Here is a 72,089-nt window from a genome sequence, read left to right on the forward strand (position 1 = left end):
TGAATCCTTCACAAAGCTCCTGGGTACTGACTTGTTTAAGTCTGAATCAATGAACTCTAGCTTCAAGAATTCCTTGCAAGGAGTCATATCAAACTTGAATTTTTTAAACCAAATCTCCTATCCCCTTGGAATTTCAGTGACTACGGATATAACCTCTGTAGACATTTGGTTCAGCGCATTTAAGGATTTCCAAGGTAAATATTTATGTATGCTACATATATGTGTCATTGTCTCTTTCTAGTTTAATATTATAATACCATTAATCTCTTGAATATATTTATTAAACTCTTCAATTGTATCATACTAATAATATTGGCTTAAGGGTATTTCCTTTATTGTTGGGATTCAATTCATTATTTGAAGAGAAACTATATATTGGGTTAGTGACAAAACTATTCGTGAGTGGGAGCTTTACATGAGTGAATATTTTGGGAAGTAAAATGGTGAGAATTTCATCGATGGAAGCTTAAGATGGAATATCTAGTTATGCGCATAGATCAATGGCTTGTTATATCTAGAAACAAACCCATAGGTATGGAAAAATAATAATGGGAAATGGTGAAGAGTGCTAGTTGATTGTTCCTTTCGAACTTAGTATCATTGAATATCTAAGGAGCTATGGGAGAGACTAGGTAATTTGTATTAGTAAAAAGTCGTAGTAAATTATTTCTTTAATAATGTTGTACTTCCTTAGGATGAATGCATTTTATTTAGTGATTAATCATATTATTTATTTAACATCATGGTAAGTTATTTATTCTTACTTATATGATTATTTCTAAATAATATAATTTTATTTCTATGTTATGTTATATTATTTTCCAAATTCATGGGAAAAATAAGTTCTAGTTATTGATAGTACTACTCAATCCACATTAAAGTTTGAGTATGTAGTTACATCCTTGATATTAAAAAAATGAGAAAAATCATTCAGAGTATAACCAAGGATGCTTTGTCTATGAGAGATCATTCCAAGAATAGAAATAAAATAAGTTGATGGATATATTGAATTTGATAGGGAGAACAAAATTTCTTTGGAATGCTACAAGGAAATGTTGGAAATTCAATATAGTTGGAAAATTGAAGAAAAAAAGTGAATTTAAGAATATAAACATAGACAAGTCTTGAATGATTCCCCTTATATAAAAATGAGTGTTGACATAAAATAAGAACAATATGTATACTTTGCATCTAGAAATCATATTTAGATATGGTGTATGGTTGATTAAATCTTGGTCTTGATTGAAATGACTCCTCACAAGGAAGGTTTTTGTAAATATTAAAAGTATATTGGACTTGATGTCTTCTTAATAGTTGAACTCAACATCCAACATCATAGGAAATGTAAGGGGTGTGTTCCTAATTAAGGATGTGATGTGGATTGTATCATCATATTTTTTACCATCTAGGTGCTTTTAGAGAAGAAAAAATGAAGGAATCAATGTACATGAGAAATTTTATTAGTGGGACTTAGTTTGGATAATCTTTCAAGGCCAATTTGAGGCCTTAAATGTTGCTTTTTGGGGAAAAAAATATCTGTTAAGACCTAGAACCCATGAAGCTAACTTGTACTCAACTACCTTTCCAATAATGCAAGAATTATGTCGATCAGAGTTTGCATGAAAAATTTATGCCTCCTATAAGTTGACCTATCATGATTGGCTTCCATAATTGAAGGGAATTCGACATCAACTTCCATTCCTTGTGAAAAATGAGATTTCCACATGTGGAATATGAAGAATAATCTATAAGGTTGAGTTGTAACTCATGTTCAGGCTTGAATGAGTCAAATTTAACCCCTAGTTGGCTATCAATTTGTGTTACAATAAAGCCAGTAGGAGGAATAGGGGTTCCATTCTATTTTGTTACACCTTGTTCCATAATAAATAAGAGTAATTGAGTGCTTATAGAGAGAGAATAATAGAGCAAGTTTGTCTTTTGTAGCAACCCAAAGGCCACAGGTCTTAGGAAACTCCATAGAGAGTGCCTTATCCTTTATATTTTCATAATTTCCATTCCAGACAAAAGAGAGCATAAAAGTCTCACCTTCTAGTTGGCTTCCCCCCATAAGGGTTTGATAGAGAATATTTTGGTGTTCATTGTGGTTTGTGAGTGATTATATTTACCTTATATTTTCCACATATTATCTATTGCATGCATAAATAAAAAAAATACATATAACAAAGTTGGAATCTAAAAGGAATTAACCTTTCATATTATATACTTTGGTTTATTTTCATAGATGTGTTGTGACAAACTATCTAGTGGAATATCGACAAAAATTTATATATTATGATAAAAGAGCTAAAAACGATCCTCAGAGATCTACATATTCGAAAGTTACCTATAAATATGATATATATGAGCAAGATGATTGACGCATGTGTGAAACCAACATTTGAAAGGGAGACTTGCAATATGATTCAAGGAGAAAGAGTGTTGGTAATAGGAATATGAATTGGAACATTGTACAAACTATTAGGATGCACGATGGTTGATGGGTATAATAGTTATATCATTATTATGATGAACAAAGAGACATACATAACCCCTACTATCTCTATAGAGAAGGTAATACATTGGAATTAAATATTGGGATATATTGGAGAGAAGGGCCTTTTGAAATTTTCACGATAATGGTATGGTTGAATGAATTTTTACTACCCCCTAGATTTCAATTTCTATCAACATAGTGTTTATGGAAAATAGAATAGAATGATATTTCCCATTAGTGTTAAAATAAGATAAGGGATTCTCTAGTTGAAACATAGTGATGCTTTGACATGTGCAAGTTACACCATTGGGTAATTCTCTATATTATGTCTTTCTTATATTTATCAAGGAATACATGGAAGATTTCCTCTAATGGAAATTTGAGATTTTTTAGATATTCAAAAAGTTAAAGATCCTGTGGAAAACTACACAAAAAAATAAGAAAAGACAAAAACATAATATTGTTGAGGATATATAATGGTGGATAGCTTTATGGAAAATAATTCTAAGAGTTTAGAATGTAAAGGAAAAATATGACACTGTACACCCTTAAAAAGAATGGAAATATATAAAGAATGAATATGACATTGACGACAAAGGAAAGGAGTATCCTCAATGGTTCATGATTAGCATTTGAATTATGAACAAAGGTTATGGATTTTTCATACTACCTAGTAAATCGAGTGCAAGGATGGAATACTTCCCAAGAATGTACACTACTAAGGGGCGAAAGAGGAGAGTGAAATCTCTACTTGGTTTTAAGGCTAAATGAAGAAAATTTAGGGTAATAGAAGAGAATATCAAAAGTGGGGGAATGCCAATAGATGAATTAGGAGCCTAAGATCATGCCCATCTTAAACTATGGTTGTGATTTATTAAAGTTCTTCATTTATGCTTCATGTTAGGATTGCTAACAAATTACATGTGGAAGGTGAGCCAACTAACTAGGGTTAGTTAACTAATAACTCCTTTAATGAGATCAAAAACCCTTTTTCCATAAGCTCAAGTGGAAGAATAGAAAGAACATACCCAAATTCAATTTCATAGGTGATAAATATCCTTAGGATAAATGGGAGAGTTGTGAAAAGTCTTCAATGGTGTTTCACATCAAAAATATCTGACACACATAGCTCTATTTTCCTGGAAGAAAAGACTTGACACGATCTCAAATACATACATCTCTCTCTCTCTCTCTCTCTCTCTCTCTCTATATATATATATATATATATATATATATATATATATATATATATATATATATATATATATATATATATATATATATATATCTATATATATATATATATATATATATATACATAGATATAGATATAGCTATAACCTGACACTAGATATACCATTGTAAAGATAAATCAATAATATTGAAACGTACATAGACCCTAGTGCCCTTGGAAGGGATGATACCTCTCTCTCTCTCTCTCTCTCTCTCTCTCTCTCTCTCTCTATCTATCTATCTATATATAACCTGACACTAGATCTACCATTGTAAAGATAAATCAATAATATTGAAACGTACATAGACCCTAGTGTCCTTGGAAGGGATGATACCTCCCTTTCACTATCTATGTTGGAACCTCCCTTGAGGTCATGGGGTTGTAACATAAAGGTATCAATAAAACTAATCCAATGCAATTCCATAGGATGAATTAACCAACCTAAAACACCAAAGTCAAACTAATCAAAAGAGAACCTTATAGAGGTATTTGGATATGATGAGTCCATGTAGCCTTAGGAAATGAAAGAGGTGAAATAAGTTTTGATATCTAATTCTGGTACATACCTTCAAATTATGGATTTCAAAGGTAAATATTTTCAAATATTGAAAGAGGCTTTAAAAAGAGGAACCATATGGCTTAAAGAGTTAAGGAAAGGGATTAAAGTTGCAGTGTGAATTAAGTTAATTGTTGGATGGTTTGGGTTATGAGAAAAAATCATATTATTCTTATCAATGATTTAGTATCTCAATTTTAGTAAGTTTGTGACATGCATTTTAGGCCCTAAAATAACTCCCTTTTATTCATGTTGTGGATCACATAAGTGAAAACATAAGGGACCTATGGTATACTTTTTACCAAGAGGTTTCAAACACTAAATTATAATATGTTGAAGCATGTGTTATTTGAATGATGAGGATATGTGGTAGGAGTCGATACCTGTGCAAAATAATGATCCCACGTGTAAATATTATAATTCCATTATAAATATTCCTAATACAATGTTTAAGGCCAAGACCTACCTAGTGACCTACCTAGTGAATTTGTATGAATCCCTATGTTGGGTTATGATTTTGATGTTTCTATATTGTTCTTATGTTATGTAAAGCATAAATAAATATGAAATATATAATATATAATATTGACCAAATATTTATATTGGGGAAATAATAGAGGGATATTGATACCATTATAGGGGGAAAACAAAGGTAATCAAAGGGTGATAAATAATTCAAGTTTCCTAGCTTCCCTATCTTTACCTTTTTTCTCATTATCAAGTGTTTTATTTAAAGATCAACCACCAATTATTGAATATAGGTAGTGGTTGGAGACAAAGTATACCTTTTTTCTCATTATCAAGTGTTTTATTTAAAGCTCAACCACCAATTATTGAATATAGGTAGTGGTTGGAGACAAAGTACATCAAAAGAAAAAATTAATTTTTTTTGGGTTATTCCTAAACATGGATAATAGATTAGAATCTTTTTTCACACACTAAGGAGATAGTAGACGAAAGTTGACTAGAGAAGGGAAATGTATTCCTTCTGTGGTGTGAGGTACAGAGAGAGAGTGCCATGACCAAACTTGGTAGGTGACTTGAGAGATTCTTTGATCAATTTCCTTTGTTGATGTGGTATCATGGCTTGGCTTAAGGTTAGAATACCTAGTTAATTCCTATTGTTGGGTAAAAAATTGCTCTTCAACAACCAATTTGGTGGGAAGACATTCGATTACAAATAAATATTCGGGTATATCTCCATTTAACTTTTTATGGACCCTTTCTATTTGTAATATGATTTGTGGCACATTAGGTTTAATGGGAAACAAATGAATTAAAAATATGCATCATTGCTTCAATATTATATTATTATGTGTATGGATTTGAAATGTTATCACTTCAAGTGTTCAAATTTATCCTAGCAGATCTCTAAATAAATAAATAATTTTATATGGAATGTCCCACTAGACAAGGCATTTAGGTACATGAAATATGGAATTAAGTTGTATGTTCAATTGTGCTTGATTAGTGTATGAATTATGGGCAATGGTAATGGATATTGCATGTTACCTATTAAATTTATTATAGAAAATATGATTATAGTTTCATCTGCAAACAAATATTCAATATGATTATATTTTTAATCACAAAAAAAAATAAAAGTAAAAAATTGTATTATAGCAAACCATGAAAAATCTACTCTCTTGTCATAGAAGGAAAAATAACACCAACATGGTCTTTTGTAGTGTGAGAAAATCATATCAAAATGTTTTCATGAGGAAAAAGAGGTAGAGTTTCCTAGGTCTATTAAAATCTTAATCCCTCATATTATATTTGTTACCCTCTTTTGTTTTAAGCAATGTACTATGTTTGCTCATCTAATATATTTTGATAGTAAATATTCACTTACATGTTTATGGTAGATGATGGCAGGTTGCTTATCTGTTTTGGGACATGTGGGGCGAAGATAAGTTATCTATGATGGTTAAAGAGTTTATGCAAAAGAAATTTAACATGAGATTGTTGTTGATGATGTTATCAACCCAAAGAGATACCTTGGTTTAACTTTGCAAGTACTTCAAGGAATTATGGAGGAGTTGGGACAATTAATTTACAAGAATTTAGGGAAAATATTTTTTAAAAGGAGTTAATTATGATATAGTATAAATAGTAAATAAAAATGTTTTTCCGATGGAATTTGATAATATAGTTTTTAATTAGATTGAGATTTTTTGTTGTTTAAAATACATTAAGCTTGAATGTATAAATTGATTCAATATCTTAACTTTTAGTGAGATTGTAATTTTTTGTTGTTTAAAATACATTAAGTTTGAATGCATAAATGGATTCAACACCTTGAAAAATATAAGAAATGCTTAATTTTTGCAAATTAAAAAACCTAAACTTGTGATTTTTAAAAATATACACAATCTTTACAAATTAAAAAACCTAAACTTGTGATTTTTAAAAATCTACAGTGAACTTGTGATTTTTAAAAATCTATACTGGATTTTGAACAAAATAGAGAAGAAAAAATACTCTGAAAGAGATCATTTAGTATTAGTTTTTTTTTGCTAAAGCAAGAGTAGGACCTTCTTTTACATTAATAATTTACAAAATTTACAACTAACAACATGGAAAAGTGGCGCAAGGGAGAGCCCCCCCGACGGACCCGAGCTTGGGCGCGAGGAAAAAGTCTCTACCCCAAAAATCTAGCCTTTCAACAACTAAAAGATAAATAAGAAAAAGACAAAAGTTGAACCCAAGCAGCAGACAAAACAAAGATAAAGTCCAAAGGGCCCCACCAACCCGTGCCCAAAAAGAAACCCGCCACAAAAAAGGCCAAATGCTCTTCCCGCCAGCAAAACAACTTGACTCCTTAATCTACACCATTGGTCTGTCGACTCATAACCAACACTACCTCCAACCTGCTCGACCCATCTCAGCCGTTGATCTGCTTCAATTGATCTGACAGTCATGGATCATATCGCACCCACCTAAATTGCCGAACATTAGCATGCGATGGGGGCGGTATTCAAACCGGCCCCACCGCCACGTGCATCCCTCTGAATGGAATCGCTGCCAAAACGAAAATACCGCTTTCCGCCTACGAGGCAAGCGATCGCTAGAAAACCACTCCCAAGCTGGTTTGTCGATTCTAGACGGAAAACTCCTAGTAATGTGGCTGTCGAGAGTGCCTATCGAGACGCCATTCCTTCCCGAGCTAAGGAAAGAGGATCCATTCGCCAAAAAGCTAGTCTGAAAGGGATCAAAGCTAATTGACAGGCCACCATTTGCGATGGTCGAATCAACTTGATTCCCGGGCCATGGCTCTGCCACGAAACACCAACATATCATCTTCTGCCTGTTCATGTAAAATCGCTTTTAACCTGCTCTGAGGCAACTCATGCCATTTTGACGCCACTCTATTCTTTGTACTGATCACACCCTGGTTAGCCAGCTGATCTACCAATTTGTTCGTCGATCTTCGAACATGCTTAAAGCTAACTGTATGAAGGCTTTGTAGGTGATGTTGAATCCATTGGAAGCCCTGAATCAGTCTCCAATTCTTTGAGACTTTTTCTGGCTTTGTTCCCTTGCTGATTTTCTTGACTGAATTGATAATAAGCTCAGAGTCAGCCTCCACTATCACGTTTTGTTGGTTTTCCTGATTTAGGAAATCCAAACATTGCTCCATAGCCATCAATTCCACCATGTTATTAGTAGCTTGTCCCAAATGGAAATGAAAGATGAAAAGGACACTTCCATTCTCATCCCTTAACACCCTTCTATAACTAGCGGTGCCTGGGTTTCCTTTTGAACCTCCATCAATGTTGAATTTCAAATAACCCTTAGGAGGAGGATGCCGGAAATCATTCTGAGACTTCAAGGAGATAACAATTCTATCCAGATCCTGAGGAGAAATATCTTGCAAGCCCAACTCACAGAGAATTCTCAGATCAGCAGCCAAAGGAGGGTTCTTAGGGAGATTTTGCACTATGGTACCAACCGTTTCCTTGAGCTATTTTAAGATTAGCTCAAAAATGCATTAGGAAGTCCTCTTTTCATTTTTGAAGATTCGGTTGTTCCTTTCTTTCCATACATTCTAGACAATGAAGCTTGGAAATATGGTCCATGTAGTGGCAAGAACTTCATTATCTGAAAAATATCTTCTCGAGTTGGTTAGGGTATTGCAGATATTCCTTTTATCCCTATTTGTCTGTTGGAAAATGTAGGCAAAAGAATCCCACAGACTAGAGGAGAACATGCAATTTTTGAGAAGGTGCTCCAAAGTTTCCTCTTGAACTTCACAGAGCTGACATCTGGAGGGCCCCAGAATGTCCCTCTTCCTAATATTATCCGAGGTCAGAATTTTCCTATGCTGGACCAGCCACATGAATAGTTTAATTTTCATCTAGCCTAGATGTCTCCAAAGGTTAAGCCAAATCTTATCTGGAGTTTTATATTTAAGGTCAAGGAGGATAAGTTTTGCTTCCTTGAGATTAAAAACCCCCTCATTATTGTTGCCCCATCTTAGCTGATCGTGGCCCTCAGATTTCAGAATCTTCCTCTGATCTAATGTATCTTTTAGAGTTTCTGCTTTAGCCTTTAGGGTGTTATTATCCCTAAGATCAAAATTTCTCTAGGTTCTCCATTTTTCATTGCTATTGGTTTGATCCCAAAAGTCTTTTACCTTAGAAAGTCCTTTCCTATCTGTTTCTTCCTTGCAATCCCTTAAGTATTCATTTATTAAAATATATTTTTGTTACCATCTATCCTCCCAGAACAGACTAAGATTTCCTTCTCTGATTTCCCAGAAGCTGTTTCCTTGGACCAAGCTCAAGTTATCCCAGGCCTTATTCCAAATGTGCGAGCCGTTTCTGTGTCCTGACATTCTTATTAGATCATTGTTATGCTAGGTGCTGGCATATTTCTCTTTCTAAATTGTTGCCCACTACACCTCTGGCTCTTTAACCCATTGCCACCATAATTTAGCTCCTAAAACCTTGCTAAGTATCTCAAGATCATCCAAACCTAGCCCACCAAAGTTCTTAGGTTTGGAGATTTTTTCCCAAGATACTAAGGCCCATTTCTTGCGATCCTCCCCCTTACTCTAAAGGAAGTCTCTTTGAATGGATCTGATCTGATGTAGGACACCTTGTGGAGCTCGGAGAGAAGATAGCATAAAGGCTGGGATAGATTGAAGGATAGCTTTGGTTAGTACTAACCTACTAGCCAAATTTAGAGATCTAAAAGTCCATTTCCTGACCTTGTCTTGCAATTTGTTAATTACTGGCTCCCATATGCTTTTGTGTAATGGTTTGGCTATAAGAGGAACTCCCAAATATTTTGAGGGGAGGAGCTCCCTTTGAAAGTCCACAATTCTGGCTATATTTCTCTAAATGGCAATGTGAGTATTAAAGAAAAAAATCTTAGATTTTAGAGAGATTTACTTCCATACCTGAAGCCATGGAAAAGTCTCTCAGGATTTGCTTATAGGCTAGAACTTCTTTGACCATGGGGATTCCCTATAGCATGGTATCATCAACAAATTGTTGATGTGTTAAAGCCCAACCATCTTCAGAAAGTTGGAGACCTTTGACTTTACCCACTGCTTTAGCATGTCTGATCATTCAACCCAGCCCTTCCATCATGAGTATAAAGAGAAAGGGAGAGAGTGGATCTCCCTGCCTTAAGCCTCTTGAAGGAGTAAAAGTCTTCGAGGGTGAGCCATTAACCAGGATTGAAAAACTGGGAGAAGTAACTAGGGCCATAACCCATCTGATCCAGTTATGATCAAACCCAAAAGCAGTGAGGACTTTTCTGATGTATGTCCAATTTAGCTTATCATAGGCTTTGGCTATGTCCAGTTGCATGATCACACTCGCTTTCTTATTACTTTTCAATGAGTGAACAACCTCATGAGCTTGAATGATGTTTTCAAGGATTTGTATGCCTTCCACATATCCTGATTGTTTAGCTGACACCAGGGAAGGAAGAAGAGGTTAGAGTCTATTGGCCACCACTTTGGAAATAGTATTATAGACCACATTGGACAAGGCAATGGGTCTAAACCCATAAGGAGTTAGAGCCAAATCCTATTTAGGGATCAGGGAGATAAATGTGGTGTTAAGCGCCTTCAAGATGGTTTTATCCCTTCTGGAATCTTCTACTACATTCAGAATGTCCTATTTTACTATATTCCAAAAGGCTTTGAAGAAGTCTACATTGAAACCATTCAGACCTAGAGCCTTACCATTTTGAATTTCTTTTAGGACCTCACTAACCTCCTCTTCTGACACTGATCTGTTGAGGTTGAAGTTGTCCTCTCTAGAAACCAGCTTAGGTATATGGCTAGAAATAGCCCTGATAGATTGTTCTCTGTCACAGTAGGCTTCCTGTGTTATTCCATGAAAGTACTAAACCAATACTACTTCGATTTCTTCATGCGTGCTGAGCATGTTACCTCCCTCGTCCTTGATTGAAGAAATCCTGTTGTGAGCTCTATTCACCAAAGTGGATCTGTGGAAGAATCTAGTGTTGCATTCTCCTTCTTTTAGCCATTGCACTCTGGATTTTTGCCTCCAAAAAATCTCCTCTTATTTACATAAGTTTTCATAGTCTTGATGATATTTAGTTGCCAATTCATTTTTCTCTTTATCAAAACCCTCTATAATGAGGGTTTGGTTGAGTTTATGCATTTTTCCTTCCACAATTTTTTTTGCTTCAAAAATATTGCCATATTCCTTCTTATTCCACTCCTTGAGCTGGAGTTTGATATGTTTAAGTCTTTTCTCAAGAAGGAACATTCTTGTGCCTTGAATTTCCAAATCTTCTGCCCACCAGATGGCTATGTTACTGTGGAAGTCTCAGTGGGAGATCCAGATGTTCTCAAATCTAAAAGGTCTATTCCTAGGTTTTCCAATTCCCTGAATATCCAGTTGTACCGGCCAGTGATCCGAGCCTCCAAAGGGAAGAACACTAGCAACTATGTCCTTGTCCTTGATCATAAGATCTTCTGAAATTATAAATCTATCCAGTTTGGAGGCTACTTGAGACTATCCTCCTTTTTTATTATTCCAAGTAAAAGTACCGTTATTCATAACAATATCCACAAGCTTCATACTGTCTATGAAGGTTTGAAAAGCACAAGAGTCTTTGTTTAGAATTCTAGTTCCTCCTTTTTTCTCCAACAATGATTTAATCATATTGAAATCACCCCCTAAGATCCAAGGGATTTTTGCATGACGTTCGCTAAACTTCTGTAGGGAATCAAGAAACATGAGTTTACCATACATTCTTTGAGGGTCATACACATTCGTGACGAGGTACAATTCCTTATCTCCCACTGGTTGAATGACGACTGAAAGATAATCTCTAGATGCTTCAGCATCTATAATGTCAATCTTTTGGGGGTTCCAAAGCGTGAGAATTACTCCTGCTGTATTCTTTACTTTGACTTCCAGGAACTCAAATCTATTGAGCCATTTACTATGAATCTCTTTTACTTTTTGAATGTAACATTTAGTTTCCTAAATGAAGATCACATCTGGGGCTGTTTGTTTCATTCTGTTACTTAGTAATCTTTGTTTTCTTTTACTACCTAGACCTCTTATATCAGAAGAAGTGACCTTCATTATCAAAGATTTGTAAAATAGTAACTGGATAGGTCTTTCATCTTACCTGAATCTATCATTAGCTTTCCACATTCCATCAACAGTTCGTTCTGTTTTTTCTGGCCCCTTTTCTTTCGTGTGATTCTTGGTGCTAATCCTGGTGTGGTTTTCATAGCTTTCACTCCTTCGTTACCTTGTTTTTCATTTTTCCTTTTCTTTTATGATCCTTTGTTCTGATTTTTCCAGATGAACAACTGCTGCACTCTGTGGAACTCCTCTTGAGGTAACGAATCCACTCCCTCTTTGGTTCCTTGTTTCAAGAAACCTTCTAGATCTAGATTCTCTTTCTCAAGAATTTCCTGTAGTTCGTGATCCTCCATCTCCATATCACTCTAGGTCATTTCCTAGTCCATTTCCAGCTCTGTGTCACTCATCATGTCTTCTTTCTGTTTATTTCTGTTTTGTGTTTGCTCAACGTTATCTTCTTTCTCTTCCTCCACTAGACTGTCTCCCTTGACCTGATCTGCTTGCATCATCACTTCTTCCTCTTCTAGGGCTTGAAACCTATTTTGACTGGCCTGATGCTTGTCTGTATGAGGTAGATTCAATCCCCGTTTGCTCCCTTTTCCTTTTTGGACCACCTTATGAAAGCTTTCAGTTTCTTTCATGGTGTTGGTTTTTCTTTTTTTTTCTATTTTGCTGAGAGGGCAATCTCTAAATAGGTGCCCATGCTCAAGGAATTTATGACATCTGAAAAGGATGTGTTCATAATCCACTGTTTGCACCCATTCATCATCAAACACTTCCAATATTACCTCATCTGACAGAGCTCCAGAGAGGTCCATCTCCACACATATCCTTGCAAAGGATGTGTATTTTCCTTTTCTAGTGGCCTCAAAGGCTTTGACAAAACGCCCTAGCTTATTTCCTATGGTAGACAAGGATTCCAGTTGCTAATAATCCAAAGGTAAAGAGTAGAGTCTTACACAAACTAGAACCGAGGTGAAAGTTTCACGTTCTGGGACAAAATTCATCACCCATGGTCGCATATACAGGCCTGCAGCTGCGTAAAAGTAGGGCCCTCCTTCAAACACTTTGTCCTTGTCTTCAATATTTGCAAAGACTATAGTAAAGAATCCTTTTGACCCTAGATGAAGTTCTATGCTTCCTTTTGGTTTCTAGTTGTATTTAATCCACGTTTGTAAAGCTTTTTCAGTGGGCCATAAGCCCATGAATTTACAAATGATTGCATACATCTGCATGTGGTCCCTATGCGCCTGCAGCGCAGGGTCATTCAACACTACTCTGGGCGCGATTGAGGTTTTGGGCTTGCATGGTCCCTTTTGTGCTTTGCCTTTTATATTATGTTCCTTGTCTTCTTCCTCGTTGTCTTTAGTGTTGTTTCTTTCCCTAGTTTTAGAGCCATTCTGCTCCTCTTCCTTATATCTTTGCCTTACATCATCAGAAGGACCTATGTCCTCCTCAACTCGTTTTTTACCCCTGCCTGCCACTGCCTACTTATAGGAGGGAGTGCAGCTCCCTCCTTTGCGTCCCTGCATGTAGAACTAGCTCTGAAAGTCCATAACCCTAGCTCACAGGTCCGTGGGCGTTCCCCTTCCCCCACTCAAGAATCTCGAGATCATTTCGTATTAGTTAAACTACTAGGTTAATAATTATGAAATGTGGTGATTTATATCTTTACTTTGTTCTTTAAAGCTTTTTAAAAATACAACCTTGCAATCCATTTTCATTTCATTTCATTTGGGTTAAATATTTCAAGTTTTACAAATATTTGTTTCCTAAATTCTTCGTGGCCCATTTTCATGTCCTTTAGCTTAAATACTTCAAGTTAAAATAAAATGTTAAAATGTTTCCACCAAGATCTTTAAGATGTCTTGCTTTCCTTATCATCATATGGTATGGGGTAGTAAAAATTCTTTGTTTTTTTAAAAGAGATTATTCCTTTATATTGATGGATATAAGATATTTTATTGAATTAAGTACATAATAATAGATTTTATTAAATTGATTATACAATAATAATTAAAGTAGCTATATTAAATTAATGTTTCTACTTTTAGGATTTCGTCATGTAGAGATTTGTTTGATTTTTTTAGTTTATTACCTAAGTTAATTTCTCCATATTTTCCTAGAATGTAGTATCTAGTGCCCATATTGAAATAAAATCTATTTCAATCCTCATGGGGTAACCTCAAGAGGCTCCATAGATCATGTTTCATGTTATGGAGCTCCTTCATTTATCAGATTTCTTGGTTTTGTTGGTAATATGAAGATTTCCTCTACCCCATTTCTCTCTTCTCCAAAATCATTTTTGGGGCTAACTAGGTATTAGTTACAATATTCATGTTGCTAAGATATTAGCTATTGTTGTTTTACCATTCACTTGATTTATTAGTTTTTCTTGTCTTCATAATGATGAATGATTCCTCATCGATGTTGAGGTTTACTCAGAGTTGTCATTTTCAAATTGTGGGAGCAAAGCCAAAGTTCAATGGTACATGGGTGTTCTTCCCATATGGTTGTTCCATCTTTTTTAACAAGGGAATGTTCTCTTTCTACTACAATGGTGGTTACATCTTCACCAAAGGGTGTTGCTCTTTTTCTCATTTCCACCAACTGGTTCATTTGTTTCCACTTTTTAGCGAAAAGGCCATCTCTATTGTATGCTCTATTCCAAAGAAATTTCTATAATGAAATGTACTATACTCATAGCCTAGAAATTGATTCCAAACATAGTCCATAAACAAATAAATATAAGCATATGCGGGCATATTATTCTTCTATATTTTTAAAATTACTCGTAAAAACAAAAGTGAAAAAAAAAAATATCTTACAAAAACCAAAACCATTAAAAGTAATTAACGAGAAAGATCAAATGTCAAAAGCAACATAAACCCAAAACAAAAAGTCCAAATTAAATACAAAATATATATTCAATTTCATACCTAAAATTCTTTTCACACATGAATACTAAATACTTCCTTTAAAGCAAGGTTTAATAAAGATCCATAAAGATCCATTAGTTGAGGTAGAAGCTAATCTTCCCTGTGCACAACTGAATGAAAGACTAATCCATAACAAAGTTAAAACTCAGCTTAATTAGGAGTTTCAATATCATTGGAATAAAAGAGACCACCACAATCTTCATCATACACATTAAAATTCTCTTGATGATAACTGAATTATAAATTTTTGGATATTTTAAAATTGTAATGGATATGAACAAAATAAACAATTTATTTCACTCAAAATATTTCAAAAAGCTATAATCAATAAAACTCTCTTGATCCTAATTTAATTATAAATTTTTGGAATATTTAAAAAATGTAATAGTAATGAACAAAATAAAAAATTAATTTCGCTCATTTTCTCAAAATATTTCAAGAAACTATAATCAATAAAATTCTCTTATCATAATTTAATTATAAATTTTTAAAATAGTTTAAAAATGTAATGAATTTGAACAAAATAAACCATTAATTTCGCTCATTTTATCAACATATAAATGGTCTTCATATTTTCCACTTAAAATTAGGTTGTGGAGCCAATGACAAACCTTTGAAACATGCCGTAGTAAGGGCATCTTTGAAGATTTTCGAGGGCTTGCCGAAGACATGGAACCTATAGATTTTCAACTTAAATTTACCTTGGCCTTGCTATTCAATCAAGTTACTTCATTGCCGGCTTGATATTTGACGGGTAAATTACTTGTTACTAGGAATCACGGGTATATAAGTTGTTATCAGGAATCACTTGAGGAGGAATGCAGTCTGAAAATTATTTGTTATTGGAAAAAATGTGTTATTTTTAATTTAAAAAGTTAAAACCAGCTAGAAAATTATTAGAATATATAAATTTAATTATTTTTTTCATTTTCAAATTTTAATTATTAGTTTGTCAAAATTTAATTAAAATAATAAGTTTATTTAGTTATTTCTTTATTATTTTAAATTTTGAAATTCAATGATATAAAAGTTAGCTTTTATTTATTTAGAATTTTAATTGATGATGATGATGGTGGTGGTTAACGTCCACTAAGACCAAACTTTGGTCTATGGGCCCTAAAGAAACGAATTATTTAGTTTGATTTAAGGATTTTATTCCTATGCTCAAAAAGCTTGCAGAGAAGCCTCTTGAGCTCACTAAAAGGCTAGGAAGGTCAGTGTTGCAACGAAGATTTTGAAATTGAGATCTAATGTGGTTGTATGCGGGGCCTTCCATCCATGGCGTTTTAGGCACTGCCCAAGACCCGTTTCACTATGGAGCTCATGAGAGTTCATTCTAATCTTGCCTATATTAATTTTCTTCTTTGAGCTAGATAAAACATAGAGATACTTTTGATCTTATAGGGTGGGGTTGATGGCCTCCTTATAATATCTTAATTTTTTTTAGTTGCTAAATCTTTCTCATACCACATTTTTTCTTTGAACTTAGGTCAATTTAATATTAAATGACAATGTTAAGAATATTATATTACTATACATCATTTTTGAATCATTGGAGACATATATTTATGTTTAGATTTTTTTGTTAAATTCTTATAAAATTTATAGAGAGAAAGATGACCTTTTTTAATACAAGATTAACTTGTTAAATGTGAAATACTATGAGAAAATGTAAACACAAAGTATATAATCAAATAAGCATTGCGAAAGAAATTTACTCTATAAAAAAATCTTAAGAACTAAAACTAATATTCAAATATTGTTTTAATTCTCCTTAGTCAATATGTTCATGATGACCATAAAAATATTTTTACAATAAATATATATGACATCTAAATACTCTCGAATACAAAATAATATCATGGGCTACACAATACCAAAGAACCTTATACTAATGTGTACAAAATTTTTAAATATACTTCATCATAAAATAATATTACATGCATATAAAATATTAAAGATAAACCAAAATCATTGATTGAATAATTGTTAACCTATCTACTCTTAACTAAGTAAATATTAGCCGAACATTCTTCCTCAAAGTTGATTAACTTTATATTCAAGATACAACATGTAAGCATACCTCAATTCTATCAACTAGGTTTACATCAAGACTTTACACCAACAAATCACCAAATAAAGGATGCACATGCCTAAACTAGCCATACAACAATATACCTATTTACATATGATTTTGTAGTTTTTCGTTCGTTAACCTTTGTGTACTTCACCTATGCTTCAATTTGATCATAACACTTCATCACACCTTTTAATCTATGATTACACAACCTTTCCCAAAAGGACCTCTGTAACCACTTACAACTCTAAGAAGCTTTCCTTGGCATTACCTCTTTCACAACTCTCCCACAATGACCTCCATAACCAAAATACCCTTAGAATAATTTTTACTTGTTTGGCCATCAACTCACTAAAGTGGCTTGAATCATATACTTACACACTAGCTCTACTACTTTCAAGTGTGCACAAAATCAAACACCACCTTCCCCTCCGTATTTAAAATATTTGTACCCATCCATGTATCGCAAATGGTAGGCAATTTTAACTTGGTGAAGCCAATGCTTATTTACATGTGGTGGATTTGACACTTCCTTTTACAATTGTTTATCACTTTTGGTAGTGTAATGAACATAGTTGGAACCAAATTTGATTTTAGTAGATGTTCATCATCATTATTGTCATCGTTGCCAACATCATCATAATATATATATATATATATATATATATATATATATATAAAGAGTTGATATAAAATTATTTTATTTAATATGGGTGTTGGTATCCTAAATTGCCCTATTTTCTACCCCATTTCCATCAATATCAATCTCTGTTTTATCTCAATAAAAGACCCTTCTTTCCTACACTAGTACAATATAGTTACCCATTCCTGCACATGCTCATATCTTGTATTAAGATTTATTACAACACTTTATTAATCTTTTTATACAAATTTCATACCTATTTACATACTTCTTGTAACTCATATTGATTTCCTAGAGTAATCATGGAACTTAGTGTTAGTGATGAATGAGTTGACTTGTGCAGGTAGATTCCTGCACCGCCATGAAGACTCTCCGAGATTTCCAAGAAGCGAAATCTTCCACGAGGGTGGGTCTCAATCCTTGACTACGAGTCTAACTGTTGGTGAACTGAAGCAGGATAATAGGTGGTGCGTATTCAAGGATTATTCTCCAAAGTTAGGTTACGACCAAGCGAAGTTCATGTGTATTATAACTGCTAGCCAAGTTTGTAATTTCGGTTTTCTAAGTCTGTTTAGCCGAAAGGCTTGAACAAGAAATATCTATAATTAGTGTAAACATCCTAGAGACGAAAGGATATATATGATATAGATCATAGGTAGGAAGTTAGCGAACCATCGACTATCATTTTGTTTTATGTAATCTGGTTATCACCTCAACTCTAGGGTTGGACTGCTCTGTAATGTATATTTTCCAAATCGAGTAATACAAGAGAACTGCCATGATTTGCATATGCAACGTTTAGTTTATCTTTGATGTCCATTTGAAGTGCTGAGATTTTTCGTTCCTTAGAAGGGGAATGAGCTGGTTGGCTAGGGCCCAACCAACCCAACTCGTTTACCCCTCTCGCTTTCGTTATTCAGAAAGAAGGTGTGGATATTTTGTTTGCAGCTGTGTGATGTTATAGTTTTAATCTTTACCTTTCAAGTTCTGATTTAAAATAGTTTTTGTAGCTAACGTGTGAAATGGATATGTGGTTTGAGAGTAGCTATGTTCATTTTTCTTATGAAATATCTTTCTCTCATTTCCTTTACTCTCATTCTTTGTTTTAATTCGTTTTTAATTAGATCGTGCAAGGAACTCTTTCCTGCACCAGTGCATGTTGTGTCCTGCACTTTGGCCTAGTCATTCGTTGCAGCAAACAGTGAATCACTTACCTACATACTATTTTCAGTTATTTTGCAAGTGAATGAAACATTAATTGAGTAACTGTCTTCAGTATTAAAAGTTCATCTTTAAAATATCTGGAAGAAATTGTATTAAATTATCGTATTATACTTGCAAAGAACATAAGAATTTTGGGTGAAGTACCAAAGTTGATTAACACATGCAAAATACTTAGGCTATTGTTTGATTCTTTTAAAGTGCTTTCATTTCATGAAGTTTATTTCCTTTGAAAAGTTTAATGAATTGAAGCATTTCCTTTTTTCATAGATAATTTACTTCAGAATTTCATTTACAGTTGCAATTCTTTTTCAACACATCTTTCAGTTCTTTCGAAAGTAACTTGGAAACTAAGTGAAGGGAACTCTGCCTCGGTGCAAGAGAAAGTCTCTTGTCATAGAAACAAAGTGCTCTAAGCCCTTAGGCTTAGAGCACCTTCACTTAGACATAAGTCTTCAATAAGGAAGGTCAAATATACTCTTACGCATAAATATTGTACCTACACTAGTGCAAGTAGATTGCAACAATGTAAGGACAGGTTGTTTGTGTGAGAAGAAGATCAGAAAGAAGACAAAATTATGCAACAGCCCACTTGTCAGACTATTGACCATCCATCTGAAGATGAACATAGCATTTCATTCCATCATTTAAAACTATTTTTGTTGTGTGGAATTTCTTTACTTGATTTACTTACAAATTGTCTTTTACATTCCAGCACTAGAGTTGCCTTGGTGTTAATTGCCTTTCCAATCGTTTTCTATCTGATTCTACAAAGCATTTCCTTTAAGAAGTAGGATTAGAGATAGGAAAAGTTCATACCATTTTTGGCATTGCCTGTGCTTCGTCTCTAAGTTTACGAAACCCTCAGGTTGACAATTAAGTGTTGAGGGGTTTTCTCAAGCACAATTCCTGCACCCAACATTTTAGCACCGTTGTTAGGGAGGAGACCTGAATTGGTAAGAATTTTCCATTTTTTGCAATAGGGGTAAGTATACTATTATTCTTTCTGCAATGTTCTTCTATTGTTTGAAGGAATTTATAGGTGCTGATTTATTTTTTGAAACTTGCAGTTTTTATTTGAATTTTGTTTTGTCATTTTTTGAAATGAATGGCTAAAAGTGTTGGGTCCCTATAATACTAGTGATTACCCCATTACTATTGTAGTTATACCCCTTATTAATATTTTTGTGCCCCTATTGCCCCCATATTGTTATTACTGTGCCCCATAGAATCCCTCTATTGTTATTTTTGTGGCTTTATATTATTATTGTTAGGTCGGCCGGATTATATTGTGACTCCTTACACTCCTATATATAGAAAGGAGGTTTTGTCATTTGAATCATCCAAGAATTGTTCATTTATGTAATGAAAAGGAGGTTTCCGCCTCGAAGAGGCTGAATTCTAAGGCATTGATCTATCTCTTCTATCTTTTCTTGAGCTGGTTTCATAACATTTGGTATCAGAGCTTTGGATTCTAGGGTTTCACTGCTCCAAACAGGTCATCGTGGCATTTTCGCTATAACTTTTTTCTGTGATGTTTCAGAAGTCACAAAAAAAACCCATTTGAGAAGCAATTGTGCTGAACCTTAGGTCCGAATTTCAGAACTTTTTGCGTAATATTTGCGGAGATATGATTTGAGGAAGTTGGTCTTTTTGCAGACTCCTAAATTACATTCAAAATAGGTGACCTGGGGAAAATCGTCATAACTTTATCTCTAGGGATCAGATTGAAATTTCGTCAGAAGGTACCGAAAGAGGACGGACTGTAGTTTCGTGTATGCATTTTTCAGCTCCAAAGGTAGAAACAGTGACTCGTGGCACGTCGTACAAGTTCGCTCTACTGAACTAGTCTATAATCAAGTCACTGTGGGAGATTTCACATAACTCTTCCTTGGAGAATCCAATTTGGCTCAGACTTGTGGCATTAGAAATAGGACACAGAGGGATACTGCAGGTCACAAATTCAGAACTAGATGATCGAAAAGTACAGAGATACATCAGAGGCAATATCGAGCTCCTACAAAGTAAGAAATGGTGTGTAGATTTTCTTAAATTTTTGCTTAAGCTTGGTTTGAAAATTTATTTTGAAGGAATTCAAAGGGCATAATAGAGCATTATTATCGGTAACTGATGCCTCGAGGAAAGAAAATGCAAACACCTAGTAAGGAACCTGAAAGCTCTAGCATGTCTCATGAAGAAGAAGAAGAAATGCTATATGATATATCAAAATTACAAGAACAAGCGCAACGAGTGTCACTTGCACAAAAAGCAACAGAATCTAAAATGGATGGTTTAAGGAAAGATGTAGAAGCTAAGATGGATGGTTTAAAGAAAGGTGTATAAGCTAAGATGGATGGCATGGAAGCTAAGGTGAATGGCATGGATGCTAAAATTGATGGCATGGATGATAAGATGGAAGAATTGAAGATAAATATGAATAAGTTGCTACAAGAAATGGTCACTAAGGGTGAAAGGGTACTAAAGAAAACTCATGATGAGAACAAAAGAAATTTTAATCATGATTCCATAGACGGTAATGTTAGATCAAAGACTCACCATGTTCCAAAAATCGATATGAGGAAGTTTGATGGCAAGGATCCCGCCACATGGATATTACAGATGGAGCAATTCTTCGATCTCAATAATGTGGAAAACACACAAAAGGTACGTATGGCAACTTTATATTTGGAACCAAATCAGTTTGTATGGTATCAATGGCTTTGCTCTCGTAAACAATTTATCACTTGGGCAATTTTTACGGAAGAATTGATAGCACATTATGAGGATACAAAAAGCAACACTTTTTTTAGCCAATTGATAAGTCTCAAACAAAAGGGTTCAATAATGGAGCACATTGAGGAGTTCCAAAAATTGAACATAAGGGTAAAAGATATTCCAGAGGAGCATAGGATTGATGTGTTCATAGGGTCTTTAAAGGATAATATCCAACATGATGTTCGCCTTTGGGAACCTGATTCATTAGAGAAGGCATTCAGGTTAGCAAGAAAAATGGAAAGCAAAATTATGGCAACCAGGAAGCATACCACTCACAACTATAAAGACGGAAGTGTTGTTGCCCTAGTCTTCCACAACCTATAAGGTTGACACCACAACAATTGGAAGAAAAAAGAGCAAAAGGGCTTTGTTAAAGTTGTGATAGCAAATACACTAAAGGTCATAAGTGTGCTGAGAAGAAATTATTCTACATAGATTGTGAAGAGGAAGAAGAAAAGGAGCAAGAAAGGTCAAAAGAAGAGGATATACTCCAGGAACAAAGCCTAGATGAAGAACAAATAAATCCGACCATATCTTGTAATGCATTGGCAGGAATTACCACTCCTCAAACCATCAAGATAGAAGGACAAATCAAGAAGAAAAAGGTAATAGTGTTGATTGATTCAGGAAGCACCCACAATTTTATTCATTGTAAGGTAGCAAAAGAATTGAATTGCTTCCTATATCCAGCACCAGAGTGTCAAGTGATGATTGCAAATGGAGGAACAATAAATTTCTCTGGAAAGTGCCATAATATCAAGCTATCCATGGGAGAATATGTATTGACTAGCCCAATGCTTTCCATTCCAATGGGAGGTGCTGATGTTGTACTAGGAGTCCAATGGCTACAATCCTTGGGTACAATAGCTTTTAATTTTCAAGAACTTTTCATCAAATTTTCTACGGAAGGAAAGGAAGTTGAATTAAGGGGTATTGCAGGGAAACCAGGAAAGATAATCAGCTCTAATGGTATGACAAAGCTTCTAAAAAAGGAGCAAAGAGGTGTAATTGCACAATTATGTTCACTAGATGTTTCCACATCAGAATCATCTATTTCTCCAGATCTCCAAAAAGTCTTGGACAATCATTCCAAGGTATTTGAGACTCCCAAAGGTCTCCCACCTATGCGTGATCATGATCATGCTATTCATCTGATTCCAGGAAGTGTTCCTCCAAACATCAGGCCGTACAGATATCCCTATGTCCAAAAGAGTGAAATTGAACGTATGGTTGCAGAAATGCTAGAGGCTGGTATAATTCAACCGAGTCAAAGTTCTTTCTCTGCTCCAGTAGTATTGGTGCACAAGAAGGATGGATCATGGCGCATGTGTCCAGATTATAGGGAGCTCAACAAGCTCACTATTAAAGATAAGTTCCCCATTCCTGTCATTGATGAATTACTGGATGAATTGCATGGATCAATTTACTTCACCAAGTTGGATCTTCATTCAGGATATCATCAAATCAGAATGAAGATTGAAGACATTTCGAAAACAGCATTTAGAACTCATGAGGGTCATTATGAATTTTTGGTCATGCCTTTTGGCCTTACCAATGCACCTTCAACATTTCAAGGTTTGATGAATTCAATTTTCAAACCATTCCTTAGAAAATTTGTGTTAGTATTTTTTGATGATATACTAATCTACAACAAGTTTTGGAAGGATCATGTTGAACATGTTGACAGGGTGCTACAACTATTGGAGGAGAAACAATTATATGCAAAAAGATCCAAATGTTTCTTTGGAGTCCAGGAGGTGGAATATCTGGGTCATATTGTATCTCATGAAGGAGTTAAGGTAGACCCTAGCAAAATTAAAGCCATTAAGGAATGGAAAATCCCCACATCCATAAAGCATCTGCGAGGATTTCTCGGGTTGACAGGGTATTATCGCAAGTTTGTTAAGAATTATGGGAGAATAGCAGCACCTCTAACAACATTATTGAAGAAAGATGCATTTTCATGGACTCCAGAAGCAACAAAGGCCTTTGAACATCTTAAAGAGGCAATGTGCCAAGCACCGGTCTTAGCTACACCGGACTTCACAAAAACCTTTATTGTGGAATGTGATGCTTCAGGAAATGGAATTGGTGCTGTTCTAATGCAAGATAAAAGACCCATTGCTTTTGAAAGTCGTCCAATCAAGGGAAAGTTTTTAAGCAAAGCTATTTATGAGAAGGAAATGTTGGCAATACTCCATGCACTTAAGAAATGGCGACCCTACCTAATGGGAAGACACTTCAAGGTAAAAACGGATCATGATAGCCTTAAATACTTTTTAGAACAAAGATTATCCTCTGAAGAGCAACAAAAGTGGGTCACAAAGATGTTGGATTATGACTTTGAAATCATCTACAAAAAAGGGAAGCAAAATGTGGTGGCAGATGCACTCTCAAGAAAGGATGAGGATGTGGAAGCATTGTTGTGCACCATTTCTATTATCCAACCAGATTGAATAAACGAAGCAAGGGAGGAATGGAAGAATGACGAAGAAGTGTGGGCACTTATTCGAAAGTTACAACAAGATTCCAGTACGTCTAATACATTTAGCTGGCAAAATGATTCATTATGGTACAAAGATCGCTTATACCTCTGTAAGAATTCCCAGCTAAAACAAAAGATTCTTATGGAATTGCACACTTCCTCCTTAGGAGGGCACTCAGGATTTTTAAAAACTTACCACAGGGTTAAGAAGGAATTTTTTTGGGATGGCCTTAAATCAGATATTCAAAAGTTTGTGGCGGAATGTTTGGTTTGCCAACAAAATAAAGTTGAAACAATTAAGACACCGGGTCTATTACAACCTTTATCCATTCCAAGCCAACGTTGGGAGGAGGTTTCAATGGATTTTATCACAGGTTTACCCAAGTCTGAGGGAAAGAGTGTCATCATGGTGGTAGTTGACAGACTTACCAAGTATGCACACTTTTGTGCATTATCACATCCATTTAAAGCCAATACAATTTCTACTGCATTTATGGAAACAATTCAAAAGCTACATGGAAACCCAAAGATTATTGTAAGTGACAGAGATCCCATTTTCACTGGAAATTTTTGGACAGAATTATTTTCTTGTCTTGGTACTCAGTTAGCTCATAGCTCATCTTATCATCCTCAATCTGATGGGAAAACTGAGATAGTAAACAAATGTTTGGAAGGATATCTTCGTTGCTTTGTATCTGATAAACAGACACAATGGGTCAAATGGTTGCCTCTGGCTGAATGGTGGTATAACACTTCCTTCCATACAACAACAAAAATGACCCCATTTATGGCACTTTATGGGTATCAACCACCATCCATCACATCATATTTAAGAGAAAATTCTAAGGTTCATTGAGTGGAACATCACATCGAACATCAACAACAAGTCCTCCAACCCTTAAAGGATAACCTCGTGTTGGCACATAATAGAATGAAACAACAGGCAGATCAACATCGCAGTGAAAGAAGTTTTGATGTAGGGGATTGGGTATTCCTACGGCTACAAACATATAAGCAAATGTCCCTCAAGCAAGCTAAGAAGGATAATAAATTATCACCAAAGTATTATGGTCCGTACAAGGTGTTGCAAAAGATTGGTACTATGGCATACAAATTGGAGCTTCCTACAACTTCTCGATTGCACCCAGTTTTCCATGTTTCATGTTTAAAGAATGTTATAGGCAACAAGCTCCCAGTTCAAAAAATATTGCCAGAACTTGACGAGGAAGGAAAAATTATATTGGAACCGGAAGCAGTCACAGAAACAAGAACTTGACAGCTACGAAATCGATCAATTTCAGAGTATCTTATCAAGTGGAAGAACTTATCTGTTGAAGATTCCACATGGGAGGATGAGAATTTTATGCAGAAGTATCCAGAGCTACTCAAGTGTTGAGGACAACACTTTTTTGAAGGAGAGGGGCATGTTGGGTCCCTATAATACTAGTGATTACCCCATTACTATTGTAGTTATACCCCTTATTAATATTGTTGTGCCCCTATTTCCCCCATATTGTTATTACTGTGCCCCATAGAAGCCCACTATTGTTATTATTGTGCCCTTACATTATTATTGTTATGTCGGCTATGATTATGTTATGACCCCTTAGACTCCTATATATAGAAAGGAGGTTTTGTCATTTGAATCATCCAAGAATTGTTCATTTATGTAATGTAAAGGAGGTTGCCCCCTCGAAGAGGCTGAATTCTAAGGCGTTGATCTATCTTTTCTATCTTTTCTTGAGCTGGTTTCATAACAAAAAGAGGTAGGGGTCCAAAGCCCACTAGGGCCAGAGAAACAATGACAAATCTGAAACCAAAACTCATATTGGGCCTTCTTTTGTAGGCCGAAAGTCCAAACAAACTTAGACTCATCACACAGGAACAGTCCACCTAGGCCCTGGTAACAATGGTTCAGGGGTGACACAGCTCGTAAAGGGGAAGAAGGGGACCGTTGGAATCCATAATCAGCCTTCTCAGCTTGTTAAGAGTGGTTTGGGTGGAAGAAAAACAATGGAAGATATGGAAGACCATGCAGAAGGAAGTGGTGAAAATCAGGTAAATGAGGAACAATCCACTTTCAGATTCTCGATTGTGGATCTTGATACACAAGTACAAATGAAAAACATTTCACCATCAGCTCTTCCTCATTTTTATGGTAAGGTACATGAAGACCCAGACTCTTTCTTATTTGAGTTTGATATTTTGTGTAGGAGTTATGATTATTCATCTGATGCCAAAAATTTAAAGTTGTTTCCTACAACCCTCAAGGATGCAGCACTCTGCTGGTTCATGGGACTAGGAGGAAACACTATATCTTCTTGGGAGAAAATGAAGAGAGTGTTCTTGTCAAAATATTAGGAATATTGTAAAACTAGATATATTCAAGATGAAATCTTTACTATTGTGCAAAATGATGATGAGACTTTAGAGGACTACTTAGAGAGATTCATGTATATCCTTCAAAGGTCAAAGCACAAATTTGATCTAAGCACCATTAGAACCTTGTTCTTATGTCAGCTCACTAATGATGCTAGGAATAATTTAAATCAGTTAGGGCAAGGGGATATTGCTCAAAATACTTTTGATCGGATCTCTGACTTGTGTAGGAAATTCTCGAGAAATCAATATAGATCGAGTAAAGGAATTCATAATAAAAACAAAAAAACTGAATCTACAAATGCTATGATTATTGGAGTAGAAAACAAAATGGACAATATGAAAATTGAAATAATGAATATTGTCAGTAAACAAATAGACTCTTTGAAGTTTCAGTAGAAACTTGTTGAAGAGCAAGAGATATTTTCTATTTTTTGTCCTAAATGTAGAAGAAAGAATCCTTTAAGAGAATCTCCTCTAGTTATTAAAGAAACTAATAAATGTGCAATTTGTGTAGATAACCATGCTACGGATAAATGTCCCTCTATAACTGGACTGAAAACTGTATTGGTGGGGGGACAACTTGAAGCCGAATCATTTCATGCTATGGGATCAAGAAGGAATTAACCTTAGGTAAGTGCAGCTATGGTTCCTGAATCTCCACCACATTTTTTTGGTTATAATGCACATTTATATTCCTATCCTAACACTGGTCACTCTCAGCATTGGTAGCAAGGGAATCAATATCAATATGGACAACACTCCTAATCTTACCAACAAGGATGGAGAGGGCCAAACCATTCACATCATTCACATAATTCCTATCATGCACCTATGCAATCATACCCTCCTACATATGCACCTTACCCAATGCCTAACCATCATTTCCTTAGTTAAGTTAGCCTATGCCACCATTATCGTTACCTCCACCATTTCGACCTTCTCAGCTTCCTGCTTAATCTTTACCCAACCCCAATAATAAACTGGTACAAATTTTTACATTCTATGACCCCGCTTTCTTCATCTAGATTTCAGACTATGCCAATTGGATTCAATGATATCCAATTGAGATCAAGGAAGGTAGTAACCTTAGAGAATGGAAAGCAACCCATGGTGATTATCGATGAGAAAGGAGAGGAGGAAGCTCCTGACCATTATGAAAAATATGACACAATTCATCCTATCCCTGTGCATTTTGAGCCCTTGTTATCTTCTCCCAACCGACGTCCCTATCTAGAGAGGTTAGTGGTGGAGAAGAAAGACCCCATTCCTGAGTCTAGCCTGGCTTCCGAGCCTGGGAACCTTTTCATAAGGGTACCTTTGCTCCAAGCTACCAAATAGATCCCCATTTGTACAAAAATCATTAGGGAACTATGTCTTAAGAAGCCAAGAAGGAGAATATTGGAACCCCAAACCATTTAATTTGTTAGTAGAGCGGCATAGTTAATGATAGGATGTATGCACATGGAAAAATATATCGACCCTAGAAACCATGTTGTCTCTGTTCAGATAGGTGATGTCCTTGTCTCCAATGTACTTGTAAACCTAGGGGAAGCCATTAATGTATTAACCAAGCAAACCATGGATCAACTTGGATTGGTCCATATTCGTCCTACTCCCACTGTGCTTGAATTGGCAGATAGATCTAAAATCAAGCTAGAAGGAGTATTGGATGATGTGGTCGTTTCCCTAGATTCTTGGGAATATCCCATATATTTCATTTTTCTTAAGCCAAAGAATCCTGTGTGAGGTCATCCCTTGATCTTGGGGTGACCATGGCTTGCTATGGCCGATGCTTATATCGGATGTCATTTTGGTGATATGTATATTTCCCATGGAGATTCCAGAAAGAAAGTCACCCTATATCCACCTGCTAGATCTATTCAGGAGCTCCGAGACACTTTATGGTTAGACTACAGTAGTGATGAGGAGACCCACCTGTTTCCTTGATACATCAAAATGTTGAGTCCTCACAAGAGGGTGAAATTCAAAACTTCCTAAACAATCTAGGCACCATGCCTAATTTCGAGTCGTTGAGTCAGATTTTAAATCTAGATTTTCAGGAAGGATATGACTCTCTACCTCCATCATCACCATCTCTAGCAACACCTTTGTGTACTCTTGAGCCTGACACTACTCTTGTTGAGATTAGTCTAGGTAAATCCTTGTATATCATTTCAGACTTGGATCCCTCTCAATGAGAGCAGCTTGTGACTTTGTTGCGGAACCATCTTGATACCTTTGCATGGGGATATGAAGATATGAAATGCATCCCTCCAGAAACTTGTACACAACATATCTATATTTAGGATGGAGCCTGACTTGTCCAACAACTCGAAAGGTGAATGAACCCAGCTCTAAGAGATGTTGTAAAGGAATAATTGCAAAAACTCTTAGGTACTGATTTTAACTATCCCATTTCTGACAACCAGTGGGTCTATCCATTAGTGTTAGTCCCAAAGAAAATTTGGAGATGGAACATTTGTATTGATTACAGAGAATTGAATAAAGCCACTCTCAAAGATTACTTCCCCCTTCCTTTCATCGATCAAGTACTTGATACCCTTGCTAGTAAGAAGTAATTTTCTGTTCCAGATGGCTTTAACGGATATAACCAGAAACAGATACCACCGGAAGATCAAGAAAAGATCACTTTTACATGTCCACAGGGTACCTTTTCTTATCGAGTGCTTCCCTTTGGGCTATGGAATGCTCTAGCTACCTTTCAAAGGGTAGTCTTGGCTATTTTTGTTGACCTTGAATGCGTAGAAATCTATATGGATGATTTCTTTGTGTTTGGTGATTCATTTCAGGAAGCCCTCAAGAATCTAGAAGAAGTGACTCTTCACTTCCAAGAAGCTCATATCGCCTTGAGTGACAAGAAATTAAGATTAATGTGCAAGGCGGGAGTAGTTCTTGGCCATCTTATTTCTGACAAAGGTATCCAAGTTGACCCTGCAAAAATAGAAGTCATTTCGAGTCTTCCTATACCCAAAACTCAAAGGGAAGTGAAAGGTTTTCTAGGACATGCAGGCTACTATAGGAGATTCATTGAGAATTTCTCAAGGATAGCTACCCCCCTTTTTTGACTTTTGGCTAAAGATAGTGAGTTTTCTTGGTCTGCAACTTTCCAACAGTCATTTGAGACATTCAAGGAAAAATTAGTTCAGGCACCAGTGTTGAGAGGACAAAACTAGCCCCTGCCATTTCATATTTCGTCTGATGCCTCAGATACTACTATAGGTGTAACTTTAGGACAGAAAGAAGACAAACAATCTTATGTTATTTATTTCATTAGTAAAAACTTGTCACCCGCTGAACTCAATTATACGGTTACTGAGAAAGAATTTTTAGCTGTAATTTTTTCCATTAATAAATTCAAACATTATATTATAGGATATGAAGTTTTTGTACATACTAACCATTCCACTATAAGATATTTGATGAATAAACCATTAACTAGTGGTAGAGTGACTAGGTGGTTGCTATTATTACAGGAATTTAATATTACCATTGCTTATAGACCAGGAAAGTCAAATGTAGTTGTAGATTATATTTCAAGGTTAAATAATCCTGGTGAAGCAATTCCTGTTGATGATTATTTTCCTAACGAACATCTTTTTGTTGTGTCAAAAAAATCCCCATGGTTTGTTGACATAGATAACTATTTAGTCACCAAAAAATTACCACCTCACTTATCCACTCGTGAAAAGTGGAATATCATTCAGAAAAGTGCTACATATTCCTGGATCCAAGGAGACCTCTTTTACACTGGAGCAGATCTCATTATCCGTAGATGTGTAAGAGAGGAAGAGGTGTTTGATATCTTAAAATCTGCCCATGATGAACCTTGTGGAGGTCACTTCGCTGATAAGCGGACTGCATACAAAGTATTACGAGCTGGCTATTTTTGGCCTTCCTTGTTCAAGGATGCCAAATAGTATGTCAAGCGGTTTGATAGCTATCAAAAAATTGGCTAGCCTAATCAAACCAATGAAACGCCTTTATGTCCTCAGGTTATGATTGAGCCTTTTGAAAAATGGGCCATTGATTTCTAGGACCAATAAATCCTGCACCATCAAATAAAAAGCATATTTTGGTTTGTACAGAGTTTGTTACAAAATGGGTAGAAGCTAAAGTTGTTTCTTTTTCTCCTAAAAGAGGTGTTATTGATTTTCTTTTTACTGAAATCTTTACTACATTTTGTGTGCCTAGATAAATTGTTTCTGACAATGGATCGTAATTTATTTCTAATATGGTACAGGGTGTGATGGAGCAATACAAAATACGACATAGGAAATCTACACCGTATCATCCACAAGCAAATGGTCAGGTGGAGTCCACGAATAAGGTAATTGAGTCCATCCTCACAAAGACGGTAAACATGCATAGAAAGGATTGGGCTGAAAAATTACCGGAAGCATTATGGGCCTACCGAACCACTTGGAGAAACAACACAGGGCACACACCATATGAGCTGGTGTATGGGAAACAAGTCCTCTTGCCGATATAATTCCAGATCAAGACTTTCAGGACTACAGTCCAATTGGGATTAGATCTCTTTGAATCACAGCAGCAATGCCTTCTACAATTAAATGAGTTAGATGAAATCCAAAGGGATGATGTTTAGCAGAACATCTTGGTTCAACAACAGTGCAAGAAGTGGCATGACAAGTCCATTCAGAAGAAGCTGTTCCAACTAGGTGATTGGGTACTCCTTTACGACTCAAGATTCAAAAATTTTAAAGGAAAAGTCCATACACGTTGGATGGGACCCTATGAGGTGGTCAAAGTGTTAGAAAGTGGAGCGGTAGAAATCAAAACTATTGATCGACAGTGTTTTGTGTTCCTGGTAAACGAGCATAGACTAAAGGTATATTTTCAGCGCCTTACTAAAGGAGATTTTATGCAGCAAGTCCAACAGCCATTTGAAAAGGATTTGGTAGGTGGTAACACCAACCTATTAAAGAATTGATTCCTTCTTGTCCTTATTAAGAAAAAAAAATAATCAAAGAAAATAAAAAGAATAAAATGATAAAAATAAAAAGTATAAAAAGAAAAAAATTCATGTAATTATGAAAATCAGTTCACTAACATGATTGTAGAAGGATCGACCTGAAAACTAGAATGTTAGCAAGAAGATCAAAATTTTAATAAAAAGTGAATGTTACTTGATTTTTAGATATGTTGGCTGCCACCAAGAAGAAGCAGGTTCACGAAACTGAGCACTTACCCAAGTTTGGGGTAACTAGCATGGACATTTTCATCCAAGTAAATGCTTACTTCCCGCTGCAGTTATTTTTCTTGCACTAGTGTAGGAAGATTTCAAGGTAAAAATATTGTCCTTCTTCTATTTCCCATTTTAAAATTTCCCACTAAGTTTCTTTTCTAAATTTCCGAGAATTACCTTCCTCTTCTTCCAAGAAATTATGCTTACACATTTCGTAAAATCCCTCTTTTCCCTTGAATTTTTTCCCATATCCCATTTCGTTTATCCCTCTTAGCAATATTGTCTCTGAAATCCCTGATGTAATATTCCTTCCCATTCTAAATCTTTTACCCATTTCCCACTTCTTTATTCCCTCATAAATTGATTGCAGAATTTCATGCAGTCAATCTAGAAGGCATGTTCGAGAAACACTAAAGGATGGAAAATAATTTTTTCTTATATAATGACGCAAATTTTCTAAAGTCCAGCTATAGAAGTATGTCCTATCAGATTATTTGTTTGGTAAAAATCTCTGGTGCAAGCACAGTGTAGTGCAAGCAGGTCTGGTGCAGAAATACAGTTGACTGTGAAAGCAACTTACACAGTCCTGAAATGGTTTATTAAGGGTTTATGGGCCTGTATTTTTCTACACATGTGTTGATATTTTCTCTAATTCCATGTTTTAATTAATACCTTGTTTCATTAATTACTAATCTAGGAACAAATCTTTAAAGTGCAAGATGTGTAAGGTTTGAAATCTAATCTTTTTTAATAAATGCTGAAATATGTCTAATTGAATTATGATGCTAACTGTGGAAGGGTACTATTGTCTAATAACCTACACTCACCCTCCTTAAAATAATTCCACATTTCCTCACCATCATTAACTTACCCATAATCCGATCATTGTAGTGTTGCATCACCGCCGCCTATACCGCCACTGCATCCAATTATTACAATTCAACTTTAATGAGTTCACACGAATCTACACCGATATGGGAGGGGGATGTTCCATCATAGCCGGGTGAGTGGGTCTGAAAAGATGGAGGCCGAGGAACCTCCAGCATAAAACTCTTGGTGAATGTTGCAGTCACTTAGAAATTCCTTCGAGGGTTTGATCAGTGAAGTGGAGGAGGTTCGAAATGGCACCTCTGTGGAGTGAACCATTGTCACTACAGGAGATTGAACAAACTGTCGAGTACAGGAACAATCTTACACTATTGCAAGAATCTAGATTCCTGCCATTCCTGCAAAACTTTGATGGGTTTGACTTGGCCATAGTGTTAGAGTTTTCAAGGATGTTCAAAGAAGGCCAAGTCAGGGTCAGGTCCTTAAAGTTCAAAATTGTAGAAGAGTTCATTGCACAAGCCATAGGCCTGCCACTCACAAGGGAGCAATGATTTTAAAAGGAATGACTTGCAAAGAAGCATTGGCACCAGTTCGTGGTTGATAAGAAAATTAAATTCGACTGGAGAAAGGGACTTCCACAAACTGCCTTGATTGAAAAGTGGCGAGATTTACTGTTTTATATTACAAAAGTTTGTCACAGGGGAAGGATGCTATAACTTGGCATTTGTATACGACCTTCGATTGCTATTGCATTTTGAGGTAGGAAAATTGATTAATTTTCCTCACTTCTTGTTCATAAGACTTGAAAATATGGCGAAAAACATGTAGAGTGGAAGTGCAAGCCAGGTTGCAAACAAACTCGACCATCATGGACTCATTACGATGATGGTCAAGAAGAAGTTAGAAAAAAATGGAATAACGTAGGGGGCATTTGTGAAAGAATTCCAAGCAAGGGGTGTAGAAGAGTCTGCTAGCACTAGTATAGGTAAGAGTTCACTAGTGTAAGAAGAGAAGGGGGCCATTGAGAACACTCCACCCGTGGAAAAGAAGAGGAAGACTAGAGCCTCGATGAGGAGGAAAATTGTCGCCCAAGGGAAGAACCAGTCGAGTTCTTCAATCATAATTGATGAAACAACCAAAGTTCCACAACGGTTCATAATCTCTCAGTGCTTGCAAATGTAGTGGCACACACTGTGGAGGATGAGGAGAATGTAGTAGATGACGTCCTGTTCTCAACATTTGTCAATAGGCTAAAGAGCATAAAGACAATGTTGACACCGCATACTGGTGAAGTGCAAGCAGAAGAGAATGAAGAGGAACAACATGTAAAGGGTCTTGATAATTTTAACAAACTAGATGTGGAGACCCTCAATGATTTCGAGGAGTGGGGTACTGAAGACCCTATGGTTTTTGAAGGTCAATTCATTGAAGACCTTGCGATTTCTGAAGATTAGGGCATTGAAGACCCTACAATTTTAAAAGGCTAGGATATTGAAGACCCTACGGTGTTAAAAGGTCAGGGTATTGAATTCCCTGTAGTGGTACAAGAACAAGGAATCGAAACTCCTACTGATTTGGAAGGACAAGGTGTTGAATCCCCTGAGAAGCTGGGAGAACAAGGTGTTAAGAGCCCTGGGGAATTGAGTGCACAAGGCATGGAGATTGGTGAGGGCATCAAAACCCTCAATAATGAGAAAACCCCGAGTATAGAAACCCTTGGCGATGTCATAAAGCAGGCTTTCGACAGCCTTGATCTTGATGATGATGGGACTTATTTTGAGTCTGTGGTAGAAAAGACATTCACACTTGAAGATCTTAGCACAACACTCTCCACTATTTTCCTTAATAGCATAATAGTAGACCTAGAGCAATAATTCCATGACCTAGAAGCTTTGAACCAGGTCATGAAAGAGCAGAGTTGGCAGAAACAGAGTGAGGTGGAGTTACTGGTAGAAGTAAAGAGGCAGAAGTAGCAAGTAAAGGTATGGAAATACCGGGCTTCTAGATGCTATAGACACCTCAAGAAGGTGACTAAGCAGCTGCAAAAAGCCCGAGACAAGAAGCCAAAGATAGTAAAGACAAGAATAAACATTGAAGTGCAGAACTGAGGAGCTGGCCATTCATTTTTGAAGGTTTTTTGTAGAGGTAAAATGTTGTGTGAGGACACACAACAACTTAGGGATGGGAGGATGTTGGTATCCTAAATTGCCCTATTTTCTACCCCATTTCCATCAATATCAACCTCTATTTTATCTCAATAAAAGACCCTTCTTTCCTACACTAGTACAAGATAGTTACCCATTCCTGCACATGCTCATATTTTATATTAAGATTTATTACAACGCTTTATTAATCTTTTTATACAGAATCATGCCTATTTACATACTTCTTGTAACTCATATTGATTTCCTAGAGTAATCATGAAACTTAGTGTTAATGATGAATGAGTTGACTAGTGCAGGTAGATTCCTGAACCGCCACAAAGACTGTCTAAGATTTCCGAGAAGCTAAATCTTCCATGAGGACAGGTCTCGATCCTCGACTCCAAGTCTAACTGTTGATGAACTGAAGTAGGATAATAGGTGGCACGCATTCAGGGATTATTCTCCAAAGTTAGGTTACGACCAAGCGAAGTTCATGTGTATTATAATTGTTGGCCAAGTTTGTAATTTCGGTTTTCTAAGTCTGTTCGGCCGAAAGGCCTGAACAAGAAATATATGTAATTAGTGTAAACGGCCTAGAGCCAAAAGGATATATATGATATAGATCATAGGTAGGAAGCTAGCGAACCATCGACTGTCATTTTGTTTTATGTAATCTGGTTATCACCTCAGCTCTGGGGTTGGACTGCTCTGTAATGTATATTTGCCAAATCGAGTAATACAAGAGAACCACCATGATTTGCATACACAATGTTTAGTTTATCTTTGATGTCCATTTGAAGTGCTGAGATTTTTTGTTCCTTAGAAGGGGAATGAGTTGGTTGGCTAGGGCCCAACCAACCCAACTCGTTTACCCCTCTTGCTTTTTTTATTTAGAAAGAAGGTGTGGATATTTCATTTGCAGCTATGTGATGTTATAGTTTTAATCTTTATCTTTCAAGTTATGATTTAAAATATATTTTGTAGCTAATGTGGGAAACAGATCTGTGGTTTGAGAGTAGCTGTGTTTATTTTGCTTATGAAATATCTTTCTCGCATTTCCTTTACTCTCATTTGCTGTTTTAATTCGTTTTCAATCAGGTCGTGCAATGAACTCTTTCCTGCACCAGTGCATGTTGTTGCCTGCACTTTGCTCTAGTCATTCGTTGTAGCAAACAATGAATCACTTACCTGCATATTATTTTAAGTTAATTCGCAAGTGAATGAACCATTAATTGAGTAACTGTCTTCAATATTAAAAGTTCATCTTTAAAATATATTGAAGTAGTTATATCAAATTATCATATTATACTTGCAAATAACATAAGCATTTTGGGTGAAGTACCAAAGTTGATTAACGCATGAAAAATACTTAGGCTACTATTTGATTCTTTTAAAGTGGTTTTATTTCATGAAGTTTATTTCCTTTGCAATGTTTAATGAATTGAAGCATTTCCTTTTTCAAAGATAATTTACTTCAGAATTTCATTTATAGTTACAATTTTTTTCAGCACATCTTTCAGTTCTTTCGAAAGTAACTTGGAAACCAAGTGAATGGAACTCTGCCTCGGTGCAAGAGAAAGTCTCTTGTCATAGAAACAAAGTTCCCTAAGCCTTAGAGGCTTAGAGCACCTTCACTCAGACATAAGTCTTCAGTAAGGAAGGACAAATATACTCTTACACAGAAATATTGTACCTGGACTAGTGCAAGCAGATTGCAACAGTGCAAGGACAGGTTGTTTGTGTGAGAGGAAGATTAGAAGGAAGATAGAATTCTGTAAGGGCCCACTTGTCAAATTTTTCACCATCCATCTGAAGGTGAACATAGCATTTCATTCCAGCATTTAGGATTGTTTCCGTTGTGTGAAATTTCTTTACTTGATTTACTTGCAAATTGTCTTTTACATTCTAGCACTAGAGTTGCCTTGGTGTTAATTGCCTTTCCAATTGTTTTATATCTGATTCTACAAAGCATTTCATTTAAGAAGTAGGATTAGAGATAGGAAAATTTCATACCATTTCTGGCATTTCCTGTGCTTCATCTCTAAGTTTACAAAACCCTCGGTTTAACAATTAAGTGTTGAGGAGTTTTCTCAAGTGCAATTCCTGCACCCAACAATGGACATTGTTATTTATATTTTTTAAGTATTAATAGTCAACTCCATGTTGAGTGTGTAAGGAATTACACATCCATATCATATTGGGTTATATAAAATACATCTTGATGCAATAATATATTTATAGATAGATAAACAAATTGTTAAAATTTTAACAAGATTTCAAAATAAGTAAAAGCATATATATATGTGTGTGTGTGTTGTTCAAACAATTAGAAAATAGGTATAGTTATTATGCGTTATGGTTCATTGATGGAATACAATTGACACATAAATGAATTTATCTATTTGTTATAGCTCCAAATCTCACTCGTATGGTTTGTGATGCTGCACTCATGGCCTAGGGCAACCCCTCCTTCCAGACCTGGTCCAAAAATTTAAAAAACAGTGTTTTATCCCTTATACGCGACATTGCCCTAAGTTAAACGCGTGTATACGCGGGTAGGCATATACCCAACCCACGTATATGTATTAAAACACTTAAAAAGTATAAAACTCCTTAAGTTCGGGCGGAGATCGTGGGTTTTACCTGCTGATCACCTATTAGTGCTCGTGGCCCAACTGTTCCCAACCAACTCCCAACTAAAAAACTACTTTGGGAGAGGTATAAAAAGACCTCAATGGGAAGGCCTAAAGGAGGAGAGAAAAGAGAGAAAGGTTATTATGCTGAGATTTTTCCCCTGACCAGGTCTGAAGACCCTTGTGCCTTCTGCACTTCCCCCATTTGTACAGGAAACCCTTGTTTCCTTGTGTGTTGATGTTCATTCGCTACTTGTGACATCATGGAGTAAGTCATGGAAGGAGTTTGTTAAAGGCTTGAGGCTGGACGAATCCGAATGGAAGCTTTGCTTGGAGCCTGGGAAAGGTGACTCATGTGAAGTTATTCGTTTACTGTATGTTATTTGTCTATAATAAAAGAAACACATGTCTTGGTTCCTGATATAAATCTTCTTTATGTTTATGATATTCAAGTTAGAATTCATGTGTGAATGGTTGTTTAAATTTCATAACTAACTACCTTTTCTTTATAACATGAAGATGGTTTCTTTGTAAGTTTTTGTCCATATACTGTTGTGTTCTTTGGAATTGGTTGTTTTGCAGGACAAAGGAGCAAAAGGAACTTGAAGAAGGGTTTGGACCCTAAAGGACCTTCTCAAACGTAGGACCTAAGGTACGCCCCCTTATCATAGAATTTGCTTATAATAGCACAATGGCTGTGTGAATGTGTGTTTCTCTGTATAGACAACTTTCAGTCTGCTAGGGTTTCAATGGAAAAGTCCTAGGGGAACATTTCCCTAAACACTATTGATTAAATGAACAATGGAAATGGAAGAAATAAAGTAATAATTCATTATTAATCAAATCATTCAAAGAGGATGCCATGTATGTGAAATTATTTTAAGCTATAAAAACTAAAATGAAAAATTGTGTCCAAAATAGTTGAGATTGTAAATGTGTGATTTTACACATTTCATTATAGAATATAATGTAAATAAATTATTGGGAAATTTTAGAAAAGGCTAAAAAGTGTATTAAAATTCAATTTGGAAAAATAGAGAAATTCTTTGAAAAAATGTGTATATACATTGTTATCATATGCACGATGCACATTTCATTCAAATCCAGAGAACTTGGTAGCGCTGAAGATAGATCCAGGTGGACGAGGTTCTTCCAAGAAACCCTTCCTTGCTAAGAGGGAGTGTTGAAATTTTAGCGAGGAATGGCTTATTTGACTTGTGCCTTAGTCAAAGATGCTAATTTGAATTCAATCTCATAGATACTTGAGTTAGTTGTTAGTTAAAATGTCTGATGTGGCCTAACACTAGTTTATTGTCAGTTAATTCGAGTCAAATGTCTTTCAGTGAGTTGTGTACTAGTTGATAACTAAAACTTAGCTATATAACAGACTTAAAATCTAGTGTATGTGCGTTAACTGATCTCTAGCTCTAGAATAGATATAGATTTGAGTTTAGTTGGGTAGTTTACTTTGTGTTAACTGAACTTACTCTCTGTCAACTAGTTGCAACTACTAAAATTATCCTTAGTAGGTCATGCAATTCAAATTGCCTATTGATATTGGATGAAGGCACAATTGTATTTATTATGGTACACACGTTTTTGTGTGTAGTGCTTGAGAAGAAAGCAGAGAAATTATCTTGGGAATTGCGTAATGAAATAGGAGAAATTCCTATTTTTTAGGGGCAGAATTGTACTAGGAAATAGGAGCTCGTAGCAGGCCTTATTTGCCCAAGTGTTGGGAAAGCCTTGTGTAGAGAGTTGATCGGTATTGCAGGGGCTTTAGGCTTGAAGTAGATTCTATGTAATAGTTCAAATCGCTCAGTTGACAATACAAGCAAGAGGGGGTTTTCCCTGTTGGGTTCCCCAGATAAATTTCTATGTGTGATTGTGTTTCTATTCATTGTTTTATTTCTATGGAATTTTGGTAGAGAAATCTTGTGCCGTTTGAAAATTAATTTACTCTCAGTAGCAGTTGCAAGGGTGCAAGGATTTTATACAACTTCAACCCAATGTTTTGATCAATAACCATATTCAAATGTAATTGGATTAGAATCAACTAAATTACTCATAAAAGAAAAAAAATTACATTCATTCCTTCTATTTGGGATTCTGATTTGAGTAGATCTCCTGTGAGGAGTCAATTTAGGCATATTTTCATCTTTCAAACCTAAACCTTGTACCAAAATATTTATCCATATGGATTTCTCCCTCGCCACCTCTTCATGTTCTTGGTGGTTACTACCACCTAATTTATTTTATTACTCTTGTTTCATGACTTCATTGTGTCCACCATATATGACTTCTCACTGCACTTCCATATCAATATTGTTAGATGAGAGTTTGAAACCAAATTCATCACAAATAATTTCCCTACATAAAATGGTCCATATTTCACTAGAAATGATGATTTTATATGCTTTGTGATCATCACTGTACCCAACAAATACTCCCATTTTACTGGTGGCTCCTAGTTTTGTTCATATATGAAAAGCTATATATGTATATGCAGGTAAACCAAATAGTATGAAGTGATCAATTGACAGTTTTATTTTATTAAATGGCACATTAGGAGTAACATCCCTCAATGAATTATGAGGACACCTATTCAATATGTATACATATGTTTGATATGCTTCAACCCAAAGCAGATGAGGCATACCAATTGTTCTAGCATGCATCTTGTTGTTTCAACAATACTCCTATTCTTTTCTCTGAGCAAGGCCATTCTGTTGAGGAGCGTAAGGAACATGGAACTCCCTCTTAATCCCAAATTGTTTACAAAAAGACATAAACTCATTATATTTGTATTGTCCACCATTATCAATTCTTAATATTTTGATGTTATGACTTGCTTGGTTTTCAACAATGAATTTGAATTCATGAAACTTATCAAAAACCTCATTTTTATGCTTCAATGAATAAATCCAACACTTTCTAGTAGCATCATCTATGAAAACAAAAAAATGCAAGTGTCCAATGATAGAAGGAGTACTAAAAGATCCATAGAAATCAAAGTGAATAAGATCAAAATGTTTCCTTATAGGTTTACCATCAACTTTAGGGAAATGATCTCTATAATGCTTTCCCATGGTGCATGCATCACAAACACTTCGTTTACTTACATCAAACTACATAATTCCTCTTATGATATTCTACACTTTATTTAAGTTTTCTAGATTTAGATGACCAAACCTTCTATGCCATAACTCTAGATGTGTTTCATTTCCATGCATTAATGCTTTATGATTAGTTGTAGTTGCAAACAATCTATGCAAACCACCATATCTAATGCCTTTGCATATCACCCTTTCAATTTTACAATCTATGATAATGCAACTAATTTTATCAAACTTGATTTTAATATTTTGATGAACAATAATGTTATCGGGAAATCTAGTGTTTATTTAGAACTGCTAGTCCCACAAAGATGGGTAGCTATCTTAAAAACAAATAGATTAAACTCACTTGTTTTTCCTCTACGAGAGAGAGATGAGAAAGAAGAAGAGAGTACCAACCTCAGTCTTTCGCTTAGCTCCTTGCTTTTTTCCTTTCCCCTTTGACAGAATCTCGCCACTGTTTCCTTACTTGTCCCACTTTAAAGAGCACTTGTAGAGTCACAGCAGCATAATACCATCAAAGCATAGAGATATATCACTGTAAAAAATATAGGATCAGATATATATAGACCATAAAAATGCATATCAACACAATATTCAGAGATACACAAGAATATGGAGGAAAACTCAAATAGCTTTATTGATAAAAGTAGTAGAAGAGAGGATTACAACCACTTGGTCTGATCCAGCGCCATCCTCCCAGCTTGAAAGCCCTCTTCACCTCATACAAAGCAAGATCACCCAACAATGTCTTCAAAGAGAAACCAACAGCACTTCTTTGCAAATTACCAAATTCCAACCTTTGGATCTCTAGGATGAGGGATCCATTTATAGATATTTGTAGGGGGGTGAGTCACCTTTTGGGATTTGGATTAGTGTCATATCTCTGATAGTTCTTGGCTCCACATGGAGATTTCATGATCTCTTACTCATATCTGGGCAAATTCAGGGAGGCAAGTGTCAAATGAGTAGCTTCTAGAATATTCTCAGGGTCTCCAATCTTCACCTGAAATTATAAGTTGATCCATGTGAAAAGATGTTCTGATGTCGAACATGGAAGGACATCACCTGATTACCAGCCAATGATGTAAGTTGTTAACATATGGGAGAGGAATCACCGATAATGATGATGACCCTCAAGGTACTGTAGTACAATTCACGTGGTGTGAATACATAAGTTGATGTCGAACACCACGCAAAATATTTCGGTCGAAGGCCATTAGTGTAAACTTGTTGTCGGAAGTGAGAAACTTTCCATTGAGGCATGCAAGCTTCAAAGTACTGAAAGGGTTGTTCCTAGGTCAGCTTCTTGGATAATGAGCTAATGTCGACAAGACGTGACCCATCATAGGAGGGCATTAATGGATCCCACATCTACGACACGGAATGGAGCAAATGATTTTGTAGAGGTGAAAACGATCTGATGATACAAGGTTCAGGGTGGCGGTCATGAAAGAATGAAGCGTGAAGGTATTGTAGCGGATGAGACACAAGATGTGTAGGTGAATCCTCTAAGCGACTTCTCTTGAACATATCGGCGACACTGAAATGGATTGGTAGCATTAACCCCAAAGTGGATGGTACGGTGTACCAATGGTGATATGACCGGTGAATGGAATAACCCAACCCGACTCAATCATGGTGATGGAGTGAAAGTGTCATGTTCAAGAGTGACCTACTACCAACAAAGTTTCTTCAAGTTTTCCTTCCAATTTTCCCTAGTCATTTCTGACCAGTACCTCTTTATTTTTGTCAAGCTTGAGGAGGATAACATATGGTTGTTCTATAATTTTCCCTTCAGGCAAAGCTGTCGCTATGTTTTAACGAGTCTAGCGACAGTGAAACTCGCTCTTGTCTAAATGGACAAGATTGTCGCTATTGTTTTTAATGAGTTAAACGACAAGGATAACTCAATCCTTTTCAATTTTAGAGAGTCTGAAAAGAGATGGAAAGTAAACTCCAATATTCCTTTTTCTTAATATAATACCTTAAGTCTGAAAAAGTATAAAACAATGCGAAAGGGATGACTTTTCGATAGTTTTAATGAGCTGAACAAGACAAATTCTCGATCTTTTTGTGTAATGATCCCTTAGGTCCAAAAAAAAAAAATCTAGAGGAGGGATATCACTTTTGATCACTTCAACGAGCTGGAGAGGCCAATTTCTCAGTGATCTTTTCATATTTTACGAGTCAGATGAAAAGAGCTTAAAGGAGACTCTTTTTTTGAGGAATGAGCGATGTTTTCAGATAGCAGCTGGTTCCAGGTAAGGTTTGGAACTTTCCAATCACGACAGTGTAAAGAAGGTGGCTAATAGGATCACTCATCGCAATTGTTCCTCAAAAGGGGTAAACAGTCAAATGGAGGTGAATGATTGGCTAAAAAAGAGTGGAGGTGATGGTAAGAACATGACCAAGGCTCAAAAGTTGATGATAGAGGTGGGTTCATTTTTTAATGAGCTTGAACTTTGGTGGAACATATGCTCATTGCTAGGTTTAATTTTTAACGACCTTGAATTTCGCATAAAACTTCTCGTGCCAGTTGTATAATAACAATGTTTCATCGATAGGTTCATTTTTTAGGGAGTTTGCACCATTCAAAATTATGCTCTTACTCCTTTTATTATGTAAGCTAGGAATGACCGATCCTATGAGTTTAAAGGGTTAATAATCTACAAACTAGGAAAATAAATGGTCACTTTTCACTTTCATGCAAAAAGGTTTGCATGCCCCCAAGTATAGTGAAGTAGAGTTTCCCCGGTTACCCCTCAATTTGCAGACAAAACATTTGTTCTATCGGGAAAGGCCCACCTTTTCTAGGTTACCCTTCAATTTGCAGATAAAACATTTGTTCTATTAGGAAAGGCCTACCTTCTAACAGAGGTATCTTATTTCGGTCTAATCCAATTTTCCTAAATGGATGGGTGTGTCAGACCAATCATATATCCTCTGCGAAAACCTACCCTATACCTGAAGTTTTCCTGCAGAAGCAGACCGGGGTGCATGCCCCCTGAGTTTCAGTGACAACCACTGAATCACTCGTGTTCATCAAGTGGATGGACTGGATATTGATGAGACATTCCTTGCGCAAAAATACCTGTTAGGGATGGCATTTGACTATTAGCTATGTGTGAACCGGGGAATGAAATCTGGTCTACAAGCTAGACCACTCTTCCTTCATGTGGAAAACACATCACTCGAAAGAGTGAGGAAACAATAGCTCCCATGCTATAAATGTAGTCATGCCCAAGGAGTAGATTGTAATCTAAAGGTCCATGGACTACCATTACATTCAAATAAATAGTTTTCCTTCTCAAAGTTATACGCAAACTTGGAAGGATCCCTAATGGTTGATGGGTTCCTTTGTCGAAGCCTATCAGATATTGCATCTCAGGCAAAAGAAATGGCGAACCAAGCACTTTCCAAGCAGTTTAGGAAAGGATACTCACAGAAGCCCCTTCGTCTATGATGGTACCAACCATGACCATTTTGTAAGTTTGCACTATGATTCGGAATGGTACATTAGATGGTAAATGAGGTCTGCCTAGTAGATTCCAATCGAAGAAAACGACTAGGTTTCTCGGAGGTGGGATAGAATAAATGGCCAATACAACTCTGACGAATTTCCTTCCTGCGGTAAAGGAATGGGTAGATTGCCCCCATGTTCATCGAAGTCTGTGTTTATGAAAAGAATTTGAACGATGTCGTTCTCATTCTCTTTGGTGAGTATATCATTTGAAGGTAAATCCTCCAAAGCCAAGATGGGGTCGACTGCCCTCTCGACTTGTTCACTTTGGTCCGATGTGGACTCAGAGGGCTTATCTTCAATGATAGGTGCTTTGACTGACAGCAAAGGGGTGTCAGTCAGATTTTCAACTAGCAATGGACTTGGCAAGAGTTTCTGGTATCTAGGAGGGAGTCGCTGCGGCGATGCAGGATGATTATCCAAGACTCTTTTAGCTTCGTCTAGGAAGGGACAACGGTGGAGGGCATGATCACCTTGACACAGTCTGCAAGGAAATTTAGATTTTCCTTTTTATCCGGTGACTTCGTTTTCACTAGTTAACGGTGTACTCTCAACATTATCGTCAGAGGTTGACGACACCTGATTGTGCAAGTGGGGAGACCAGTCCCTTAAGATCTGTGGGATGCAAGGACAATCTCGATGATAGTGGTCTCCTTTGCAAATGATACATGGAGATTTAGGCTTGGATGGTGTAGTGTGTGGATTTTTGCTAGACGATGCACGGTTGCCCCTTTTTGCCATTGGCTCCTTCTTCTTCTTTTCCTTCCCTTGCTTCTTATTCTCAGTTACTTGGTTTTTAGCTTTACTATCTTCACCAAGCGAAGAGGAAGAAGGAGAGGGAGAGGAAAATGAAGTAGAAGGTTGGGGGGTAACCCTAGTATCATATAGTTGTTGATTCAATTTTTCAGGAATCACGGTGCTTTGAATGACAAAGGTCGAGAAAAGCCATACTGGCAGGCCAATTGTCAGTCCTGGAAGGGACAATGTGGCCATATGAGGTGCACCAACATCTCCCCAAGAGGAGAAAGGATTAGGATTTCCCCCGAGGGGAAATCCTTGGTTGGTGGACTCCATTTTCTCAACCTAAGACCAACGAGGGAACAATGACATTATTCTGATTAAAATAAATTTTAGACGCTTTGACACAACTTGCTTTTTCAATTTTTAAGAGTCGAGAAAAATCTAAAGATGACTCTAGTTGCCTTCGATTTTTAATGAGCCTAAAGTGACAAGTGCTCAGATGGACCTTTTCCTTTAAGGAGTCTGAAAAGGAATGAAAGAGACTACTCTGGAAATCTAGACAAAGGGATTACCAAACCAATTGCAAAATTGTAGAATAATTTTTACAGTACGACAGTCAATCTTCCCGAATGATGTGTTCAATGCATTGTGATCGATAGGGCGGCAGACATGACTTCCTAAGGATAAAGGATATAGCCTATTGTGGTCTCCCAATATATACACGACGGTACATGGGAGCACAAGTCCATACTGGCACTTGTCATCTCAAAGAGGAGGAATCACCCAACCTACGATGAAAGTGATAGTTACCAGGCTTTATGACGCTGGAATATGTCTCTAGCCTATTGTGGGGAAAAATGCCTATGCAGGACGATCCTATCCACCTAAGGTGTGACAGTGCCTTAGCAACAAATAGATACAGCTACTTTGGTTTCTTCCTTTATGAAATGTGAAAGAGGGGAGATCGATAGACTTACCGTTGTCTTCCGTTTGTCCCTCGATCTAGATCCTCTTCTCTTTGGGTGTTCACAGCTACTTGCCTCCTCGTTCGTCCAAGAGAACAACTACTCGATTCCCACGAGATCACAAGAGAACAGCTACCTGTGACAAGAGAACAGCTACTTGCGACAAGAGAAGAACACAACACAAAGGCAAATATACATATTCATAAATGATTCAGGATTAGAAGTAAATCAAATACACTAATGCAATCATACAAATACACCAGCATATAGGAGCAAACCAAGATAGCTTTATTGATTGATAACAGGGTTCAGGAAGAGATACAACCCATAGGGCTCCAATCCAGCATCTCCTTCCCAGCAGAATGGAATTCCTTCTTCAGCTCCCTTCAAAGCATTAAGCACCCAATGATCCAACCACAAACCAACAGCAATTCTTTGCAATAACAAAATTCCAGCCTCTAGATCTCATGGAGGAGAAATCTATATATAGTTATTTTGGAGAGAGGATGAGTCAGCTTGAGATCTGACTAGTGTCCTCTCCCTCTCTTAGTTCTTGAGTCCACTTGGAGGTTCTTGCTTCCACTTGGAGATTTGGAACCTCTTACTCATCACCAGTCGAATTCCCTGGGGCAAGTGTCATTTTGGATGCTTCCTGAGAACTGACACCTTGAGGAATGAGCCTGCCACTTGTCCAAACTTGCTCAGCGCAGGTAGACTTTGTTGCAGTTGACATTCAACGCAGGTAGACAGTGGAGCAGTTGACATTCAGCGCAGATGCTCAGTGGAGCAGTTGACATGATCCAGAATTGGCTTGATTTTGAGCAGTTTCAGGTGGAGAACTTCTGTGAATTGCTGTGGTTAGTTGGCCTTGTTCCTCTAGGGGTAGGAACAACATGTTTAGGGAATTTGGATCCCTTAGATTATGGACATTTCATGCTCGATGCTGCAAGGCACAAAAATGTCTATAACAGTTGCCCCCTAAAGTATGACGCTGTTTATCGGGTGAAATGCTTTATCCAGGAGGGTCCAAAGTTCATCCATTTGCTGGGAGGAGACCTGTAATAAGATACAATACAATACATTATGATTCATACTGATTTCATGATCTGGCTGAGGCAGGCATTCCCATGCTCAGCTTTATAAATTCATTTTTGTACATAGCACAGATAATCGTCTGATGGTAGACTGATAATTTTGGTGAAATTATCATCCTTTGAGTAGGATGATCATCTGCTGCAATGATGTACATGTCAAATGTCTTTATTTCCTGAATATATATCGCAGCCCGGATGGATGAAACTAGATCCGGGGTCTTCAAACTCGTTTGATCTTCACTCTAAGTACAAGTCGATCCATGTGAGAATTGCGCTGAAGTCGAACATGGAAAGACATCGCTTGATTACCGGTCAATGATGTAAACCGTTAACAAGCGCGAGAGGAATCACCGATAATGATAATGACCCTCAAGGTACTGCAGTACAATTCACGTGGTGTGAATAAAGGACTTGGCGTCGAACACCACGCAAAATCTTCTGGTCGAAGGTCCTTGATGTATACCTGTCGCCGGAAGTGAGAAACTTGCCATTGAGGCATGCAAGCTTCAAAGTACTGAAGGGGTTGTTCCTAGATCAACTTCTTGGATAATGAGCTGATGTCGACAAGAAGCGATCCGTCAAAGGAGGGCCTTAATGAATCCCACATCAGTGACACGGAATGGAGCTAATGATTTTAATGGAGGTGAAAACAATCTGTGACATATGATTCAGGGTGGCGATCATGAATGGATGAAGGATAATGTATGGCAGTGGATGGGACCCGGTTGACTCTTTCTGAACGACTTCTCTTGAACATATGGCGACACTGATGCGATGGATCGGTAGCATTACCCCAAATATGGATGGTATGGCGAGACCATGGTGATGTGACCGGTGAATGAAACAACCCAACCCGATTGTGGTACGGAGGAAAAGTGTCATGTTCAAGAGCGACCTGCTACCGTCAAAGTTTTCTTGATTTTCTCCCAATTTTTCCCCAGTCATTGCTGACCAGTACCTCTTTATTTTTGCCAAGCTTGAGGAGGATAACATATGCTTGTTCTATAACCTGCCCTTCGGGCAAGACCATCGCTATGTTTTAACGAGCCTAGCGATAGTGAAACTCGTTCTCGTCTAAAGACAAGTTTGTCGCTATTTAGTGATTTTAACGAGTCTAACGACAAAGACAACTCGGTCCCTTTTCATTTTTAGAGAGTCTGAAAAGGTACGTAAAGTTAACTCCAAAATTCCTTTTTCGTCATCTAATCCCTTAAGTCCGAAAAAGTATAAAACAATACAGAAGGGATGAGTTTTCGATCGTTTTAACGAGCCGAACAAAACAAGCACTCGATCTTTTTGTGCAATAATCCCTCAGGTCCAAAAAGATTAAAATCTAGAGGAGGGATAGCTCTTTCGGTCGCTTTAACGAGCTGGAAGGCCAAAACTCGGCAATCTTTTCATATTTTACGAGTCAGTTGAAAAGAGCTTAAAGAAGACTCGTCTTTTGAGGAACGAGTGATGAACAGGGTTAGCAGCTGATTCCAGGTATAGGTTGGAATTTTCCAATCACGGCAGTGTCACAAGGATGGCTAGGTGAAATCACTCTTCGCAGCTGTTCCTCAAAATGGGTAAACAATCATATGGAGGTGAACGATCGGCCAAATGAAAAGTGGAGGTGACGGTGCAAACACGACCAAGGCTTTTATGGCTGGTAGAGTTACATACACAATGGTTATTTACCGGGATGGGTTCATTTTTTAACGAGCTTGAATGCGCCAAAACACTGCTCGGACTTATGTTTATTTTTTAACGAGCATGAACTATGTGCTAAAACTGCTCGGATCTTGCATTTATTTTTTAACGAGCATGAACTTCATGCTAAAACTGCTCGTTTATACCAGTCATATGATAAGAGTGTCTCATTGGAGATCGCTATTTTTTATGGAGCTTCATCTCACTACGCTTTGCTCCACATCCTTTCTTTATGCAAGTTCGGGAACGGCTAATCCTACGAGTTTAAAGGGTTAGACCTACAGGTTTAAAGGGAGGACCTAAAAATTTAAAAAATAAATAGCCGCCCCTTGCAAGCACTCCAAAAGGTTTGCATGCCCCCAGGCATAAAGTACAATTTCAAGGTTACCTCTACTTCTTTTCCACTAAAACATTTGTTTTACCGAGAGAGGCTTACCTCTTTCAGGTTACCCAAAGATTGTCTCGTTTTTTCTTCAAACAAAACACTTCCTCAGCAATGTCTACCGAAATAGACAAAGGTGAGCGACGGGTTCCGTCCTCTCACATAACTTTGACAAAAGAATCTTATTCTAGAACAACCCTCTTCCTAGACGGACGGGGTACGGACTAGTCATATTCTCCCGCGGAAACCTACCCTATACCCAAAGTTCTCTGCCGAAGCAGACCAGGACGCATGCCCCCTGGGTTCCAGTCATATCCTCCCGGATTACTCGCGCTCATCAGGAGGACGGACCGTGGGTTGAGACACTTCTTGCGTGAATAGACCATTTAGGGATGGTTCATGACCACTTGCGATGCGTGATCCAAGGAATGAAAGTTGGTCCACGAGCTTGACCATTCTTCCTTCATGCAGAAAACACATTACTCTAAAGAGTGATGAGACGATGGCTCCCATGCAATATATGTAGTCTCGTCCAAGGAGTAGGTTATAATCCAAGGGTCCTTCAATGACCATCACGTTCATTTGAACGGTCTTCCCTTTCAATGTTATGGGCACATTGGGGAGGATCCCTAAAGGGCGACTGGTTCCCTTATCAAAGCCTGATAGATTTCTCATTTCAGGCAAAAGCGTAGGCGAACGAAGCGCTTTCCAAGCAATAGAGGAAAGGATACTCACAGATGCCCCTTCATCAATAACTGTACCAGCCATTACCATTCTGTATATTTGGACAATAATTCTGAACGGTATGCTAGCTGGCAAGCGGGGTCTGCCTAGTTGGTTCCAGTCAAAGGACACAACCAGGTTGCTTGGTGGTGGGACCGAGTATATGGCCGGATAGCGCTTTGATGAACTTCCTTCCTGCGATAAAGGAATGGTGGCATTGCCCCCTTGATCATCAGAGTCAGTGCTGATGAAGAGAATTTGGACGGTGTCGTCTTTATTCTCCTCTGTGATGATGTCATTCGAAGATAGAGCCTTTGAAGGCAAAACCGGGTCAACTGCCGTTTCAACCTTTAGACTTTCGTCAGGTATGGATTCAGACGGTTCATCTTCAATGACAGGTGCTTCGGCTGACCACCTGGGCGGGTCAGCCGGGTTCTCAACTAGTGAGGGACTTGGCAAGAGTTTTTGATATCCAGGAGGAAGATGCGCTCGTAAAATCGGGCGATCTTCCAGAACTCTTTTTGCCTCGTCTAAGAAGGGACAATGGTGGATGGCGTGATCGCCTTCACACAGTTTGCAGGGAAATCTAGCTTTCCCACTCTGTCCTGGGGCTTCACTCCCACTAGTTGACGGTGAGCAGTCAACATGGCTATCAGAGGTTGATGCTACCGAATTGTGCAAACGGGGGGACCAGTCTCTTAGTATCCGGGGGATACAGGGACAATCTCTGTGGAAGTGGTCTCCCTTGCATATGACGCATGGCGATTTAGGCCTTACGAGTGCTGTGTGTGGATTTTTGTCAGATGACACTTGTTTGCCTCCAGTCGCCTTTGGCTCCTTCTTGTTCTTCTCTTTCTTCTTCTTCTCCTTCTTCTCCTTAGGAACTCGGTTTTTTGATTTACCGGTTCCGTCAAGCAAAGAAGAAGGAGGGGAGGAAGATGAAGTAGAAGGCTGGGAGGCAACTCTTGTCTGATCTAACTGTTGACTCGACTGTTCAGGAATTGTGGTATTCTGAACGACATTGGTTGAAAAGAGCCAGACTGGTAGGCCAATTGTCAATCCTGGAAGCGACAATGTGGCCATGTGGGGCGCACCAACATCTCCCCAAGAGGAGAAGGGACTAGGATTTCCACCAAGGGGAATTCCTTGGTTGGTGTGCTCCATCTTTTCAACCTAAAGATCAACGCGGGAATAATGGGTGATTGTTCCGTTTAAAATAAATTGTTAACGACGCTTTAGACACAACTTGCTTTTTCACTTTTAAAGAGTCGAGAAAAAGCTAAAGATGACTCTAGTCTCCTTCGATGTTTTAACGAGCCCAAAGTGACAAATGCTCGGATGGACTTTTTCTATTATAGAGTCTGAAAAAGGCCAAAAGAAACTGCTCTGGAGATCTAGGTAGAGGGTGTGCCAAACTTTTCGCAAAACCACAGAATACTTTTTACGGTACGGGCGGTCGATCTTCGTGAATGCTGTGTTCACTGCATTGCGATCAGTAGGGCGGCCGACACGGCTTCCTAAGGATAAAGGATATATGCCTATAGGGGTCTCCCAATATATACGCGACGGTACGTGGGAGCACAAATCTGTACTAGCGCTATCGTCCCTCAGGAGGAATCACCCACCTTCCATGAGATCGACAGTCACTAGGCTTAACGACACCGGAACACGTCTCTAGCCTAGACCTCTATGTTGTGCGTTATGTTGCAAAGCATTGTTAGGTTCATTCAGTTTATTTTAAGTTGATATTTTTTAGAAGTTTGTTTTTCAGGATCACCACGAGATGTATGGTACGATTCCTAAATGCAGTCTAAGATGATAAGCAAGCTTTATAATCTTTTCAACTTTGAAAATCCTAGCTACTAAGGGAAAAGAGAGATACTATCTTTTCTCAAAGAGCAATCAGCACACTCTAATGCACTCTTTCCTAAATCAATCATGCAAACTTATCAAAATGAAAATGCACAATGCAGGTGTTTGTTTTCCGCTTTCTTAGTATAAATTCCTACAAAGAAAGCTTTTTGTACAACTTTGAATTCACTTTTAGATGACGGACATAAACAAGTTTACTTTTTCCAAAATCAGCAAGGGTAGAAGAGATTACAATCACTTTGCTACTTTCGAAATGAATACTTGTTTCGACACTTAAAAGAGACAAACTCAAACCAATAAGCAAAAGCAAATGTATTATCAACTGTAAACAGCCAATGAACTCTCTCCTAAGATCACAATCAATCAGATCTGAATCAAGGGCTACAGGATGATTATTTTGGTCATGCAAAGGAAAACTGTAAATGACGCCACAAACACATAAAAACACTTACAGTATTTTTGTACAAAAGGAGGCGGAATTCAAGCAAAGAAAACGGGTTATCAGACTGGTACCTATGCTGGTTAAAGGCTGCAAAAAACAGAGATCAAAACAGGGCAACAGACAGCAAAGAACCCCAGCTGCTCAAGGCTAAACTGGTTCAGCGCAAGTCCAACACTGTGGAGTTGACATTCAGCGCAGGTAGCCTTCACGGGACCTACATTGAAATGCAGACTGCCTTCACAGTGTCTGCGCTGAAGGAGGAACTCTCGTTTCTCTTGGGTTCCGGGTCATAAAATGCTCAAAAATCAACTGTTTCAGGCCAAATCAGAAACACAAGCAAGGTATAAACAAAGGGATGCTTTGAGAGGGTACTAAAGACTATCACAAAGGATCATCAAGTCATTTGTGAGTCCATTGTTCAGATCATAGACAAAATCCAGTGAAGGATCAAGGCAGCAACAGTCTACTTTGCAGAAGCAGCTCGATTGTTGTTGTTAAGTCTATGAAGCAAACAATGATGTAAACACAAATAAAATGACTAAAACAAACTTCCCGAGCGGAGTCGCCAATTTGTTGTGGGGAAAAATGCCTATGCAGGACTATCCTATCCACCTAAGGTGTGACAGTGCCTTAGCAACAAACAGATACAGCTACTTTGGTTTCTTCCTTTATGAAATGTGAAAGAGGGGAGATCGACAGACTTACCGTTGTCTTCCGTTTGTCCCTCAATCTAGATCCTCTTCTCTTTGGGTGTTCACAGCTACTTACCTCCTCGTTCGTCCAAGAGAACAGCTACTTGATTCCCACGAGATCACAAGAGAACAGCTACCTGTGACAAGAGAACAGCTACTTGCGACAAGAGAAGAACACAACACAAAGGCAAATATACATATTCATAAATGATTCAGGATTAGAAGTAAATCAAATACACTAATGCAATCATACAAATACACCAGCATATAGGAGCAAACCAAGATAGCTTTATTGATTGATAACAGGGTTCAGGAAGAGATACAACCCATAGGGCTCCAATCCAGCATCTCCTTCCCAGCAGAATGGAATTCCTTCTTCAGCTCCCTTCAAAGCATTAAGCACCCAATGATCCAACCACAAACCAACAACAATTCTTTGCAATAACAAAATTCCAGCCTCTAGATCTCATGGAGGAGAGATCTATATATAGTTATTTTGGAGAGAGGATGAGTCAGCTTGAGATCTGACTAGTGTCCTCTCCCTCTCTTAGTTCTTGAGTCCACTTGGAGGTTCTTGCTTCCACTTGGAGATTTGGAACCTCTTACTCATCACCAGTCGAATTCCCTGGGGCAAGTGTCATTTTGGAAGCTTCCTGAGAACTGACACCTTGAGGAATGAGCCTGCCACTTGTCCAAACTTGCTCAGCGCAGGTAGACTTTGTTGTAGTTGACATTCAACGCAGGTAGACAGTGGAGCAGTTGACATTCAGCGCAGATGCTCAGTGGAGCAGTTGACATGATCCAGAATTGGCTTGATTTTGAGCAGTTTCAGGTGGAGAACTTCTGTGAATTGCTGTGGTTAGTTGGCCTTGTTCCTCTAGGGGTAGGAACAACATGTTTAGGGACTTTGGATCCCTTAGATTATGGACATTTCATGCTCGATGCTGCAAGGCACAAAAATGTCTATAACATAGCCCGGACTTCTACATGTTGTGTGTTAGGTTCCAAAGCGTTTTTATGTTTATTGAATTTACTTTACAGCTGATCTTTCTTAAGAAGTTTGCCTTTAAGGTTCACCGCGTGATGTAGATATACAACTCCTAAATATGCAATCTAAGATGATAAACAGTCGTTTATTCTTATTTTTGCACTGAAAATCCTAGCTACTAAGGAAAGAGAAACAAAATCCTTTCAACACACTAGATGCACTGTCCTAAATCAAAATCAACAAGCAATCTAAATGCAAATGCACATGCATGTATTTGTTTTCCACTTTCTTAATGTATGAATGACAAAAAGAATGCTCAATACAGATCTAAATTATTTCTTCTTTCAAAGCGATAGTACTAACAATTTTCTTTTCAAAAAATGAAAGGAAGACAAGAAGACACTTTCAAATCAAAAGACGACAGTTCGATTAAGCTACTATTTTGTAAATGAGAACTGTGAATGGCGAAAAATACACAAAAACATTCAAAAATATTTGTACAATGGAGGTTGGATGATGCAAAGGAAGGGGGTTTCAACAGTGGTCTACTGATCACAAACAACAAAACTCCTGAATAAAACTGAAGAGAGTGAAGAAAAAACCAAAATATGGAGGTAGAACTAGTCTTAACTGATCATCACACCTATAACATAGGGAAATGGGGATGCATCTCACCTACTGTGCACGGGAGGTGCAATGCATCCAGATTTCCAAGAAGACAAGGTGCAATGGTCCAGGGATGAGACTTTAACTTGGTTTTTGGTCACAATTTGCAGTTTAGTTCATGGATTTAGGCCGAGCAAATGATATTCAACAACTACAAAGTACAGGGGCTGATCTAATGAGGTTACTCAAGCTACCTCTAGGGCACTTAGGATGTTTGAAAGTCAATTTTTCAGTTCATAAACAAACCTGGAGATTGACTGAAGCAACATTGATCTACTTTGCATTTGCATAGAAAATGCAGTTCGAAGGCTAGCTGGCTTAACTTCAGGTTCCGTTTGTGGTTTATGAATCAAATAATTAGAGACAAGCAATCAAACTAATCTCTCCCCAGTGGAGTCACCATTTTGTTATCGGGAAATCCAGTGTCTGTTCAGAATTGCTAGTCCCACTAAGACAGGTAGCTACTTAGAAACAAACAGATTAAAGTCACTTGTGTTTCCTTTATGAGAGAGAGAAGAGAAAGAAGCAGAGAGTACCAAACTCAGTCTTTCACTTGGCTCCTTACTTGTGTCCTTTCCCCTTTGACAGAATCTCACCACTGCTTCCTTACTTGTCCCGCTTCAAAGAGCACCTGTAGAGTCATAACAGCATAATACCATCAAATCATAGAGATCTATCACTGTAAACAATATAGGATCAGATATATATTGACCATACAAATGCATATATCAACATAATATTTAGATATACACAAGAATATGGAGGAAAACTCAAATATCTTTATTGATAAAAGTAGTAGAAGAGAGGATTACAACCACTTGGTCTGATCCAACGCCATCCTCCCATCTTGAAAGCCCTCTTCACCTCATACAAAGCAAGATCACCCAACAATGTATTCAAAGAGAAACCAACAGTACTTCTTTGCAAATTACCAAATTCCAACCTTTGGATCTCTGGGATGAGGGATCCATTTATAGATATTTGCAAGGGGGTGAGTCACCTTCTGGGATTTTGATTAGTGTCATATCTCTAATAGTTCTTGGTTCCACTTGGAGATTTCATGATCTCTTACTCATCCCTGGGCGAATTCAAGGAAGCAAGTGTCAAATGAGCAACTTCTAGAAAATTCTCAGGGTCTCCACCTAGCAAACCGCTTGTGCCATTTGTTTTCTCTCGCTCATCGCACCCTACAGAAGGGCTTTCCAGTATGCATCGCACTTTTTTCATGTGCCAGGTGAGATGCATCACACCCTTTGCACTGGGCAGCCTGTATGGTCCTTCTTTGACCATTTCTGAGTGGTTTTTCATGGAAAACTTCTGGGAGATGGTGTAATTAGCTGACCTTGCTCCTTTAGGGTATAAAACAACACTTTTAAGGACTTAGAAGCCCTTGGTTTATGGACATATGTGACTGGGGTTGCAGTCCCCAATTATGTCTATAACAAATAACACTAACAAAAAGTAGATTCTTTTTAAGACTACAGACGTACAAGGCATTATTTATTAATGTTATACATCCATTCAACATCTATATAAGAATGGTTCATATTGATTTTATTTCATAAGATTAATCATCGCCCAAAAATACTAAATCTCATGAACTTCCCTTAAGCTTTATGAAAAGCCTCGTATCACAAGACATGTGCTTTCTTGCACCATAATCAATGTATTGAACATATTTCCAAGTAGCATCAAAGGAAAGCGTAGATAGTAAGGAGAAGTATTCTAACTTATTATGTAATTTATAGACCCATTAGCTAAATTACCTTACATCAATCCTTACCATGATCTTGACCATACCCTTTAGTATTAGGCTTCTTCTTACAACAATATTTCTCCATATGACCCTTTGTAACAACCCTGGTCAAAAATCCATGTAATAAAAGTTAATAAAGGAAAAATAATAACCATGGTCATGAGACACATATTCCAAGCTGAATTTTGGGAAAAAAATCCTAGTATGGGTGTTCATTTGGTTTATTATGGCTATGGAAATTGGTAAAGGCAATGGCTAAGGCCTTGGAAAGGCAAAGTGACATTTATTGGCATTTATTTATGAAAAGAATGGAAATTAAGAGAAAAGGAAGGTGAAAGGTCACAGGTTGCATGTGAGGAGGTGTTGTGGCCACAACCACCACCCTATTAAAACATGCTCTAGTAGCAAATTTGAATGGGTCCCCTAGAATTTTGATCTTTCACTTCTCCGAATGATCTATTTTTATCCCAATGATTTAAACTATGTGCCAAGTCAAATCTTCAATTCTTAATGGCCAAGACCCCCTTTAATAAATCTTTGCTGCATGATTCATTCATATCCTTCATGGGGACTCTTCCAAATCCTCATAAACGTTCATGGTGCCTTATGCCCACGCATATAATCATCCCCACTCTTTACCATGGTCATATGTGGACTCAACCCTCAAAACCTTCTATTGTGCCGCTATTTCTATTACAATACTTTTGTAATAGAAATACTTTCCAAACATATGTAACTTACCTTTTGGTGCTCTTTTGGTCTTTATGCATTTCTTAATGCCTGCCTCTATCGCTGTCACAATTTCTCCATTTCTGTGGTTATACTATATATTCCCCTCTTGCATTCAACATGCGATTACTTTCCGGACTCCAAATACAATTAATCGCATCCATATATATATTGAGTCCGCCGTTACATTGCTTATCGTAATCGGTGGAGTCCATGGCGTATACATAAAGAACAATGCGATATGGTGGACCCGCTAATGCTATTAACTGCAGCGCATACATTTTTGGGTTTGCTCCCCTAATCGAAAGTCGCAATTGGTGGAGCCCAAGGCCCATACACAAGGTGTTCCGCGATATGGCAGACCCACTGATATTATTAAGCACATCATACATATTTTCGGGTTCAAAGACTATCGCTAAATGCAATCGACAGTCCATGAAAGTGAAGCCCATACAATATGCAAAGGGGCGATGAGCGGACCCGGCGATAATTATATGCCCAGGTGCATAATCTTTGAAGTCCAGCCCTATGGCTTGGCTGCGGGTTTTCCCCTGTTTTTCTGTGTATTCGATAAAAGGTTGTTGTCCCAGTTTTCAAAGGAAAATCCCATATGGCGGACCTGCCGTCACTATTGACCATAACACATATATATGTTGGGTCTGGCCTATCACAAAGCACAATTAGCAGGGCCCAAAGCTTAAACGTAAGGTGAGATGCGATTAGCGGACCCGATAAGGTATGGGTTCTTGTCTATACTATTTCAAGTCCGGGTTTCGGATTTGGTTCTATGTTATGTGACGAGTTTCAATGTAAATCAAGTTTATGCTTGCGGGACTTAATCAATGCAGGAATTAAAAAAAGCAGGGGCCGATTCTTTCACACTTGTCCTTTTGATGTTATAAAAGTTTAATGAAGGCAAGATTTCTGTTTTTTAAGAATTTCTATCATATATTCATAAGTATAGCTGATGTTGGTTATCTATGCAAGCGAGGACCGAGAGAAGGCAAGCGAGGTCGAAGAACGGATGCATAAGCATCAAGTATGGCTCCAGATAAAAGACACATGATAGGATCCGAAAAGTTTATATATGCAGATATGTTTTATTTAAATATTTCGCTTTAGGCATTGGCAGTCATGTTTCCATGTGTTTTTCTGGGAAAACTAGTGTCTTTTCAATCTTCTAGCCCTTTAGGATTGGCAACTATCCTAGAAACAAACAATCAAAGAAATTTGCGATTTCCTCTATGTATAATAGATAAGAGAGAGGCAAAGGAACCAACCTGGATCTTCCGCTTAACTCCTTGCTTGATCTCTCTCCCCCTTGACAGAGCTTGCAACTCCTCTCCGTACTTATCCCGCTTGGAGAGTACCTGTAGAAACACAGTAACAAAGAACTATCAAAGCATCTCGATCTATTATATCATAAGCATTGCAGAATCATAAATACAATGAACATACAATGGCATTCACAAATAACAACATTAAAAAATACACGATTGTATGGAGGAAAACTCAAATAACTTTATTAAATAGAAGGGATAATTACAACCCAGTTGTCTGATCCAGCATCATCCTCCCAGCATCAAAGCCCTCTTCACCTCATGAAAGTCAAGATCACCCAACAATACAATGCTCTTTCTCCGAGACAAACTATCAGCACTTCCTAACAAATTACAAAATTCCAGCCTCTAGATCTCTCAGATGAGGGATCCATTTATAGATGTCTGCAAGGGTTTGATTCATCTCTGGGTTTTTTATTAGTGTCATTCCACTTGTTTTCCTTGGTTTGACTTGGAGATTTCTTGGATCTCTTACTCATCCCTAGGCGAATTCAGAGAGGCAAGTTTCATAGGAGAAGTTTCTAGAAGATTCCATGAGCATCCACTTAGAAAACTATCTTAGACATTTGTCCATCCTTGCTCATCGTACCCCACAGAAGGCCTCTTCAATATGCATTGCACCTAGCTAGTGTAGGAGTCAGTATGCATCGCACCCTGACAGTGGAACAGTCAGCATGGTCTAGTTTTGGCCAGTTATGAGTGTTTTTTCAGGTGGAACTCCTGGGGAATGATGTAATCAACTGACTATGATCCTTTAGGGTAGGAAACAATACTTTTAGGGGTTAGAAGATCCCTAGTTTATTGACATATGAGATTGGGGTTTCAGTTTCGAAATATGTCTATAACAGTTGCCCCCTAAACCATGAAGTCATAAATCTTTGATGTCGGGTGAAATGCTTTATCATGAGGATCCGAGGTATTCGAACTGGAACGTGACCTGTATAAGATACAATAAAATACCTCATCATCATATTACTTTCATGATCTAGCTGACGCGGGCATTCCCAGGCTCAGCTTTACAAATTCATTTTCATGTACATAGAACAGATAATCGTCTGCAGTTGCAGATTGGTGATTCTTTATATGTAAAGTCATCATCCGTGGCTTGGCTGACCATCTGTGCAGCTTCTGTGTACATTTGATGTCTTTATATTCCTAAATATATCGCAGCTTGGATGGATGAAACTACATCCGGGGTCTTCAAACTCGTTCAATCATTGCCCGATGTACAAGTCGATGCATGTTAAAAGATGTCCTGAAGTCGAACATGGAAAGACATCGCCTGATTACTAGCCAATAATGTAAGATATTAACAGGCGCGAGAGGAATCACCGATAATGATAATGACCCTCAAGGTACTACAGTACAATTCACGTGGTGTGAATATGTGATTTGATGTCGAACACCACACGAAGTCTTTCAGTCGAAGGCCATAGATGTCAACCTGTCGCCGGAAGTGAGAAACTTGCTATTGAGGGATGCAAACTTCAAAGTACTGAAAGGGTTGTTTCTAAGCCAACTTCTTGGATAATGAGTTAATGTCAACAAGAAGTGACCCGTCGTAGGAGGACCTTAATGTATCCCACATCTATGACATGAAACGAAGCAAATGATTTTCTGGAGTTGAAAACGGTCTGACGACACAAGGTTTAGGAATGGCAGTCATGAAAAATGGAGGGTCAAGGTATTGCAGTGGATGAGGCATTAGCTGGATGGTGAATTCTCTGAATGACTTCTATTGAACATATTGGGGACACTGAGATGGACTGGTAGCGTTAACCCCCAAAAATGGATGGTGTGGAGGACCAATGGTGATATTACCAGTGAACGGAATAACCCAACCCGACTCAATCATGGTGATGGATTGAAAGTGTCATGTTCAAGAGCGACCGCTACCAATAAAATTCTTCAAGTTTTCTTCCCTCTTTCCCCAGTCATTGCCGACCGGTACCTCTTTATTTTTGTCAAGCTTGAGGAGGATAACATATGCTTGTTCTATAATTTTCCCTTTGGGCAAACATGTCGCTATATTTTAGCGAGCCTAGTGACAGTGAAACTCGTTCTTGTCTCGGTGGAAAAGTTTGTCACTATTGTTTTAAAAATTTTAACAACAAAGATAACTCAGTCCTTTTCATGTTTAGGGAGCTTGAAAAGGGATGAAAAGGAAACTCCAATAGTTCTTTTTCGTAGCATAATCCCTTAAGTCCGAAAAAGGATAAAATAATACAAAAGGGATGACTTTTTAATAACCTTAGCAAGCCGAAAAGACAAGCTCTCGAGCTTTTTCATGAGATAATCTCTGAGGTCTGAAAAAGATTAAAATATATAGGAGGGATGGCACTTCTCATTACTTTAACGAGTTGGAAAGGCCAATATTTCAACAATCTTTTCATATTTAACGAGTCTGAAAAGAGTTTAAAGGAGACTCGTTTTTGAGGAACAAGTGGCATTTAGGGTAGCAACTGGTTTCGGGTGAGCTTGGAACTTCTCAAAACATGGTGATGTGAAGAGGTTGGCTAACAGGACCACTCGTCGCAGCTGTTCCTCAAAAAGGTAAACAATCAAGTGGAAGTGTATGATCGGACAAAAGGATGGAGGTGATGGCAAGAACACAAACAAGGCTCAAAAGGATGATAGCAGGGCAATCACAAAGGTTATTTACCGAGGGTTGATTCATTTTTTAATGAGCTTGAACTGGGAGAAACTATGCTCAGTGGTAGGTTTATTTTTTAATGAGCTTGAACCATGTGATAACATTGCTCATTGCCTGGTTCATTTTTTAATGAGCTTGAACCATGGGATAACATATTCTTAGTGCTTGGTTCATTTTTTAATGAGCTTGAACCGTGAGATAACATATGCTCACGGGGCAGGTTCATTTTTTAATGAGCTCGAACCTTGCGGAAACTATGCTCGGGGGGTCGGTTCATTTTTTAATGAGCTCGAACCTTGCGAAAACTATGCTCAGGGGGCAAGTTCATTTTTTAATGAGATCGAACCTTGCGGAAACTATGCTCAGGGGGCGGGTTCATTTTTAAATGAGCTCAAACCTTGTGGAAACTATGCTCAGAGTTTTAGTTTTTCTTTTTATGAAAACTAGAAATGACCAAACTAAAAAGCTAAAAAAACTAAAAAGCTATGGAACTACTGAGGTTAGGTAGGATGGTTTCATCAGTAGTTTAGACAAAACACTTACTTTACTTCATTCACGACACAAACAAAGGTGAATGGTGGATCAAACCAATCACCTAACCTAAGAAGTTGAAAAACTAAAAAGCTAAAAAGCTAAAAAAAGAAATTGGTCATTTTTAGCTTGCATGCCCCCAGGCATTGAGAAAATGAGAGTCTCTAGTAACCATATGGAAATCACTGTGGTTAAGCAGGATTGTTTCATCCACCGAATAGACAAAACACTTCCTTGGCTTCGTCCACCAAATAGACGAAGGTGAATGGTGTCTCGACCAATCACATAACCTACAGGGAAACTTATCTTTTCAGCTGGGTTCGTCTGCCAAAGCAGACAAGGGTGCATGCCCCCTAAGCTTCGTTACATTCACCAGACTACTCGCGTTAATTAGATGGATGGAATGAAGGTTGAAGAGACAATCTTGATGCAAAAGGACCATTTAGGCATGATGTTTGAACCGAGAATTGAAAGCTGGTCAATAAGCTGGAGAATTTTTCCTTCATGTGGGAAACACATCACTCAAAAGAGTGTTGAAACAATAGCCTCCATGCTATAAACATAGTCACACCCAAGGAGTAGATTGTAATCTAGCGGTCCTTGGACTACCATCATGTTCAAGTGAATGGTTTTCCTTCTCAAAGTAATTGGTAACTTAGGAAGGATCCCAAATGGTTGACTGGTTCCTTTGTTAAATCCTGACAAATTTTGAGTAACAGGTAAGTGATGGCGAACCAAGCACTTTCCAAGCAGTTGAGGGAAAGATACTCACTGAAGCCCCTTCATCTATGGTAGTTCCAGACACGATCAATTTGTAAACTTGTACTATGATCCGGAATGGTACATTAGAAGGAAGGCGGGATCTTGCTAGTCGATTCCAATCAAAGGAAGTGACCAGATTGCTTGGAGGGGGTGCCGAATAAATGGTTGAACTAACCCCTTGAGTAGTGAGAACTGAGGGATTCTCTTCCTGTTGTGAAGGAATGGGAGGATTGCCCCCAAGTTCGACGGATTGTGAATTAACAAAAAGAATTTGAACAATATCATTCTCACTCTCTTTGGGAATGATATCATCTAAAGGTGGATCTTTTGAAGGTAAAATTGGATCGACTACCATCTCAACCTATTGACTTTGGGCCGGTATGGACTCAGAAGATTCACTTTTAGTGATAGGTGCTTCGACCGACAGTTGAGTTAAGTCAGTTGGATTTTCAACTAGTAAAGGATTTGGGGAGAGTTTCTTGTATCCAGGTGGAAGTCATTGCGGTGAAGTAGGATAGTTATGCAAGACTCTTTTGGCTTCATCCAAAAAAGGACAATGGGGAAGGGTATGGCCCCATTCACATAACCTACATGGAACTTTGACCTTCCGTTTCTGTCCATTGACTTCACTATTACTAGTTGATGGTGTGCTATCAACATGATCACCAGAGGTTGATGACACCTGACGGTGCAAATGGGGAGACCATTCACTAAAGATCCAAGGGATGCATGGACATTCTCGATGAAAATGGTCTCCTTTTCAAATTATGCATGGATGTCTGGGTTTGGAAAGTTCAGTGTGTGGATTTTCATGAGATGCTGCATGGTTGCCCCCTTGCTTAACTGGCTTCTTCTTCTTCTCAGTCACTCGGTTACTAGCATCATTATTTTCACCAAGTGAAGAGGAAGAATAGGAGGGAGAAACAAATGAAGTAGAAGGTGAAGGGTCAACTTCAGTATCAACTAGTTTTTTCGATTGCTGAGGAATTACAATATTTTAAATGACAGAGGTTGAGAATAGCCATACCGGCAGACCAATTGTGATTCTTGGAAGGGACGATGTGGCCATATACGGAGCACTATTATTTACCCAAGAAGAAAATGGACTAGGATTCCTCTCAAGAAGGATTCCTTGATTGGTGGACTCCATTATCTCAACCTAAGATCAATGAAGGAATAGGGATGTTATTCTGAATTTAATAAATTTTAATGACACTTTGACACAACTTTGCTTTTTCAATTTTTAAGAGTCGAGAAAAAGCTAAAGATGACTCTAGTCCCCTTTGATTTTTAATGAGCCTGAAGTGACAAGTGCTCAAATGGACCTTTTCTTTTACGGAGTCGAAGAGTCATGAAAGTGACTACTCTGGAAATCTAGACAGAGGGATTACCAAACTAATCGCAAAACTGCAATATACACCTTGGTGATAAATTAAAGAGAAATTACCAAGGACTTATGTACAACAGTCAATCTTCCTGAATGTTGTGTTCAGTGCATTGCGATCGATAGGGTGGCAGACACAGCTTCCTATGGATAAAGGATATAAGCCTATTGTGGTATCCCAATATATACTCAATGGTACGGGGAGCACAAGTCCGTGCTAGCACTTTTCGTATCAAGGAGGAGGAATCACCAAACCTTCGATGAAAACGATAGTTACTAGATTTTATGATGCCAGAACATGTCTATAGCCTAGACCTCTAGATATGTTGTGTTAGTTTCCAAAGCATTGTTAAGTTCTTTGAAATTTATTTTAGAGTTGATCTTGTTTAGAAGTTTTCCTTTCAATGGTTCACTGCGTGATGTAGATGTAAAATTCCTAAATATGTAATCTACAATGATAAACAATCATTGTTTATTTTGAGCAATGAAAATCCTAGATACTAAGGAAAGAAAATTATGATTCTTTCAAACAAAAAGCAAAGAGCACACACTAATGCAGTTTTCCTAAATCATTTTTCGCACACAGTCTAAATGCAAATGCAAATGCATGTATTTTTTTTCGTTCCCTTAATGCGAAGAATGTCAAAAAAGGAAAACTAAGTAGAGCAAAGATCTGAAATATTTTTACTCAAAATGACATTTCGACAATTTCTTTTTCAAAATAGAAAGAAATACTAAATGACACTTTTCGATTTCGAATAGAAAATACTTTCGACACTTCAGATATCAACAAATCAAATAAAATACTTGAATAAAAGTTCAATCGACTATTCAGGGAAGGAAGACTCCATGACACTTCTCTTTTTGACACAAAACGATAGTTACGACACTTTTTGTACCAAAACGACAGATCGATTTAAGCAACTTTTTTATAAAGGATTGTAAAGGATAGACAAATACATAAAAGCATTTACTAATCCTAATCAATGGAGGCTGATCTATGTAATGCAAGTAGGCTTCAGTAATGAGACACTGTTCATAAGAAGCGAAACAACCAAACAAAACTGAAAACAAGGGCAAAACCCTCAATTTCTAGCATGGAAAAAGAGTTCACTCAGTCATTGCACGTGGGCTTCAAAGAACACAATATGCATCACACTTACTGCACTCAAGAGGTGCTATGGATACTGAGTCATAGTGGAACATAGTGCGATTGTCCAGGCAGCACAATTGAGATGGGTTTTGGCTCAAATTTGCTACTGATTTCAATGAGTTAAGCTGAGCTATGATGGATAGTAAAGAGAAAAGTACAGAGGAATGATCTTGAGAGGTTACTGAGCTACCAAAAGGGCATCTAGAATGCTTGTAAGCCTGATGTTCAATTCATAAACTAAATCAGAGATTGACTGAAGCAACATTCATCTACTTTGCAATTGCAGAGAAAGAGAAGTTTGAAGGCTATCTAGCTAACTTTGGGCTCCATCTATAGTTTATAAAACAAACAACAACAACAAACAAACATCTATGCGATCCCTAGTGGAGTCACCATTTTGTTTCTGGGAAAACTAGTGCCTTTTCGATTTGCTAACCCTATAGGATTGGCAACTATCCTAGAAACAAACAATCAAAGCAATTTGCAATTTCCTCTATGTATAATATATAAGAGAGAGGAAAAGGAACCAACCTGGATCTTCCGCTTAACTCCTTGCTTGATCTCTCTCCCCCTTGACAGAGCTTGCAACTCCTCTCTGTACTTATCCCGCTTAGAGAGTACCTGTAGAAACACAGCAACAAAGAACTATCAAAGCATCTCAATCTATTATATCATAAGCATTGCAGAATCAGAAATACAATGAACATACAATGGAATTCACAAATAACAACATTCACAAATACACAATTATATGGAGGAAAACTCAAAGAACTTTATTAAATAGAAGGGAGAATTACAACCCAGTTGTCTGATCTAGCATCAAATCCCTCTTCACCTCATGAAAAGCAAGATCACCCAACAATACAATGATCTTTCTCCAAGACAAACTATCAGCACTTCCTTAAAAATTACAAAATTCCAGCCTCTAGATCTCTCAGATGAGGGATCCATTTATAGATGTCTGCAAGGGTGTGAGTCATCTCTAGGTTTTTTATTAGTGTCATTCCACTTGTTGTTCTTGGTTCCACTTGGAGATTTCTTAGATCTCTTACTCATCCCTGGGTGAATTCAGAGAGGCAAGTGTCACAAGAGAAGTTTCTAGAAGATTACATGAGCATCCACTTAGCAAACTGTCTTGGAAATTTGTCCATCCTCGCTCATAGCACCCCATAGAAGGCCTCCTCAGTATGCATCACACCTGGCTAGTGTAGGAGTCAGTATGCATCACACCCTAACAGTGGAGCAGTCAGTATGGTCCAATTTTGGCTAGTTATGAGTGGTTTTACAGGTGGAACTCCTGGGGAATGATGTAATCAGCTGACCATGATCCTTTAGGGTATGAAACAACACTTTTAGGGGTTAGAAGAGCCCTATTTTATTGACATATAAGATTGGTGTTGTAGTGCCCAAATATGTCTATAACAATGTGTTATCTGTATGTTCTGAAGGTGATGTGGTCTCCAGCCTTATCATGAACAAATGACACACATAACTCCTCCTTTCAATCGGCATCTATTCATTTCCCTAGGAAATGAAACGCTTCAGCAGATGTGGCCTTTACATGTTAGCAGTTACACCGACTGTTCTACGATTGTATATTCTAATTTGTAAATTGAAAAGAGAAGGGAGGTGAAAGGTTAAGGGAAGATGGAAGTTTAGTTCCTTCTGCATAAATATTACCTCCAGAGATGAAGGGAGGACATTTTTGGGCAGAACAACTTTTGATTTATTGCGAATAAAGAAGATTGTTTGGTTGAGAAAGGGACTTTTTCAAATTCATTTGCCTCTGCTTTCATGTGTTTATAATTAGGATGTTGTTGTTGGCATAAATTTAAATGTGATTTGTTTGTGCATATTGATAACAGACAACTCGTGACTAGTCTTGGATATTCAAATATGATTTGTTACCATGGTTAATTCATGAGCGATTACTGATTTGAGACCTTGTTAAACATCAGTTGCAAGTTTTATTTGTATGGAAAGGAATGCGTATTCCTATATAAGTAATTAGATTGCAATTAAGATTTAATATAGCCTTGTTCATCTGTGAACCAGTAATTGATTCATTAGAACTTGGAATTTATATATGATGTTTAACTTCCTTTTGTTATGCTCTTGCAGGATAGATTAGAATAGTTAGGACTAGCATAAGTAGTTATAAATAGTCTAGATAGGATCTGATACATACAGGTTAGCTTTTTCGTTTGTTGATTTAATTGAAGTCTTCCTCCAAGAAGCAATATTTCAACACATATAACAGTTTACAGGATCCTCTAAAACTCGTCAGAACTAACCATTCCAAACGAAATCAGATCTGGTTGGGGTCTACAATCAGGTTAGTTCCCCTTTTTGGCATAGCAAGCATTCACTGCATCAACAAGAGAAAAATGAAGGAAAATAATGGAAAATGAAGAAATTAGAGGACTCATTAATAAAAAGTCTTTTGAGGACTAGTTCATAGACTTTTTTCAGTTCAGTTTTGGAGTTCTCATTCTATTATCTCTCTCTCATACTCTTGGATACTTAGATTTTTCTTTGAGAACTCTTGGAGGATTGTGTCATAATTGGGATGTGGAGCAAGAAAGCAAAGGAAAAGAAGGAAAGCATAAGAGCACATTGGAATCAACAACTACAATGGGTTTTTCTTGTAGGTATTGAGTTGCATGTATGATTTCCTTACTAGTTTTAGAATGCATGGCATATGCATTTGGTTATTTGGTTATGATCTATCATTGGCATGGATGATTGCATTGATTGGTAATTGTTTTTCCTAGCCTTTCCATTTCCTCGATAGCCAAGGTGTTGTGGGAATCATTCACTTTTGTTTTTTGGTTGGCTCTCGTGCTCCTTTGACTATGGGTTAAATTATTAATTCCTAGAACCTTGGTTGGACAAATTCTCTTGACCCTTATAACAGCTTGGGTTGAGATATTAGTCTTAGAAACTTGGCTGAAAAAATGCTTTGGAGCCCTTGGTGGGTTGATTTAATATACATGGAGCCTTGATTGGAAGAATGTTATAGATCTTGATAGCAGTTGTGGGTTGAGTTACTAGTCCTGGAGCCTTGGTTGGAACAAATGCTTTTGGGCCCTGGACAACTTAGGGAGAGACCAATCTGGTGATGGTTAGTGATGTCCAACCATGATGTGGAATATTTGCTTGAGGGTTGAGGTGCTTTGGCCTCTGGAAGCCCTGGTTTGGTTTTGATGGATTTGTTCTGTGAGATCTCACATTCATGCTTGGAATATGGCATGGGGGTGATTGGTTGAAGAGAGATAAGTTTCATCCAATCTATGCTCAGGTGGAATGTGGAATTCTCGAACCTAGTTAGCCTTCACATTAATTATTAAGAGGTCCTTATACTTGGTATTATATGGGTAAATATAATTGTTTATATGTGGTTTATATGGCTATTATATCCTTGATATTTCTATTTATTATATGTTGGTTATGAGTGAGTTTTATGATAGTGATAATTTATTGTTCTCATCATGTTTTGGTTAATCATTGCATGTACAATGAATATATGGATTAATATATGGTAACACAATTATTGTGATGAGGCATCAATGCCTCTTAGTGATTCTTAGATAAGTATGAGACCCCTATGCCCAGATCTCTTGTTTAAACCTGTAGAATGCATATTTGTGACATGTTTGATGAAATTTCTGTCATGGCTAGTAGTGGTCTAGTCAACTACTTGTTTAAGTATTTGCATCTGTATCATTATTTTGATGTTATTTTTCATTTATGGAAGTTTAATGGAGTCCTCGACATTGGCCTGAGCCTTGGTCCTGAAAAAGTGGCACATAATCTAGAGTCTTTGGCACATAACTATGTGGAAAAGTTCCTAGTCACATGCATGTCTTGTTATGGTAGTGAGTGGAGGGTCCCAGTCGAATGCATTCTCATGTCAAGGGAGAGACTGAGGCTTTAATGCAACAAAATGTTAGTTTGTCTCAGGGGCGTGTCACCTGGATGGGATGGATGGCTCTTGGGGGTTCTGTTGTAGGTGTCGAAGGTCAGGTTGTCTGTGTTCTGTCGGTTCCACTTCTTTAACTGATATATAGGAAGATGAATCATATCATAGTAACTCTTCATCACATGTTTACCCCAGTTGGATGGTTACTTGGGTAGATGTGGGAGGATGGTGTTACAAAGTGGTATTAGAGCATGGTTTCATTCTCCTTGGGTGATGTTTGGTTTCCGTTCTCCTGGATGTGTGTTGTCATATGTCCGTGTTGACTACATAGAGGTACTTATGTTGGTGGTATATGTGCTTGTTGTGTATGCATTGCATGGGTCATGATTGCAGTGGTCTCAACATGTGAAAGTGATGGTGTCATTGCTGAATGTATTTGTTGTGAGTGTATGTTGGTTGTACATTGGTTATGTGTGTTAGTGTTCATATGTTGTTATATATACATTGGCTGGATGATGGTCAAAGTCATGATACATGGTCAACATAGTCATGCATTGATAACTGGGTAATGGCTGAAAATATGAGTATATGTTGATCTTCTTATGTTTATATATGTATTGTGCTAATCTAGTCCATCTTGAAGATGAGATATCCTCCTGAAATCTACTAAGGTACATTGGTTTGATTATGATTTGGTTTAGTTGACATAATATACCTTGTAGGAAGAAGAAATCAAAGATGACTAGAAAGATGGTAGATTACAGAGATTCTCCCTTGGAGTCAGATGAGCATCGTGGTGTTGGGAACTCTTCTGACTTAGCCAGCACACTGAAGAGTTTAAAGGAAGAAACAAGGAGTCACAAGGAAGACAATCATAGAATCATGCAAGAACATGAGAAAGAAGAAGAAGTCAATGTAGTAATTCTTCAGAGTTTTTTAGATTTACAGAGATAGGGACCACTTCAAATAGACTATGGACAGGAGGATAGGACTGATGGGGCATATGGTAGGAGATCTCATAGTGGGAACAAGTCAGATAGAGATGACATGATCAGGGATGGTAGGTTCTTGGATACTCTGGACAAGAGGGGTGATGGACACAGGTACTATTCTAGTTCTGGTTCTGACAGGTATCATGGTCATCATCGTTATCATCCTTATAGGAGGAGTGATAGGGGATATTTTCCAGATGAGTTCAAGAAAGAAAAGCCACCTACATTTGATGGGGAAATGAAGAAAACATAGGATGCAGAAGCATGGTTTCTTGGAATGAATAAGTTCTTCAGGATACATGATTACTCAGAGAACATGAAGGCCATAATAATTACATTTAGTCTTAAAGGTAAAGTAGATATCTAGTGGGAGGATATAAAGATTGTTAGAGATATTTATGAGGAGGAGTTGACTTGGAGTGAATTTGAGAGACTATTAAGGAATAAGTATCTATCAGAGAGGTACTATGTTGACAGGGCAAAACAGTTTTATGAGCTAAAGATGGGATCTATAACTGATGAGGAGTACACTAGTAGATTTATGGAGTTGTTGAGGTATGTTCCTTACCTCAAGGAGGTGAAGGCCAATATTTAGAGATTCATCAGTGAGCTGCCGATAACATTCAAGGATAGGAGTGAGTTTGATGAGGCTAGATCTTTGGAGGAGGCCATCAGGAAGCTAAAGCATTGTTATGAGAAATTAAAGCGTAGATATGAGACTAAACCAAACTCAAAAGGTAATAATAAGAATAAAGGTAAATTAGGCAAGAAACGGGAAAGGCCTCAAGACACAAGTAACAAAGAGAATGTAACACCACACAAGAAGTTCAATGCATCTGATAGAGGATAGGAATTTCAGTCTCAGCAAAATAAGGGTGATGATCGGAAACTGGTACGGTGTTGGACTTGTGGAAAAGATCATTGTTAGAGATATTTTCCACAACATCAGGCTCGTAGGTCTCAGATTTACAGTGCCTAGGAGGCTTAGATGGTTGGGGATGTTGGAAAAAGCATTCCTATGATCTATGAAGCATTGGATAACAGGCAAACAAATCGCCAGGCGTCTATTATCGAGATGGATGGTAAGCTTTGTGATCAAGTTGTTTCTATTTGATTGATCATGGATCTAATTTTAGTTATGTTCATCCTAACCCGGTGGATAAGTGTGGTTTGAATAAAGAAGTGCATGCAAAATCTTGGTTAGTATAGTTGGCTACAGGTACTAAGAAGCGAGTTCATCATTGGGTAAGAGCTTGTGCATTTGAGTTTAATGGTATGTCTACATCAACGCATTTAAATGTATTGTCATTGGATTCATATAACATGATTTTGGGTATGGACTGATTCTATCTCCATAGGACCCAGGTGGACTAATATGACAAAGCTATTGAGTGTTTGGATGATAGTTGAGAACAGAGAATCTTGTAGGGTAAGAAGAAAGAAACATTAGTTAGGATGGTGAAAACTATGCAGGAAAAGCATAGTCGCAAAAAGGGTGTCTGTTATTTACAGTGCATATCTCTAGTGACAAAGGTAAGGAAGTTGTGGGTGCAAATGTCTTGAGAAGATACCTGGTTTTACAATAGTTTTAGGATGTGTTTCCAGCAAATATTTCAGAATTACTGCCTCATAGGGAAGTAGACTTTTCTATTGAGTTGGTACTAAAGGCAACACCAACATCAAAAGCACCATATAAGATGAACACTCCAGAGTTGGTAGAGCTGAAGTTTCGGTTGAAGGAGATGCTTAACAAGGGATACATTAGGCCAAGTGTATCACCATGGGTGTTATAGACATTTTTGTGCCTTACAGCATTGAGCATGAAATGTCCATAATCCAAGGGCTCCAAAGTCCCTAAAAGAGTTGTTCTTTCCCCTAAAGGAACAAGGTCAACCAATGACAGCTTCTCCTAGAAGTTCTCCACCAAAAACCACTCAGAAACAGTCAATTTAGGATCAATTCAGATGCTCTACTAGCTGCCTGCGTTGCAATGCACCCCAGTACACTAGTTAGGTGTGTTGCAATGCACCTAAATGCACTACCAGGGTGCACTGAGGGAGAAATTCCAAATGGCAGTGTCATTCCGCGAGGTGTACAGACACTGGAAGCTTCCAGAATCTTCCTCAATGACACTTGCCTCAATGAATTTGACCAGTGATGAGTAAGAGGCTCTCAGCCCCCAAGTGGAAGCAAGAACTAATAGAGAGAAGCCACAAGTCAAAACATAAGCTGACTCATCCTCTCTGCTTACATCTATATATGGATCCCTCATCCCAGAGATCCAGAGGCTGGAATTTTGTACTTTGCAGAGAATTGCTGTTGGTTTGAGATTGAGATTAGTGCATTGGGTGATTTATGCTTTGTTGGAGGAGAGGAAGGGATTCCTTTGCTGGGAGGTAGATGCTGGATCAGGACTCACTTGGTTGTATCTCCTCTTGGACTTTCTTATCATATCAATAAAACTATTTGAGTTTCTCCTACATGTTTGTATATCAATGATGCTTTGTTATATTTGCATGTTTAGTTTAAATCTGATCCTAAACTAGTTATGAATGTAAATCTATGTCTTTTGTGTAGTTTCTCTCTTCTGTGATCTTGCAGGAACTTGGTGAAGCTGGACCAGTGAGGGAGCAGGCAGCGGGAAGCGAACAAAGAGGAGAACGAGTGGATCAACAAACTAGCGAAAGATACAGGTTAGTTACGTCCTTCTTCTCCATTTACATTTCATAAAGAAGAATACGAAGATA

Source organism: Pinus tabuliformis, chromosome 7 (assembly GCF_031772625.1).
Source record: "Pinus tabuliformis cultivar Carrire ecotype Pingquan chromosome 7, CPIR1, whole genome shotgun sequence".
In the NCBI taxonomy this organism is placed as follows: Eukaryota; Viridiplantae; Streptophyta; class Pinopsida; order Pinales; family Pinaceae; genus Pinus; species Pinus tabuliformis.